General features: G+C 49.2%; 4 protein-coding genes and 1 long non-coding RNA gene across 8 annotated transcripts; 2 read left to right on the top strand and 3 right to left on the bottom strand.

The window, feature by feature from the left end:
- Nucleotides 1-16,668: 16,668 nt before the first annotated feature.
- On the bottom strand, nt 16,669-22,842 carry LOC142987874 (putative G-protein coupled receptor Mth-like 1). Its single transcript, XM_076136814.1, has 4 exons — nt 21,440-22,842; nt 21,269-21,347; nt 17,528-17,851; nt 16,669-17,448 (listed from the first exon to the last, which is right to left on the bottom strand). The coding sequence occupies exons 1-4, from the start codon at nt 22,446-22,448 to the stop codon at nt 17,061-17,063; spliced, it is 1,800 nt and encodes a 599-aa protein (XP_075992929.1). The 5' UTR covers nt 22,449-22,842; the 3' UTR covers nt 16,669-17,060.
- Nucleotides 22,843-25,327: 2,485 nt separating this feature from the next.
- Nucleotides 25,328-41,677, top strand: dom (domino helicase). Its single transcript, XM_076136813.1, has 13 exons — nt 25,328-25,880; nt 28,596-28,792; nt 28,868-29,291; nt 29,789-29,929; nt 30,030-31,222; nt 31,389-31,709; nt 31,781-32,452; nt 32,759-32,967; nt 33,033-33,514; nt 33,591-33,845; nt 34,189-34,389; nt 39,786-40,878; nt 41,276-41,677. The coding sequence occupies exons 1-13, from the start codon at nt 25,821-25,823 to the stop codon at nt 41,545-41,547; spliced, it is 5,520 nt and encodes a 1,839-aa protein (XP_075992928.1). The 5' UTR covers nt 25,328-25,820; the 3' UTR covers nt 41,548-41,677.
- Nucleotides 41,678-43,056: 1,379 nt separating this feature from the next.
- Nucleotides 43,057-46,568, top strand: Tpst (tyrosylprotein sulfotransferase). Of its 4 annotated transcripts, none has more exons than XM_076136810.1 (5): nt 43,057-43,386; nt 44,235-44,275; nt 44,492-45,032; nt 45,937-46,190; nt 46,282-46,568. In XM_076136810.1, exons 3-5 carry the CDS (start codon nt 44,505-44,507, stop codon nt 46,541-46,543), a joined length of 1,044 nt encoding a protein of 347 aa, XP_075992925.1. In that variant the 5' UTR covers nt 43,057-43,386; nt 44,235-44,275; nt 44,492-44,504; the 3' UTR covers nt 46,544-46,568. The 4 variants fall into 4 exon arrangements, with proteins under 4 accessions (XP_075992925.1, XP_075992926.1, XP_075992924.1 ...); XM_076136811.1 differs by having other exon boundaries at nt 43,057-43,425; XM_076136809.1 differs by lacking the exon at nt 44,235-44,275.
- A 433-nt stretch (nt 46,569-47,001) lies between these two features.
- Nucleotides 47,002-49,943, bottom strand: LOC142987833 (uncharacterized). The gene is made up of 5 exons (XM_076136772.1): nt 49,776-49,943; nt 49,039-49,160; nt 48,326-48,450; nt 48,130-48,214; nt 47,002-47,355 (listed from the first exon to the last, which is right to left on the bottom strand). The coding sequence occupies exons 1-5, from the start codon at nt 49,876-49,878 to the stop codon at nt 47,002-47,004; spliced, it is 789 nt and encodes a 262-aa protein (XP_075992887.1). The 5' UTR covers nt 49,879-49,943.
- LOC142987873 (uncharacterized) lies at nt 47,387-48,124 on the bottom strand. Its single transcript, XR_012960548.1, has 3 exons — nt 48,058-48,124; nt 47,587-47,679; nt 47,387-47,492 (listed from the first exon to the last, which is right to left on the bottom strand). It is a non-coding gene; the product is annotated as an uncharacterized LOC142987873 (long non-coding RNA).
- Nucleotides 49,944-70,554: the final 20,611 nt, after the last annotated feature.

The raw sequence follows: 70,554 nt of genomic DNA, 5'->3' as shown, positions 1-70,554 counted from the left end.
TTTAATGGCGGATATGTCTTAGCGCGATTTCGTTATACTAAAAGATATAAATAATTTTGAGAATATTTTTCGGGAAAAAAAGGATATTTTATATCATCACGCAACGACCAATAGGAGCAGAGTAGGTAACAGTAAAAAGTGTTACAAAAACATGGAAAATTCTGACCCATTCTCTCTTATTGGACGCAAGCGAAGTTGCGCGGGTCAGCTAGTACTTACATAATATATTAGTATAATAGAATAAGGGATTTATAATATATAGTTTACAAGTTATGAGTTAGTAGCAATTTTAGGCCTGGAGTAGGGACGGTGCTTTTGGCATTAAAATATATATATATTTTTTTATCTGTAACTCTTCACAGAGTTCATACACGGCAAGCACGAAGCACTTGCAGTAGGTATAGGTATATTTGTTCATGAGAACATGAGTCCTAATTGACGATATGTACTACATGCTGTGCACTCATGAAACTGAACACTTCCAAATTAGTATTGAGTTACACGGCCGGCTGACTGACAGCTTGCACACCAGCAACACACCACTGACACTACTATCACTTTCGCGAATATTGATCACTAAGAACTATTAATAAATCTTGATTAGGTATATGAAAAATAGTCGGCCTATGCTGAGATCAGTGGCAAAGGCTAAAGAGAAAAAAACGGCTTCTGGTGGTAACCATACCTGCATGGTATTGTTAGAATGATACACAGATATAAGTACATGTACGTGGTAGTACGCTAGTCACGGTCGTAGGTCGACGTGCACGAGTAGGCATGTATATAAAGAAGTACACAAGTGATGTTTGATCTCGTGTGCATCTCCGTCCGCGATGATTTATCGACGACGCACTTCAATAACAACTCGTTGGCGGGTTAACGACACCAGCCGTCCAGTACATTTATATACTACATAATGTATGTGTACACTGTTATACATAAACGTTCAGTGGTAAAACTGGAGCGACGCGGCGCCACGCTCGCACGTCACGAGAGGAGATCAAAGCGCCGCCGCCGCGCCGCCGCGCCGCTACCTCGCAGATGATGCGCCCCGCGTGTGCCGCACAGTAGTCGGTGGTCACAGTGCACATCATATGTACGCACGAATCAATTGTATTATCTTTGCTCTGCATTTATAGAGTCGCCGTCATAACCAACACAACTCTTCTCCTGCAAATTCATGTAAATATATAATATTACTAGCTGACCCGCGCAACTTCGCTTGGTCGTAGCGTGATGATATATAGCCTATAGCCTTCCTCGATAAATGGGCTATCTAACACTGAAACAATTTTTCAATTCGGACCAGTGGTTCCTGATATTAGCGCGTTCAAATAAACAAACTCTTCAGCTTTATAATATTAGTATAGATGTAATAGTCAGGAAACAGCAGAGAGTAGCGCGCATAGGCTTCGTGTGTATTTAAGTGGAGCACAGCGGCATGCTTCTCCTAACGTTTCAGAGGGCGCATCATCATGATTATGATGAAGTATCCTCCCCCCCCCCCTCGCCACGACGCGGACGCGCCACCACGCGACTGATATCGACGATAATGAAACGTATTCACTCAGCCGTTATATAATATTCAAATGGAATCCCCAAATATCAGTTTAGCGGCAGACATCAATTTAAACAGATTTTAATCCGGGCCGCACCGAAAGCCGGATTAAGTTAAACACACGGAATATTTTGTGGGAAGCGGACAATAAAACTGAGCTCCTGCATTATGTATTGTTGATTATATCTGAACTGAGTGCCGCCCGCGACATCGCTCGCGACTCTTCGCTGTTCATAGTGTTTCCAATCTCCTTTGATATTAAATAACATTTCTGAATAGTAGATAGGGATGAGGTGTTTTGTTTGCTTTACACTTAAACAAATAAAATAAAATCGCACCCTAAGGCGATTAACACACTGCCCCGCATCATGCTGCATATTGCGTGTCGACGCACCTACGCGCGTTCCTGCGGGAGTGCAGATCTGCATCATCGTGCGGGTTTTTTGCGCACTCACGCGCGTAGGTGTGTTTTGTAGATTCACGCACGGCGGCTCTCATTTATTCGCCGTTCTCTGTGGTGGTCGTGCAGTACTGAGCATCACGATAGTCTTGATAAAAATCACGCGCGGCACTGCGGGATTCGGTGTGCCGTACCTTGCGTCTCGCCCCGCACCTACGCGCGGGGGTGCATGTTTCTCCGCGTGTATGCGCGTGATCCGCATGAACGCGCGTGGATGCATTTTCTGTGTGTTAGACTGTGCGTGTTTTCCATACAAACGGAGATACTTACAAGCAACGTTCGAACACGCATTCACGCGCTACGCTGCGTGGTGCGGGGCAGTGTGTTAAGCGCCTTAACTATTCGAAGTTATTTGTGCATTACAAATAATTAGTCCTAGGTGAACAAAACCTTGTAATAAAGTAATAATACATCTATTTCAGGACATGCAAAGTCCCCAACCCGCACTTGCCCAGGACGGTGCACCAAGGCCAAGGCTTAAGCTGTACCTTATTCCGGGAAGACCCATTTTTTTAAACTGAACTTAACTCATACAACACAACAAATGTATCGCTGCCACTGAGCTCTCCTCACACCTCACTCCACTTGACAGTTGCATCGAACGACGAACAGTGCCGAATGTCTCGCATTACATATAAATCAATAGAGCTATTCTCATAGCTCAGGTCGTTTCGGGCCCCACCTCGCTCACCTGTTTACTTGAGTCTCATTTATTTTACATTACTTTACCAAAAATCTGTTAACAACCCGCGCGGCGCCGCTGACGAAATTATAAAAACATATATTATGTTTACACTTCACATAAAATAATTCGCACTAATAAAATACGCATACTTTCCCTGAATAACGAGCGTCGCGATGAAATATTTAATTTTCGTGGAATCGAGCGTTGAAATGTTTCTATTTATTTATATATACACTAAAACTTCCTGTTTACGACTGAACCCATTAATAATTTACAATCGGCGAAATAAAAAATATGATAGGTACGGTTAGTCGGCAACGCGAGGCGCGGCGGCGGCGGCGAGGTTCCACCCACGAGTCGCAGCTAATATTATGTGGTGTGTAACGTGTGGCGCTCATTATATTATTATGAGCTTAATGGATGTAAACACGAGGATGCAGTCGATGGAGCCGCCTCGGTGACTGACACATCACTCAACGAGGCGCACATCGCTCAGATACTATGAACGGTGCGACGCGACGCCTCATGAGGCACACATACTAACAGCTTCCTAAGTAGCAAAGAATGAGACGTGCCTGATGCACGCTGTTGTGTAAACAAAGATGTTCTCATCAAAGCACAAACATCAACAATATAATATTAACATCATTTTGTCCCAAACAACTTATAACTCTTTAAAAAACTTTAACATGAACTTGTCATACACAACTATCTGGCAGTGTTCACGGAAAAACTGAACACGTAACAATAAGTGCTAGATTTACTAGAATATTTTCATTCTCTGTGTGGTACGTAATAACATCGAGCCGAAGCTCGGCGCATACCACGCACTCCACCAATTTTCGTTATAACGGGTAACACCCTGATTTCGAGCACCAATCAGCGCGGTATGCAATTATCTGGGGCTCGATTTCAGTAAAAAGGCGATTGCCCGGATATCTAATCAATGTGTCAGTTAAATGCTCTACTCGCTGGCAACAAATTCCAGCGTAGCGAGCCGGCCTACTACAGCTACACAATGGAAATTCTTATACAAGGTAAGTCGGGTGGTCGAAGTATGTACCTGGCAATCATTATGGTGAGCTAGACGGAACACGGGGACGCCGCCGCGCCGCACCGAGTGTATTGAAGACTGAAGCGCAGTCGTCCATGTCAATGTTATTGTATCGAGTCAGCTCTATGTTGAACACTCTCATTAACTCTGTACGATATCTAAAAACTTGCCAATCTCAAATGATACTCGCTGTGTTATCTCCAACTACTATACATCTAATTAGCTACATATTCCGTCGCTTGTTTTGTGCTCAGTCCGTGAGTGGTGCGTATTGCTCGATGCTGAGATAAGTGAAGACACTTCTGCAATCGGGTGACCACTATGCTATTTTACAGTAAAAGTTTAATCCTACGAGCTGAGCTCTCGGCGGCTGCCATTCTTAAGTAGGGCAATTACGATATAGATAAGTTTTAGATGTTATCTGAAGTAGTTTTAAGCGAAGGACAAGGCTAAGAGCGGAGGCAGAGAAGGCGGCGCGTGAACAGCGCGCACTCAGCGCGTGGAGCTCGCCGCCGCCGCGCCGTCTATCGCACGTCTTGTTTGTGCCCCTCCGACGCCAATTACTCTGCCCCCAGTGCTCGCTTACACTGAACTAGACTTAGAGCTAACACCTCCTAATAGCCTAGTTAACTAACGCGCATCAATCACTCTATGTTACTATCTCTTATTCTCTACCATGATATGCCAATAGATCTATTATTATCCTTAACTCGTTTGTTCCTCACTCCTATTCTTATGATATATCTATATTAAGTACGATAAAGAGTATAGGTATGCCGTTCTATTCTTTTGACAATCCAAGAGTTACCTGAATTCCTGCAAAAATGTAAGATTGGTATGCGTCAGTGGTAGATGAAGTGCACAAGTACGCGTGCGTGGAGCGCAGTGTATGTAGTTCTCGTATATTGTGTGTAGAGTACGTGTGTACGTGCGTATGTACATAGGTGTGTAGGTGAGTAAGTGTATATATGTATATGTAGGACGATATGTGGCGCGTGTCCGCAACAGGACTATTTAATTTCCTGTGTCGGCGGCGCGCGGCGCTCGGCAGCGGGCGGCGCGCACACATGCATCACCTCAAACACCGATCGGTTTAATCACTCGCTTTCTGTTTAATTGAAATTTAATCACTCTGCAAACTTGGGTCGCTTCCCCTTCGAGCTTTCCGGGTTTTATAACAGAACCGAAAGCAATATATTGTATAATGTTTATGGATAGTTTATGACGGCGGAATAAAACGTTACAGCACACAAATTAATCCATTGAAACCGCGGTCAAAAAAGGATGACAATAAATGATAAGGATTAAGGAGCTGACTGACTGCACAGCACATGAGCCAGCCCGTCCCTCACAAAATCCGGTGTAACAAAAAAAATATAAGGGATACGAGACAGTGACACATTACACGATACTATGTTCGAGCACACAACGAGTCAACATGTTAGGACATCAAGTATAATTCAACATTGCAAGAATATGTAACAAGAAGATGACGTTAACATTCTTTGCTTAACATTATCTTTTTCATACACCTAAGTACTAGTTTTTCATACATATAAGTACAGGTTGCAGAAAATTTTGTGGCACCAATTGAGGGAATTTTTTCTCTTCAACTTATTTGAGAGATTGAATACTATGTCTGCATCATCCACATTTCCCGGCTTTATTATTAAAACCTCATCGAAGATGATAGTTTAAGTTTATAGTTTCGAATCGGAATCCACACTGAATATCCACAGTATAGATATATTTATTGAAAATACGAAAACAATCAATGAGTGACATGAATGCCATGAGATCACAAGCGGAATTGTAAAGCCACAGCCATAGAGTAGTCAGTGGCAGTACAGAGTCAAGCCGCCTATAACTTAAACGGTTGTACAAAAAGCGATGGCGCACACGTGCGGGGGATGACTGACACAGTAACACGACACTGGCGGGCTTGTGTGTTTGTGCATCCGCGTCTCATGCGACCAAATATGTGCACTAATTTCATACGGGCACGTGACAGACGCGTGCACGTTGTAGCAAAATAAAATATTTATAAGTGAATGAGCGAACGTTCAAGGTGCTATCGTTTAGTTTGTGTGCACCGCGCGAGAGAAGCTACAGAGAGTGTCGCGAACAAAGCTCATGAGTGTCGCGTGAACTTGTGCTCTTCGTGTGGCGCTCGTGTGCTGCGGGCTGCGGCGCGGGCGGTGGCCGGCGTGTGTCTGACGAGTATCACGCCGTGAGTGTGTACTCCCTTGTGCTACCTGACTGATCGTAGTGAGCACGCTATCTACGAGTAGATTTGTGCATAATATTTTATTCGTAAATAGCTAATACAGTGAGTTTGAGGGAAATCTTAAATAATTTATACTTATTTATATGCCTACCTAACTATAGTAGTAGATTGTCGCGTTGTTATTATAGTATACTAGCTGACCTGCGCAACTTCGCTTGCGTCACATAAGGGAGATAGAGTGAAATGTTCCCCCGTTTTTGTAAAAAAAAATACCGGTACTCTGCTCCTATTGGTCGTAGCGTGATGATATATAGCCGATGGCGTGAGCAGAGAGCGTCTCAGCACGGTCGAACCTGTGTTGTTACCTGATCCTGCCTGCAGGCGCCGGCGTAGGGCTGGCGTTAACAGTACTCATTACAAAATATTGCACATACAATAGATTAGTTTTAGAAATTTCAACAGTAAACCATAAAACTAAACCGATATCTTCACTTACTTACTTACTTCTTAATAGTGTACAAAAAGAACTTAATACTCAGAACTTACAAGAACCGAACATTATATTCAATGGACTACTAAGAATGTCTCTGGGTCAGGTAGTTGTGCGTCGCCTGCAGTATTCGTAAATCCGAGAAATTCCAGCCTAATGACGGCCCTTATCGGAACATCAATGAATTGGGCAACATGAGTCACGACACATCTGCCACAAGCTCACAACGCAACCGCTGCAGTTATTTAACAACACGCACTATCTGCACTAATCAGTTGTACTACTCGTATTTCTCTAAATATTATTAACGTTTTGTTTTTTACATTTTGAGTTCTTACATTTTATTATTCAGTTGTAGTAACGGCTTACTTAACAGCAGCTGCGCGCATGGATCGAACTCTGAGGTTAAGCCACGCTTTGCCGAGGTTGTCCTGTGGGTGGGTGACGATCCTCTATATATCATTATCGGGTTCCTCCGTGTTTCGGAAGGTACATTAAATTGTGACAAAGATCTTTAACAGTCGTTAACAGTAGTCAGCAGCTTGAAAGTCTGACAACCAGTCAGTCCTACCGAAGGGTATATAAGGGTAGGGTGTTAAAAATCCAGGTAACTGAGATGTGGAGGTCCGATAGACAGTCGCTCCATGCACGTTATCCAGCTACATCCAGTGCGAGTAAAAGGCGACTTTAACATAGTTGGAAGATATGCTAGGTTGATATACTTTTTATTATTTAGCCATCTCGCCGCCAGTGCTCGGAGCTCTTGACACGTGAAAAAATGACATAATGCGAGTCACGGCGGAACAAAGTAATAACCGATGTTAGTTTTGTCGTAACCTTTTTGTTGTTGTAGAGGCCAAGTGGCGGCGTGCGGCGAGCTCGAGGTGAGCCAGCTGTTAACAGATCTGCACCACTGAGTACCGGCGCGGCGCGTCACGTCAGTGCTGGTCATTGCGCGCATAAGCAGATGGTGGAGAGTGTTGGTGTAGTAAAATGAAAGTTAAATATGGTGGATCGCGGTGCGTGCTCCGGTGACCCGGTTGTCGTGCTCGGTGGTTGAGTGCGGAGGCTTGGTTCGTGCAGTCAATGTAGTGCGAGTGAATAACGGCTTCTAATCGTAATGTTTGAGTGCAGCGGTGCGGCCGGCGCGGCAGCGGCGTCGCGGTGTCAACCAGTCAACGCGGTTCGTGACCGTTACCGGCGCACGAGCGCAACCCCGCACCCCCGCCCCCCTCCCCTGCCGCACTCCGCGCTGCATCGACCTGCTCTCATGACCATCGCTCGCCCTCGATACTGCCTCATTTTAATTCTGCCATTTACGATGCACGCACAAACTCGCTCAATGATTAGGTATTATTCATTCAATAAACTAAAAGCTACTAAAAGCTTTACATTGAGTATGCAGGCAGTCCATTGAGTAGCGCGACAGTGTCGTATTGACGCGGGGCTCCGGGGTGCCGATGGCGCACGTTTATGCACACGCACGCACGCACACATACACGCGATGGGTGAATGGATGCGCAAACATTTGGCGACCGCTACAAACAAAGTGCCACTCATTAAGCTAAGCTTCATTGTTCCATTTAACTGCCTCTGTGGCGCGGTCAGTATATGCGGATGCCGTGCGAGAGGTCCCGGGTTCGAATCCTGGATCGGGCCAAAAAGTCTTTTCTGAGATTTTCTGTTAAGAATTTCTTAGAGATTGCCCGGAGTTGGGAAGTTGAGGTCGAAGACCTCCGTGCCTCGGAGAGCACGTAAAGCCATCGGTCCTGCGCCTGACCTCTCACTGGTCGTGTCGGTTATCCGTCCCACCAGACTATGAGAGTGATGGATTAGAGAGTGTACCTGTGTATTGTGCACACACTTGGACACTATAAACAAAGTCCTGCACAGATGGCCAGTTTCAATGAAACTGACCGCCGTAGCCGTATATCGGCTAGGAGGACATTATCATTATTGTTCCATAACTTTACATTTAACAATATTAATGTTTATTGTAACATTGTTGTTTTTTGGTTTCTGTCTACCCCCATGGTAAAAAGGAGTGATATTATGTATGTTAACGATATTCATTATGTGAACCCCTTTCGAACGATATCTGGATCACCAAGTGACACTGATACAAGTCACAACGCAAGGAATAGCATTGTAGCAGTTTACGTCTAATCAATGCCATTATGCCGTCCAAGATATTGTTGGTGGAACATGATATAATATTCATAATAGTCAATACAAATAAGGGTATCTAGACTGAAGAGATAGAGATTCCTGTGATCTTGAATTATTGATGTATTCAAGCGTGAATAATACACGTTAGTATAGTGCGTGCATTAGCCGCGGGAGCGCTGCGGGACGTCACATGTCACGCTCCTTCTATTCACTTACACTATACACATACATACATACGAGACAGGGTGAGCTGTCGAACGTTTACATACATACGTACGAGTAATAGCAGGACTAACAATGAACTTCATATTATGTCGCCACCTTCATTGTTATTTGACGAAATAGAGTACTTACATCTGATGATAGAGGTAGTTAATAAAGAGGACGCACTTATAGCATAGAGAATCGTTAAGGTATCGATACGGAATATTAGTGTTATTGATCATAATGATCATAGAGTACGCCCACATGATTAGGTCTTAGAATACTTAGATTTAGAAACGACAGAATACTATATTTAAGAGTACGGTTGGCAACCCTAGCACCACCTTACAACATACATTAAGTTTTACAGAGTACAGAATAATTATACAGAATATAATTAAAAAAAAAAGTTTTCATATATTTAACATAGATTATTAACAACTAGCTGACCCGCGCAACTTCGCTTGCGTCACATAAGAGATAATTTTCCACGTTTTTGAAACATTTTTTACTGCTGCTTTGCTCGTATTGGTCATAGCGTGATGTTATATAGCCTATAGCCTTTCTCTATAAATGGGCTATCTAACTCTGAAAGAATTTTTCATATTGGACCAGTAGTTCCTGAGATTAGCGCATTCAAACCACCAAACAAACAAACAAACTCTTCAGCTTTATAATATGAGTATATTATAATATGAGTATAAATGATTGTAAAAAAAATCTTGAATGTAGTTTGTTAGATTTCTGTATATGTCTCTAAAATAAAAATGGCATGTTGTTCTTTAAAAAAAAGTGTTTGTAAACCTATACATATAATAAAATTATAACAACCTCATGTCTGCACATTATAGATATTAAAGAAAAACTAAAATGGGTGATCTTCATACAACCAATAGAAGCCAAAAATATGATTTAATTTTTTTTTGTCTGTCTGTTTGTTGTTTGCTTTTCACGCAAATGCAACTGGACGGATTTAGATGAAACCTTTTTTGATATATACCTATTAGTCTTCGCTAACATATAGGCTATTTTCTTTGGAAATTCGCTCTTTAGGTGGGTAGAAAGAGGGGGTAAGTTTGTATGAAACTCCGTCAGTTTTGGAGCTAATTCGATTAAAATTAATATTTGGCTATATAGTTAGAAATTAAGAATGACGCAATAAATATTTTTGGAAATTCTGCCTTGACGGGGGTGAAAAAGTTTCTATGAAACTACGTCGGTTTTGAAGCTAAATCTATAAAAATTTAAGTTGTTTAGCAAGCAGTGGTCATGATCGCCTGGTAACTGTGAAAAGGTTTATAGAGAGTTTTTAGAGTTTATAGAGCCGTTTTTAGTTTTTTAGGGGATTTACACGGCAAGGGTTTCCACGCGGAGGAAGTCGCGGGCGGCCTCTAGTTATACATATATGTATGGCCATACGCTGCAAAGCGACATGACGTCTACTCACGTGATCAACAGCATAACTCATAGTAAGTCGCGTAGGTACGTACTCTGTGTGACTGTACATTCTGTACAATGATATGAGAACAGGAAGCGTCTGTCATCGGTCCGGCTTAACTTAATAACGGCTAATTGAATCATAACATGCTCCAATAAACGCACTCTCGTCTAATTGAGTGCGTCGTATGAGTACTGTACACACACAGCGCAGGTCGCCACTCGTCTCACTGTCTCACGCATTATCACACACTATCAGACACTATCACACACTAGTTAGTGCTAGTGAGTACCCACTTGTACACCCACTACCCGCATGGCTAGCTCCGGTCAGCTCGGCTCTGTCGGCGCTGTTGGCTCAGTCGCCGACACAGCAAGCCTCACTACAATATACATACATACATGCATATATCCATCACTCCGTACATTTCATGTTTGATTGAAATCAATTGCAATAGATTTAACAAACCATTCATTTATTAAAACAGTCTAAAAATATAATGTTAGTTATCAATGAGCACGATCTAATATGTTATGCATTATTCTGCGAATCTGCGTGCGATAACGATTTGTCTCATTAGCAAATAAAATATGTTTCATCCGATAAAAGCTAATGTTATCTTATCTTATCTTATCTAAAGCACATTTACATCTTTATTAAGACGTATCGATTACAGATAAAAATCGATATCATAAATTTTAAGTTGGCTAGTTTACATAGATACGTATCAGTAAGATAACGATCATTTACATAATGATGACAAGTATATGCGCCACGTGCGAGCTGCGACCACCACCATCACCGCGAGCACCGCGCGCCGCACACGCGACGTGTTGTGCTGTGTGTGGCAATAACATGCATATGAGCGGAATTCGCGACACACGATACCATTCTTAATGCTCGAGAATCTGATCTGCGTAATAATGTACGCTGTGTATTACATATATTATATATACCTGCATAGTACCTACTACCTAGTTATTGCAAGTAGTTGTCAATGCACCTCTGAAAGACTTCAACAAGTGCGGATGATGCTTCAATAACAAGTTACCTACTCGCTGCGAGTGTGCAACAAATGCAGCGCATTCCTTTCCTTTCAAAAGGAATTTTTGATCGTTAGCGAGTACGTACATGTCACACCAGTATTCTCCTGAAGACTATCTTCACTGTGATTAACTAAAGACTGTGGGGTGCTACGCGAATTTGCGCGGCCGCGATGATGACACCGACCGCGACGCCCGCGCCGGCGGCGGCGGGCGGGGTGTTGGCGGGGTGCGGGCGGCCGCGCGCCACGGTCACGGTGTCAAGGTGTGACCACTCTCCGCGCCACACATGTGGCGATGTGTCTCGGCGCTTACATAACATTACGCGGAACTGCTTGACCCGGATTGAACAGACTTCAACAGACGCTCGGTTGACAGCTCACATTGTGTAACACATCCGCAACAGCGGAACACGCGCGCGACCTCAGCCGCTTTGCTTCTTGCTTCACGACATCGTCCGCTTTAAAAGCCGACCCCTCACATACGCTACTGCACTTTTTACACAATTTTACGATTGTCATTTATTTGTTAATGTCATGACATTTCACTATGTAAAGGCGACGACACACCTACGGCATCACCAACCAAACGCATCTTTTCCCAAATCAATAATGTTTTTTCTCTTAGAAATCTTTGGAAACGAACAATCAAGAAGGAGAATGCGATAATGAAATTGTAATATTCAATAATATTTTATTTATCTGTGAATATTACGCGTATATCATACTAGCTGACCCGCGCAACTTCACTTGCGTCACATAAGAGAGAATGGGTCAAAATTTTCCCCGTTTTTGTAACATTTTTCACCCGTACTCTGCTCCTATTGGTAGTAGCGTGATGATATATAGCCTAAAACCTTCCTCAATAAATGGACTATTTAACACTGAAAGAATTTTTTAAATCGGACCAGTAGTTCCTGAGATTAGCGCGTTCAAACAAACAAACAAACAAACTCTTCAGCTTTATAATAGAAGAATTTTTCCAAGAAAAAAATGTTTCCTTCATCAACAGACACACAGCACTACATTGAAAAGCACCCTATATGTATATATAGCGTTTTCGATGTATTCAGTGTTGAATATTCAGTGTTGTGGAGCACATTAGCACAAGGCCCACGGTCGCCTATACTCTGACTTACTGTCGTCACAACTATCTACCAACCACTCATACATACATACACACACACACACATACACACTACTAAACTATTACCAATGCCGTCTTATGCGCATTCGATAACACTAATATCGCCAAATAATACATAAATTGAAGTTGAACATCGACAATTGTTTTTAAGTTACAATTAAGCGAGAAGGTTATCACACAGGACATTGTAGTAATAGACACCTGCTCACTTCTGTAGATATTGTAGTTTAATGAGACACAACATTAACACCTCTTATACTTACTTTCTTGTTGACCGCTACACACGTACTAGTAGGTAGGTACCTCGGCTATGCCCCGCTGAAATGATTCCACATTAACACTTTCGTAGTCACATTGGATGTTAATTATGTTTGCATTAGATACAAGCACATACTTTTACGATTATGTTAAACCTACCCGCAGACGATGCTGCGCACTAAAGCTAGTGTACGTAGTTTGGACTGAAAAGACTCTGTGTGAGTTGTCCAATGATATTTATTTATTATTATTTATTACTTATGGACTGTTCAGGTACCCATCGTACCGCAGGTGCGGTGCTGCGCCGTGCTGCTGCTATCTCAAGATATGTCGTCGTGTGGACTCATTACTCTTTTACTTTGTAGTCGCTACGTACGGACTTTTACAAATTATTGTATTTGCTGAGCTTGATGTAGGCATATTCTAAAGCAATCATTTATTTTTGTTGCCTGTTTTGTTTTGATACAAGTAAACCCTCGTGAACATAGGTACTTCAAACTCCGATATCAGCTACTTAATTGTCTAAGTATGTACAAAATATTGTCAAAGCAGCCGTGAAAGTGTGTGTGTTTATTGGCACCACCGAGTTAGCACCCAAGACAGACCGAGCGACTTGTGTAGTTGGGCACTGGCACGTGTGACACGGATAACGTCGCCACCAGTTATAGGGCTACTGTAGCCCTACCATGAGTTGGCGTAGTTAAAAACTAGAGTAGTTAACGTGAGAACGCAACTACAACAGTGGGCTCAAATAGGGAAAGAATGAACGACAAAGCCAATCTACATTCACTGTTGTTTAATTTAACTACACGTTATTAAATATGGCGACCCATGGTAGTAATTTTGGTACCTTAACTATCCGCTAGAGGCGCTGTTCGAGTTTACGAGAACTACAGTGTCTCCGGGAGACTATAGTTACCAACTCATGGTAGCGCTACAGATACCAGCCGGGCGGCCATATCGTGGCGGAGCAGAGGCGACGAGTCGGACGCCACCGCGCCGCGCGCCGCCACTCACTTAACCCACATCGATAACTAGCTCCCGCGCACCAACACTCACACTCGCACCGTTCAACACATTATTGTTATCATATACTTGAATGTTTGTGACATAACCATTATAAAGGGCTCCCTTAAATACCAAGTCTTACCCTGGGCGGAGGCGATTAAACAAGTCTTGTAAACGTCAGTCTCTAGTGCGAATAGGAGGCTCCTTCCGCCTCGCCTGCGAGCTCAAGCCTGTTTATGATGACGGTGAATCAGAGAAGAAATACGTAAATATTGACAGTTCCAGTCAAAGAACAATTACGATATGACTTTATGACATATGTATGCGTATAAATAGGCGAGTCTATCAAAACTATTAGGAGTTAATTACGAATACAATAATATAATAGCAGCGTTAATAAATAATTGACATAAGTGGGACAAGACAATCGGTAGTGTGACGACGTTTGTATGTATGTATGTATGTATGTATGTGCGCGCGTTATCGCGCATTGTATCGGACAAAGGTAACGTAGTAATGAAAACATGACACGCGCTCTGCCTACTACCTGCTACCTACCTAGGCTGTTCGCCATACTTGGCTACGAGACTGTCGCCCGCTGGAGACACTCTTGTACATGTTTCTTGTATCGGCCAATTACTTGGCGTCACATACATACTCATATACATAACATTTCCAATTGGCACTTCGAAGAAAATAATATCTTGCCAGGAACACTGAAATACTCAATACTACAGACTGCTATTCGCAGTTGTTTATCGTTTGCTGCAACTTTGGTTTGACGTTAGCACTCGCGGACGGTTGCGTAGCCGCGGGCCGGGGTCAACGGTTAGCTGATTCACCCGTACACAGTACTGCATCCTCTACCACCGGACGACGACACTGATTTTATTTGTATCTAAACACTGAAAGTGAACGCCACACAACACTGGGACGCAACAACTACGTACATTAGAAGGAGTTGACATTTACAGGTACAAGTATGAGGCACGATGGACGCACGACGAGGCGCGGTAATTCCACGGGGCTAGCTGCATACTATAACACTGTTTTCATGTATGTATGTATGTATGCGAGCGCACAACAAGGCGAAATGAATGCCTCGCAAATATGCAGCTTTATATGTATTTGTATGTGTGTATGTGCGTGTGTGTCTGCACGTGCGTGTGCGAGAGGTGCGCGGCCTCGGCCGCAATGTGGATGCATGTACACCTGCCGAGTCGTTGCGACGAAGAAGCACGGCCCTCGCAGTGTCGCATAGGAACACAGGCACGCGCTCACACGCACACACGCGCACACATGCGCACTCACCTAAACAGGTTCAGTGAAGAATTGCACTCTCAGACGCCCACCTGTGACGAGCTCGTAAACAACAACGACACCATGTTACTTGGACACTTTCTGTTACCTAATCGTGATACTCATACTATACAAGGCAAGTTTAGGTGCCACTTTGATACGGGTGGCACGAGTAAATTAACAGATATAATCAAAGATTTTAGTTGTATGCAATGATACGAAGCTGAATTCATAGAATCGAAGTAAGGTATCGAGTGACGGACAATCGTTAATTGTTTGTATTCCAAGTATTGTACGGTCAAGTACGTATAGCATTCCGCAAACTTTCTCAAAACAATGAGAGGCGGTATGCGCCGGCGCAGCTCGAGGAAGACACACTAATGAAAGGGGCTCGCAGCAGAGCGCGGCCGGACCTCTTCTCGCGGAGAAAGCTACGAGTTCCTCAGCACAACACGTCACACTTTCAATTTCCTTGCTGTTAATCAAATTACGTTTATTATATCACCATAACCCACACCCTACATAGCCATTTTGGCTCCGTTCCAGGGTTTACTTAATTTTAAAACATAGATAACATGCCACACTTATACTTCTTACATACACATTTCGTTATCATAATATTATGTGATAATATACTAATCATCTTAGTTATCAGTAAGTTTAGTTTAGTGTTTTTGTGGCAGCCTTCAGGTTTTCATCAAGAAGAGGACAAGTATCTGGGTTAATGTAAACCTGTCATGAAACCTGCGTGTGTGTGAGTGTTGTTATTGGCAATTGAACACGCTCGCTGCGACACGCGACTCTGCCCCGCTGCCCCCTTGCCTGCACACTTGACACGCACCGGACAGCGGTGCTCACTTGTCGACGTTCCGCGACCCCATCAGTGCGGTGTGCCGCACTACGTCACGTGACTCACTCGCTCCTTGCTGTTACACTTGGCCGCTACTCTTAAGTTCAAATCGTTTGATGCTGACCAAAATCGGTTCTATTGGTACTTCTGCCATCGAAACTTCTGTAGATATACTTGACAATTCGGAGAGATACAATATGTTAGAAATAAGATAAATCGAGGTTAACCACCGCCTCGTGTGGTGGCTGTAGGGAGCCGTGAGTGTTGTGGCGACTGTCACGCCACCGTACTGTAACACTGCACTTTCTAATGCCTAAAGTTTGCTGAACGTAGTACGGCGCGCGCCGGCACGTCGTCAACTTACGTCATTAGAAGTTCAAACAACCGGCCGATGATGAGCTGATAACCTACGCGTGTGGCGCCGATCGCCACAAGTTACATGCATACATACAAAATAACTCTACGGACAGTGTTTTTTGAGAATAAGGTCCTTATCCAGTTTAAACATCTGATATTTTCCGAACTTATAAAACAGTTACAACTGCTTCACTTTACTGATTACAGAAGAACCATGGGAATGTCGACATTATGACCGTAATCAATATATAAAATATTTAAATATCTGTAGGGTTAATTCATCCGGCAGCGTCGCACAGTTACGTGAACAAAAGACATCAACGCGTTCGCCCTCTCTTGCGGTGTTTATATAATTATATAATATTATTATGATCTCTTATATTATGTGAGGATAATTAATATAAATGGCAAATAAAACGTAGTTTTTTGTTTCATGATTTATTTTTTGTTCAACAGCCAATCTAACACGGCAAGATTTTACCATAGCTCACTTATAAGAGCTGTCCGCTCGGGGTCGGTCCAATAATTACACGGTACATAATAAATATGTATCTCAAATCTGTCTTTATATATACACACGTATACGCAACAGGCACACACTCGCGGTCGCGTCCGTCGCTCGCCGCCCGGCACTGAACCCGGCACTTCGCCGGCGAGGGGCGCTCACGGTCAATCATACGACAACACCGATCGTAATCGTTACGGGGAATACAAAATAATACTGAAGAATAAATATTCACTATGACTAAGTACGGCGAAGTACATTAAAGCTGCGTCCACGTAGTCACACCGCGCACTGCGTGCACTCGCGCGCTCAGCACACCGTCTCCATGGGGATGCGGGGCGCGGGCGCGGCGCCGGGCGCAGGCGGCGCGGGCGGCGCGGCCGGCGCCGGCGTGGTGTGCGTGAGCGACTCGCCGCACGACGGCAGGTGAGTGGACGAGTGCGTGGCGCGCCCGCCCGCCGCCGCGTCGCCGCCGCGGCCGCGCGCCCAGCACGCCGCGGCGCAGCGCTTGAGCGCGGCCCACGCGTGCGGCTGGCACCCCACGACCAGGAAGATGAACACGCCCTGCAGCGCGTTCAGTAGATCCGTAGCGTACCACACGTAGTCCGGCCCGCCCGCCGCCCACGACACCACGTCCGCGCCCCACGTCACGCCCATCACCACCACCAGCTTGGCGCACACGCGTCCCAATGCCGCCCTGCAACAAGCACACGAAACATCATCGCGTCAGCTTCCCCCGCGCCTGGAGCCGGAGCGAACGTCCGCTCGACACTCACCGTTCGGAAGTGGACTTGACTTCGTCGCGGCGCCACAGGCCGCAGGTGAGTTGGCGCGTGGTCGAGATGAACAGCGCCAAGTTGACGAGCAGCAGCACGCCTACGGGCCCGAAGAAGTACACCAGGATCTCCATGTCGCCGTAGAACCAGCAGCGCTGCACGGCGAAGCGCGGCCGCAGGAAGGGCGCGGCGGCGGAGGGCGGCAGGTGGTCGAGCAGCGCCGCCGCGCCCGCCAGCAGCAGCGGCCCGCCCCACGCGTACACCATGTACACGCGCAGCCGCCACGCCTCCTGCCCGCGCTCCAGGCTCGTCGGCCGGAAGTCTCTGCGTACCATCACATTACACCTCCTTATTGTACTATACTGATACTAATACTTATCTGACCCATGACGATGACCAAATCTAATGGCAATCATTTGACTTCATATTATAATTTTAAAACCCTCCGATTTTATTGAATGCAGCCAACTGTGCTTGTTATGTCGAAGTGCGTGCACAATACACACGTACACTCCATATTCTAGTGAGTAAGTCGTCCGCGACTGGCGTGTGCTCAGTCAATCTTTACGTGGTGTCTGAGCCACTACGTAAAGATTGATACACTGAGTATTTTTTCGGTACACTAGTAGCACACGTAACTATTGAACAATTTATTTGATTCTACGCAGATTGGTAAAGTACAGTAAAGATACCCGATTTAAAAAAATATCCGTAACCGAATCCGAAATAAAAATTTCGGACAATATCGAATAGCGGCGAACCGGCGAAGCCTCATTCAGACACGTCATGATAAGTTATTTTGATCGGCCGGGCGGGCGGTGGCGAAAAACATGGTATCTAATGGTGACATTTAAATAAAACCTATTTATTTGCTATTATTATTTTACTTTTCAAATTACTAATAAATCTGATATAATAATATGTATCCGAAATTATCCGAAACTAACGGGTAATTCGAAATAATCTCATATCCGTATCCGGTATAGAAATCATTCCTATATCCGTATAAATAAATAAATATTGTTGGGCAACTCACACGCGGTCATTTGATTCCAAACTAAGCAGAGCTTGTACTATGGTAACCAAATCTATACTAATATTATCTATACTAATATTATAAAGCTGAAGAGTTGTTAGTTTGTTTGTTTGAACGCGCTTATCTCGGGAACTACTGGTCCGATTTGAAAAATTCTTTCAGTGTTAAATACCCCATTTATCGAGAAAGGCTATATATAGGCTTTATATCATCACGCTACGACCAATGGGAGCAGAGTACCAGTAAAAAATGTTACAAAAACGGGGAAAATTATGACCCATTCTCTCTAATGTGACGCAAGCGAAGTTGCACGGGTCAGCTAGTAACTGATAAACATACTTATATACTTTGAAATATATACTTATACAGGGTGTCCCATAACTCAACGATAATCCGAGACAGGATGAAAGGCCAAGTCATACCGGTTCTAGGAAAAATAAAAAATAAATTCCATATCACTTAGTTCAGCAATAATAGACACTTTTCAAAAAAGTTGAAATTCCACACCCTTGGTCGCATTTTCAAGTCCTGTGATCACCAATGTCACAATTTCGCTGTGTTTTTTTGAATTTCGTGATCTTCATTAAATATGCTATTATTCGTAAAACAAATTAATGCACAAAACATTGTTAATTTAATAAAAAAAGTTAAGTTTTAGTGAGTCATGGTTCACAAAAATATCGTTAGTTAACTTTGACGCTTCATATTGAAAAAAAAATGTACTACACTACCCTTGGCAAGTTATTTCAAAAGTTGGCGCATTTAATCAAGATTTCAAAATGGTGCAACACTTGTCACTTTTCTTGCCATTAAAAATGCTATTGTTATTTGAACGACGAGTATCCTCGAAAATGGATCGAACGCAGTGGTACAATTGTATGGCGTCTTCGTTCCCGCGATCTAAATCCAGTAGATATTTTTTACTGGGAATGCGTAAAAGAAAAAGTCTATTCGAAATCAATACAAAATCTATCAAAACTTCGCCAGAAAATTGACACAGCGTCAGAGGTAATAAATGCGAGGACTTTTGATTGACTGGTGCAAAGGTCTTTTGTAAGGCGTTGCAGAGCCTGTATTCGTGCCAGAGGAAAACAATTCGGAATTACTTTAGTTTAAGGAGAATAATTAAATAAGAACGATGGTTCGTTCATTCTTTTTTTTTATTATCATTACCTATTATGTTTATTACATTAAATATTGGTTATGGACTGACTCAATTACATCTTTACTAAAAATAATTGCTTTCCTCTGGCACGAATACAGGCTCTGCAACGCCTTACAAAAGACCTTTGCACCAGTCAATCAAAATTCCTCGCATTTATTACCTCTGACGCTGTGTCAATTTTCTGGCGAAGTTTTGATAGATTTTGTATTGATTTCGAATAGACTTTTTCTTTTACGCATTCCCAGTAAAAAATATCTACTGGATTTAGATCGCGGGAACGAAGACGCCATACAATTGTACCACTGCGTTCGATCCATTTTCGAGGATACTCGTCGTTCAAATAACAATAGCATTTTTAATGGCAAGAAAAGTGACAAGTGTTGCACCATTTTGAAATCTTGATTAAATGCGCCAACTTTTGAAATAACTTGCCAAGGGTAGTGTAGTACATTTTTTTTCAATATGAAGCGTCAAAGTTAACTAACGATATTTTTGTGAACCATGACTCACTAAAACTTAACTTTTTTTATTAAATTAACAATGTTTTGTGCATTAATTTGTTTTACGAATAATAGCATATTTAATGAAGATCACGAAATTCAAAAAAACACAGCGAAATTGTGACATTGGTGATCACAGGACTTGAAAATGCGACCAAGGGTGTGGAATTTCAACTTTTTTGAAAAGTGTCTATTATTGCTGAACTAAGTGATATGGAATTTATTTTTTATTTTTCCTAGAACCGGTATGACTTGGCCTTTCATCCTGTCACGGATTATCGTTGAGTTTTGGGACACCCTGTATAGATAAATTGACAACCAGGCTCAGAACAAATACTCGTGTTCATTACACAATGATTTGTCACGGGTGGGATTCGAACCCACCACACGCGGCGCTACGGTTGCTGCGGCGAGATGACCGCTTAAACCACTGCGCCATACGTGCAGTTAAGTTATTTATTGCAGTATCCACTCCGCATCAGAAATTTCATATCCATAACATCCATACATGTATAAATAGAATTGCTTTCTTCTTATGTATTGTAATTACCAATTACAACCGATTGTTGAGAAATAGTGGAAACCCTAAGTTAGTGCTCAATAAGAATAACCTAGTACAGGGCTGGACGTTAGTGTATTAAATTTCATCTTTAAAACTAGCAATTCACGTAGTAATACTTACAAACAACTAAATTGTTTATACAAGGCCAAGAGGAGAAAAACTACTCTTTAATATCAAAGCTATATAAAGTTTTTATTCCAAATTCAGACATGGGCTGAGAATCACTAACAAACCAATTTGGCGGTACAAGTAGATTTTCTTATACTATTAGAAGACTTAGAAGCTGTCCATTAATCACGTGATGTTTTTCTGGCGTTTTTACCCCGATATTCGACAGCTTAGCCGATAGCCTAGCCTTTACCAAAAACATGCTTCTGAGTAAAAGTCAGTAGGCTGCATTCTCGCATTATGTAGAATGGAAAGAATGTTCACTCAGTGGAAATATAGACGTAGTAGAGTGAAGTGAGTCGACGCTCACCTGAATGTCCACCAGATGTTAAAGCACATGGTGTTGAGCCAGAAGAACGCCGACAGGAACAGGAAGTGCATACACACGGCTGCACCGGCACATGGAACAACAAACACACGGCGGTTACACACTGTCACTCGGTCCACGGCACTGTCACACACATGATCGCGGGCAGCTCACCGAGCGCGCGGCACAGCGGGCCCGGCACCTGGTCGCTGGCCAGCTGCGTGGCGGCCAGCAGCACGTCGCCCAGCATCAGCGCCGCCACGTAGTGCGTCTGGCAGCGCCAGTGCAGCGCGTGGTGCGCCGCCGGCAGCGCGAAGCCCGCCGCCAGCGTCGCCGCCAGGAACGCGGCGCCCACCGCCAGCCCCGCGCCGTACAGCGCGTGGCGCGTGGCTTGCGCCGGCCGCGCCGAGCGCGCCGCCGCCTCGCACGCCAGCACGCGCACGCCGTCCTCGCCCAGCAGCGCGTCCGCGCACCACGCGCCCGCCGCCAGCCGCTCGCCGCCGCCGCCCGCCGCCACCAGCTCCAGCGCGCCGCCCGCGCCTAGTCGCGCCCCGCTCAGCGCCCCCGCCACGGCGTAGCGCGAGCCCTCGGGGCACACCGGGAAGCCCACGCCCACGGCGCTGTGGTTGGCGAGAGCGCGCACCTCGCTCAGCGCCGCCAGCGCGAGCTCGGCTGCCTCCACGCAGTGCTCGCCGTCCAGCACGCGGCCCTCGGTGCAGCACTTGGACGGCGCCCACGACACGTCCTCGGCGCACACTAGCGCGGCGGCCGTGTCGGCACAGAACCGCTCCGGCGCCAGCATCGACAGGGCGCCGCGCAGAATGAGGGAACCGTTAATGGCCAGGAGCGCGTACGACGCGGCGTGCTCGGGAAGCACGCGCAGGGGCTCGCAGGCGGGCCGCGAGTCCGGCGCCTCGCGCCAGTGCTGCGGCAAACGGCCGGGTTCCAGGAACTCGCCGCGCGCGGGCGCGTACACGCGCGGCTTCCAGGCGCGAGGCTCGGCGGCGGGCACGCAGGCCCGCGCCGCCTCCGCGCCGCTCAGCAGCGCCACGCGCAGCGCGTCGGCCGCCAGCTCGTGGCCGCGCGGGCAGCAGCGCGCCACGGACATGGGCGCGAGCTTGACGCCGCCGGCCGCCGCCCACAGCGCGCCCAGCACCACCACCGCTCTTCCGACGGACCACATGTCGAAGCGTTCACCGATCACACCGCCGAGCCGGGCGCCGCGCCTGCATCGCGGCCGACGAGTCCGACACGATCACGACGATACCGCACACTTAAGTTTTTTCACTTTGCAGTTTCGTTATCATCGATCGAGACGAGAGTCCGATCGGGAAGTATTCAATGCACGACTGTCTTCGACTTCAAAAGCATCAGGCAACGTGAAGATCGCTTACGAATACTAACAATATTATGTTACAAAGTACGAAAATACGAGCGCGTCGATTAACACGTGAGAAAAGGTTCGCGCGGCGGACGAAGCGGCGTCTCGCCTCGAGAGCTGGCGTAGTACTGACGGGCGCGGGCCGCGGACAGCTGACTGGCGGCGGTCGGCGCCCCCCACGTCTGCTAGGTCCGAGTAGTGCCGGCGCGCGACCTGCAGCACGCACACGCACACGCACGCAGTAACGACACACTGCACACACTCAGGATATGGCCCTACTTAGCAGTGCAGTAATGTCTGACTGCTGCGCATACATATTATAAGTAATACCTACCTATATAATTTAACAGAGCATTCTAAACGAAAGTGTATTGTTTTTTCTATAAATAAGTTACAACCAGGAATCCCCGGTACTGAGACTATAAAATATCCCTTAGAACTTACGTTTGAAGGTCCGGAAAAACTTAACGCGATTTAAAGCATAATGTTCTTTCAATGATATAGATCTATGAATACGCATATCTCCTAAAATGACAAAGATCTACCCAAACCACCACCGTGCACCGATAAGACCTCCAATTGAATTTCAACCTTTGGTACCGCTTCTGTATCCACAAAACTTATCGCACGGTGCTGGAACTTTCATTGTCACATTGGTTCAAATCTAGTCTTGTTCAATTAATATATTTGAAGGCTAATCGCATGTTTTTAATTTGTGAAATGTCTAAAACTCCGATTCACATCCGATACACCTCCGTTACAGCCCTAATCCAAAGGGGTATATGTACCTACTATTTCGAAAAAAAAAGTAACTTTAAAAATAATTTCACAGGTAGTGGAGTACTCGGTGAACAGACATAAAAAAACAATCATTCAACTTAGTACATCCTCCTTTTTGAGTGCGGTAAAAAGGACAGTATATACAACTAAGTGGCATTAAGTGGTTTGTATTGGGCTCAGCTGCTATTCAGGAGAAGAATTCCGCCGCGAAATCTTTACAATCATACTGTAGATAGTCAAGACTAAGCTTCAGCTCAAATGTAGCTCTTGTGTCTTACTATCTTATCCTAATAATATTATAAATGCGAAAGTTTGTGAGAATGTGTGTATGTATGGATGTTTGTTACTCTTCACGCAAATACTACTGAACCGCTTACGATGAAATCTATACTAATCTATACGAATATTACAAAGCTGAAGAGTTTGTTTGTTTGTTTGAACCCGCTAATCTCAGGAACTACTGGTGCGAATTGTAAAATTATTTTACTGTTGGATAGCCTATTTATTGAAGAAGGCTATATAACCATCATGCCATGACCAACAGGAGCAGAGTACCAGTAAAAAATGTTACTAAAAGGGGTGAAAATATTACCCATTCTTTCTTATGCGACGCAAGCGAAGTTGCGCTTGTCAGCTAGTTTGGTATATATATAGCTCAAGGCTCAGAATAACATATAGGCTAGTTTTTATACTGGAGATCCCGATTTACGCGGGAAGGGTTTCGACGCGGACAAAGTCGCGGGCGGCCTGTAGTATCACATAAACCTGAAAATGTGTATAATCAGATAATTATAACAGATTGCCAGTCACAAATTGCCCAGTGTGAATTTTAATAATTAAAAAAAAACACCTCGACAATATTAACGATAATGAAACACATACCAAATTACAAATTTAGTGTTAAGCTATTATTTAAAATAAGCTAAATATTTGTAAAAAATTATATCACTCACGATTCAACTAAATTGCTTAGTAAAGGTAGGTTACAAAACTTTTCAATGTACCTCTATGTGCCTACATCTATTCACTACTAGCGCCATCTATTGACGAATAGAAGCAAGATTTTATTCAACTTCCATAACGTAGTTAAAATTCGGCCAATAAATTTCTATATAAAGAAATAAAAATAAGCATTTCAAATTTTATTTCTTTTGTATCATTTTTTGTTGCACCATAATGTCTACTATTGTCTGGACGTAGATTATTTTCTGAAAATACTGCCATCTAGTAAGGTATTTTTTAACTGTACGCCAGAGACTAAAGTACAGTAACATGTATATTTGATATATTAGTCGCTAGAGGGCAGCAACGACAACAAAAATAAAATAAAACGATAATAGAAAATAATTTTTTTTATCAAATACTCCAAAGGTGTAATACGATGAAGAGATTGTTTTAGGCCATGTTACCTCTTCAGAAATAACGTTTCAATATTGAATTGAGAAAAGGTTAGCGTGGGTAAGGTGCGCACCGCACTATGTTGCCATGCTAAGCTATTTGATATCCGCTTAAATAGAGGCGCGCGCGACGCTCGCGATGTGCGACCGTAATGTTGTACCAACTACAGGATTCTGACTGAAATTTAATAAAATTGCTGTAAAAATGTTGCATTTTAGTCAAAGAAAAAAGTGTAGTAACTATTTATGATTCATGTCCAATCATTTGGTTCGTGCATGTGTGGCGTGTTTAAAACTATTTGTTTAAAAATCTTATTATGACTAATATTCTTATTAATTTATTAAAATAATGTTTGAGGAATTAAAAATTTAACCACAGGGAGCGATTAAGTATTTCTATTAGCTAAATACGTAAACTTACACACAACACAACACAAACAAACTTAGGAAGCAGAGGTGACTTTACGGTCGCGACTCGCGACTTCGCGAGTCACGGAACGACCTGGCTGATTTTAGAGGTTGGCAACACCTAACGCAATGATAAAGGCGGAATTTTATTGCTAAATGGACAAAATATAACTAAAAAGTATTCGCTTCAGTTATTGTGATGTTAAAAAAGCGTAGGTTACAATACGATGATAGCCCGTTGTTATGAAATTTAGGGATTACTTTTGTAATTGCTCCCGGACGCGTTAGGTACAAATTGATTTTATCCAATATGGCGGTTCAATTATATATTTCAATTGTTGTTTACTGTGACTTTTACGGCATCACAGGTTCTCACTTATATGGGTCCACAAGATTTCAGAATTTATAGTCGTGTGTTCTTAGAGCGTTATGCAAAGTGAGTTGAGGTACTGGCTGAATGTTAAAACATTTTTTTTATGGAACTCGTTTGAAGTGTTTTTGGTGCAAGGGAGAGTGAAATAAAAGTGCAGTGTATATGTATTTTAGTGAAATATTGCAATAACAGCGAACTCGCTCGCGATGTCACAATATGAGCGGTCGCGATGAGCCTGCTGCGCCACCCGCATTCAATACTGCTCTGCAACTCATGGTAAGGACTCTTATTTACATGGCAGCAGAAAGCCTTGCCGTGACGCCGGTGACGCGTCTATCCGTTATCAAGCGGTGTCTGTGCCAGTCATAAGTTATCAATATCGCATTTATTGATATATCTCTACTACTTACTGTCTATACTTATGGCTATTTGTATGTTTATATTTAGTATTGAATCCTGATCTAGAAAACAATGAAATCTGAATCAGTGCATTATGATGTCTAACAAAATAATTTGTTTTTTACTTGATTATTATACCATGTAGGTATATAAACTGTATGCCGCAACTATATTATTTTAGAATTAACTCATAATGACACTGCCAACTTTAATAAAAGTGAAATATTATAATAGTGCTTGCTATTTTCTGTAAGCATATTTGATATGACTTGGCTATTCTGTTTATATTTCATTATACAAATAAGTCTAAGTATTTTTAATGAGTATTAAGGTACATACAGCATAGAGAGCCATTTATATATTTCCTATGCTCATTGGTTAAGTGAGTTGTTGTGTCATTGTTAATAATATTAATATTATTATGAGGCAGTTTTAGTAATACAAAATAATATTAATTGTGAGCCAACACTGTTGTCTTATTGTACATCAGGAAACTTTCCACTCCCACAATTCATGTGAGTTGTTTGGCAGCTTCCATATATTTCTATTCAAGGATCAAAAAAATGTCCTATGTTATCTTTAATCCTCTGTTAAACACTTTCGACAAAGTGAAGACAGAGACTAAGTGACTAAGACTAAGTAATGAATGAGTCAGTCAGCCAGGACAAGAGATTTTGTATGTAAGGGCAAAGAGACTAATACTATTTTACATTTACAGATTAGTAATGATAAAGATATATACAGGGTGGAAGAAAAAAAAGTGAAATAGAGGGAAACTAGAAAGAAATAGCTGCATTCAAAGATTTTTGATAAATACTGGCCACCACCAAATTTATCCCTTTGTATCTGCATTTTGCCTATGGATAACACCACTTGCAAACATAATTTTTTATAACATTAATATTTTATATGCATTTGAGATAAGGAGTGCCTAGTAATATAAAAAAATATGTAAGCAAATAGAAAACTGTATTATGGGAGCTAAAAGAAAAAAAAAGCAGTAAAATTTTCATAGATCATAATTTTTTATGGATCTTATCCAGACTTAAGATGCAATAACTTTTGCGGTCTCTGATCAACCTCTGCTGCTCCATGATGTATAATAGTTAGCCTGCGACCACAGCGAGGCGTTAGGCATTTTAAGGTAAAATGCGTGTTCACGTTAATTCCCATATTCTATTATACATGAAACATGCAACGCGAGAGTTAAAAAGTTCTGAGCTGCTCTGTACAATCTTTCTTTTTTTTGCATTGTATTGGCGTTTTTTAGTGGTTATTTATGAGAAGTAAGATGAATATTTGTTTGAAAGGCAGTTTAGATTAACTTTCTTGCATAAAATGATAATCAAACACACAAAAAAAATAAGATTATTTCAATGATGAGCGCAATTGCCACTTTGGAAGTATTCATCATTCAAACCATCAAGTTTGAGAAAGTTCGATTTTAGTACTAATTTTAATTATAGGGAGCTCCCCCCCCCCTTTTTTTTTCTATGCAAACTGTTCATGTGGGAAGCCCTTTCTCTATGTTGTTTTTTGGAATATAATTTTGCAGGCCGGTGATATATATATGATATAGCTTAAACAAACTATTGGACAGACAGACTCGATAAATCCGTAGCTTGATTCTGTACATTCAATACGTAAATATGAAAATATCATTATTTACGTTGTTAAATGAAACATTATCAACACAAAAGAAGAACCAGCGTCTATTTTTTGCCTACGTTGGTGCAGGCAAAGGAAACAATACCTATTCAGCCTCGTCTTCCGATCCAATATGGTTGTTTAAATAATTTATTAAAATTAAAATTTGGAAAGAATATTTTATTTCGCCCCTAAGTGCGCCAGCAAATAATATACATAATTTAGTAAATTTTATTTTATTTAAATGTTTGGTGGAAAATGGCGCCATTGAAGATCAAAGTTGTTGCAAAAATCCGCTAGGGGCGCCGATCAATTTTTCATACAAAATTTCTCGATAGCTAGTCGGTAGTTGATACTCGATAGTTGTACAGGATCGCGCTAATCCTGAATGAATTAACCGCGCCTTAAAAGATGAACTTTTAACAATCATCAAACAGTAGTACATGGATAGTAACATCACTTGCTTATTCACTGTCGAAATTATTCTCGCTAGTGCTACTTCGAAACCCCATTACTTTTTTATTCTTTATGATATTTGAATTATTATTTCGTACGATTTTGACGATTGTATTAAATAGTGCTTAATTTTGAAATTAAATTAAAAAAGAAATTGGAAACTTCTCCATTGATTTATGTCTAAAAACAATGTATTTTTATTTAGCCTCTAATTATTAGCGAGTTCTATTTTCGCTCTATATGTATATGATGAATCAAAAATCCATAAATGCAGAATATATTATTATTAAAAAAAATACGTGTCCCGTCAGTAAATTAAGCAATCTCCAATACTGAAATAATTTCCCTCTGCGAGTCATACTTTTTTTCACCCTGTGTAAATGGAATGGAATAATTCCCAAAAATGATTCATTAAGTAGGAAAGAGTAGTCCAAGTGATTTATAGCGATAGGCAAAAAAAAACCAAATCCTAAATGTTGTTCGATGCAGGGTGTGGAGCGCGTCGGCCCCCCGGGCGGCGGCGGAGCGGCGCTCAATGGAGGCACGCCGCCGGCCAGCGTGCCGCCGCCCGAGCGCGACGAGCCGCCGCGCAAGCGCCCCAAGCTGCCCGCCGCCGACGACGCCGCCGCGCTGCGCCGCCGCATACTCGAGTGCGAGCTGCTGCGCCTGAGGAACCTGCGAGAGAGGTGAGCCCCGCCACGAGCGCAGCGCCCGCCCTCCGCTCCCGCCGCGGCGACACTCCAGCCCCTCCCCTGTTGCAGGTTCACGGAGCAACTGAGCGAGTTGTTCTTCCTGCAGGCGGGCGGCAACATGATGGACTACGCGGTGTGGCGCAAGCGGCCGCCGGCGCCGCAGCTGCTGGCGTTCCTGGAGGCGCGACGGCCGCCGGCAGTGGCGGCGGCGCCGTCCCCGCCGCCCGCGCCCGCCCCGCCGCCCGCGCCCGTGGCCGCAGCGCCGGCGCCGTCGCCCGCCGACGAGATGGTGGAGAAGGCCAAGCAGGAGGCCTACGTGGCGTCGCGCGTGGCCGAGCTGGCGCGCGCCGGGCTGTGGGCGGAGCGGCGCCTGCCGCGGGTCATGGAGCCGCCGCGCGCCAAGTCGCACTGGGACTACCTGCTGGAGGAGATGGCGTGGCTCGCTCAGGACTTTGCGCACGAACGCAAGTGGAAGAAGCAAGCCGCTAAGAAAGTGAGTTCACAAAGTACTAAATTACTACATGTTAAGTATAGACATTGAATGTTACTAGCTTTTATTCTATTTACAAAATGAAGGAACTGCTATGCAACCAATTTTTCTAAAACTATTGAAACCTATATAATTACTAGCGGACCCGACAGACGTTGTCCTGGCTACACGTCTTTAATTTGAAAATTTTAAACTTTTTTTAAACATCTAAATCATTCTCAGATCCCCTTGAACACACACAAAAACTTTCATCACAATCGGTCCAGTCGTTTAAGTGAAGTTCAGTGACATACACACTTACAGAAGAATTATATATATAAAGATTTATTAATAATTAAAGGCCCACAAACAAAGTTTCACAGTTTTCCTTTGGAAATTAACAAAATCCTGATTCTAAATGCATTTCTCTCAAAATGATTTAATAAACCTCTTATAATAATGTGTATTATTGCAGTTATTGTACAACTATAATCGTGTCCTTTTGTTTTCTAATGTTTCAGTGTGCCCGTGCTGTACAAAAGTATTTTCAAGACAAGGCTGCTGCAGCACAAAAAGCGGAGAAGGCGCAAGAACTACAATTGAGAAAGATAGCTGCGTTCGCCGCTAAAGAAATCAGAACGTTTTGGTCTAACGTCGAAAAGGTAACGCTGAAATTAATCCAAAATCGACAGGCTCTCCTTTCGGTTCGCCCTCGTACTCACAGTGCGGAATAGAATATTGACGTGTGCCTTCCGCTCGCAGCTGGTGGAGTGGAAGCGCGTGCGGCGCGTGGAGCGCGCGCGCAAGGAGGCCCTGGACGAGCAGCTCAGCTACATCGTGGACAAGACCGAGCGCTACTCGCGCCAGCTGGCCGCCAACCTGCACGCGCCCGCGCCCGCCGCGCCCTCCGACGACGAGTTCGAGCCGCGCGGCGCCTCCGAGGACGACGAGGAGACCATCGCGGCCGCCGAGCGCGAGGCCGCGCACGAGCCCGCCGACCACCGCGACGAGCTGGAGGCGCTGCGCCGCGAGTCGCGCCTCGACCTGGGCGACCTGCTGCCGCCCGGCTACCTGGCCACGTCGCCGCCGCCCTCCGACTACGGGCCCAGCGACGACGAGTCCGCCGACGACGAGACCACCATCGCGGCGCAGGAGGACCGCGAGCGCGCCGAGGACCCGGCCGCCGAGCTGGCGGCGCTGCGCCGCGACGCCGACCTCGGGCTCGACGAGCTGCGGCGCCGCTACGCCGGCACGCCGCCGCCGCCCGACGACGAGCCCGACGACGCGTCCTCGTCGTCCGACGAGTCGGCCTCGTCGGAGTCGTCGGGCTCGGAGCCGCTGGAGGCGCTCATGGAGGAGGGCGGCGCGGGCGCGGCGGGCGCGGGCTCGGAGCGGCGCGTGGAGGCGGCGGCCACGCTGGCGGCGTCGCTGCAGCCCACGGGCACCACGCTGTCGGAGACGGCGGTGGGCACGCGCGTGCCGGGCCTGCTGCGCCACACGCTGCGCGAGTACCAGCACGTGGGCCTGCACTGGCTGGCCACCATGTACGCGCGCGGCCTCAACGGCATCCTGGCGGACGAGATGGGGCTGGGCAAGACGGTGCAGACCATCGCGCTGCTGGCGCACCTGGCGCTGGAGCGCCGCGACTGGGGCCCGCACCTCGTGGTGGCGCCCACCTCCGTCGTGCTCAACTGGGAGATGGAGTTCAAGAAGTGGTGCCCCGCCTTCAAGATCCTCACTTACTACGGCACCATCAAAGAGCGCAAGATGAAACGTGTCGGGTGGACTAAAGCGAACTCGTTCCATGTGTGTATCACGTCGTACAAACTCGTAGTGCAGGACCATCAAAGTTTTCGAAGAAAACGGTGGAAATATCTGATACTCGACGAAGCTCAGAACATTAAAAACTTTAAATCTCAGAGATGGCAGATGTTGTTAAACTTTCAAACGGAGAGGTGAGGTCTCGAGTGTTACCGTAAAATATTTTAGAGTGGTGGGCGAGTTTGGTCTTCATTATGCATTGCTTAGTTTGTTATTTTATATGTGTTTGTTGTTTTGTTTGATGAAATCATTATGTACATGGAATTGTGAATAAATTCGAGTAAAAACGTGTGTTTTCAGGCGGCTGCTGCTGACGGGTACGCCGCTACAGAACAGCCTGCTGGAGCTGTGGTCGCTCATGCATTTCCTCATGCCTGACGTGTTCGCCTCGCACTCTGAGTTCCGCGAGTGGTTCAGCGAAGTGGCCGGCATCGCCGAGGGATCGTCGCGCTACAACGAGGCGCTAGTGCGGCGCCTGCACGAGGTGCTGCGGCCCTTCCTGCTGCGGCGCCTCAAGCAGGACGTGGAGCGCCAGATGCCGCGCAAGTACGAGCACGTGCTCATGTGCCGCCTGTCCAAGCGCCAGCGCTTCCTCTACGACGACTTCATGTCGCGAGCCAAGTGAGTACCGCCCGCCCCCGCGCGACCCGCCCCGCCCGGCCCGCTCTAACCTCCGCGTCGCTCGCCCGCAGGACTCGCGAGAGCCTCGCGTCCGGGAACCTGCTCAGCGTCATCAACGTGCTCATGCAGCTGCGCAAGGTGTGCAACCACCCCGACCTGTTCGAGCCGCGGCCCGTCGCTTCGCCGCTGCAGCTGCCGGCGCTGCGCTACGTCGCACCCGCGCTCGCTCTCGGCGCCGGCGTGGCCGAGCGCGCGCTGCGGGCCGCGCGCCTCGGCGGAGACCTCGCCACGCTCGAGGCGCTCGGCGCCGGCGCCTTCGCCGCGCACCGCGCCCGCCACCTGGCGCCGCCGCGCCGCGCCGTGGAGGAGCTGGCGCTGCGCCGCCGCGCCGCGCCGCGCCCGCCGCCCGCCGAGCTGCGCCTGCACCTGCGCCTCGTGCCGCGCGCGCCGCCCCGCGTGCCCGCGCCCGGCCCGCGCGCGCCCGCCGTGGCGCTGGCGCCGGGCCCCCGCGCCGCGCCCGGCCCGCCGCCCGCGCCGCCCGCGCCCGCGCCCGGCCCGGCCGCGCGGCTGGAGGCGCGGCGGCGCGCGTGCCTGCGGCGGCTGGCGGCGGTGAACGAGCGGCGCTGCTGGCGCCTTCCGCTGTTCGGCGCGGACCTGCGTGCGGCCGTGCACGGCGGCCCGCCGCCGCTGCCGCCGCGTGACCTCGCCGACGTGCTGGACGAACTTCATCCGATCATCACCAGGTCGGTTCGCGTCCGCCGAAATCTTTCCGTTTCTAGCCGATTCGGAAAATACGTTCGTTCCATATCCGCGTAGGGACGAATCGCGTCACCGAAATGATTTAATGAATTCTATCAATTTTCGACATATTCTCGGTCACCCCTGTCACCGCGTCGATCTATAATCGCTACGATATCTACTCGATCGTCCATCTGGACCGGTTTAAAGTATATCGTTTTTAATCTTTTACTCCATAAAGTGTTAGAAAGGCAGAACATGACGGAGGGGACGATCGAGAAGCGTATTCTAAGGCGTCGTTTCGTGCGCAGGTTCTGCGTGTGCTGGGCGTCGGCGCGCGCCGCCGCGCCCACGCTGGTGGCGGGCGGCGGCGAGCCCGCGCGCTCGTGGCGCCGCCGCGCCGCGCGCGCCGAGCAGGCGGCCGCCGCGCCCGCGCGCGCCCTGCTGCAGCTGCTGCACGCGCCCGCCAGCCGCCACGCCGTGGCCTTCCCGCACCCCGAGCTGCTGCAGTACGACTGCGGTACGTACGCGCCAAGCGCCCCCCCCCCCACCCGCGCTCGCCCCTCACGCGCCGTGTGCTTGCAGGCAAGCTGCAGACGCTCGACGGGCTGCTGCGGCGCCTGAAGGCGGGCGGCCACCGCGTGCTGATCTTCACGCAGATGACGCGCGTGCTGGACGTGCTCGAGGCGTTCCTGTCGATGCACGGCCACGCCTACCTGCGGCTGGACGGCGCGACGCGCGTGGACCGGCGCCAGCCGCTCGTGGACCGCTTCAACGCGGACCCGCGCGTGTTCGCGTTCATCCTGTCGACGCGCAGCGGCGGCGTGGGACTCAATCTGACGGGCGCCGACTCGGTCGTGTTCTACGACTCCGACTGGAACCCGACCATGGACGCGCAGGCGCAGGACCGCTGCCACCGCATCGGCCAGACGCGCGACGTGCACGTGTACCGGCTCGTCACGGCCGCCACCGTCGAGGAGAACATCCTGCGCAAGGCCGAGCAGAAACGCGCGCTCGGCCACCTGGCCATCGAGGGCGGCCACTTCACCACCTCCTACCTGCGCGGGGTGAGTGTCTCGCCGCCCGCACCGCCGCTCCGGCTCGACTCCCGGCCGCTGACCGACCGCTTCCGTCTGTCCGCAGTCCAACATAAAGGAGCTGTTCGGCGCGGAGGCGAGCGAGAGCGCCGAGGGCGAGGCCGCGGCCGAGGCGGGCGGCGGCGAGCTGGAGTCCGCGCTGGCCGCCGCCGAGGACGAGGCCGACGCCGCCGCGGCGCAGGCGGCGCGGGCCGAGGCGCAGGGCGACCTCGCCGAGTTCGACGAGACCCTGCCGCTCGACGACGAGCCGCGCGCGCGCCCGCCCGGCGACCCCGACGACCTCGCCGCGCTCATGGACCAGGTGAGCGCCCGCCCCCGCCGACATCGCTGACGAACGACCGACGGCGATTCCAGATTCTAATTATAATTTATTTCGTAAACTCCTTACAGAGCAATAGTTACAATATAGTATTTTTTGTTCGTTTCGGGAAAGCCCGTGAGAAAAAACTTTTAAAATGTCAATACATTTAGTACAATTTCGTATTGACGATTCACTGCGTGCAAAAGTTAAGAGCAATCTTAGGGGTAAAAGTATCGCAGATTAGAATATTTTTGAAAACGTCAATGGCCAAGTATCGAACCTCGCGGCACCCCTGCTATCGTCCGTGCGCGCGATCCGTTGACCGACCCTCCGCCGTTCGCAGCTCACGCCCATCGAGAAGTACGCCATGCGGCTCGTGGAGAGCAGCGAGGCGGCGTCGGCGGCCGAGCGCGCGGCGCTGGGCGAGATGCGGCGCCAGCTGCGCGAGTGGGAGGAGGCGCGCCGCCAGCTGCGCCGCGAGCGCAGCGCGTCGCCGCCGCGCTCGCCGCCGCTCACGTACTGCCGCGAGGACGCGCGCGCCAAGGTGCGGGCGCGGCGCCGCGAGCCGCCCGCGCCGCCGCCGCCCTCGCCGCCGCCGTCGCCGGGCGCGGGCGGCGCGGTGCGCACGCGCTCGCGCGGCACCGTGCACATCAACCTGTGGACGCTGGACGAGCGCGGCGCGGGCCGGCGGCGCCTGCGCAACGGCACGCTGGACGCGTGGCTGACGCGCGCCGACGACGATAATAAATGATTCGACTCCCGCTCGTGCGTTTATGTTTCTGACGTTCGACGTTCGGTGCCGCTCGGTGTTCGCCCGTAAATGCTTGACTGTCCCGGAGGCGGTGTTCCCGCGGGCCCCGCGGCACGGCGGCACCGATCCGAACGTCAGGGATGTACGGCGTGCAAGCATTTACGAGCGAATCCGGCGCGGCGCCGCCGTCGCCCCCCGCACCCGTCCCGCGCCGACTGCGGATACGGCCCTCGTCCGCTCGCCGCTTTCGCGCGATCTCGATCGCTCTCTCTTCGCGGTTTTAATGTAGCGTTCGACGGGAACCGAAAGAGACGTGGCTCGACGATGGCCGTATTCGCAGTAAAGATTAGATCGAGACTTGAGATCGTTAGGTATACAGAATGGATAAAAAAATGGCCTAAAGAGGGGAACGCATAAAAATTATTACGATCGATATAATAATAATGATAATTCCATCCATTCTGTATACGCTACGAGTTATTAATTAATTGGTACCTACAGCCGAGATGAATGAAAAATTTAACTTTAAGTTGCTCGTATAGGATTGTGTATAAAATATGTTGTGAAGTGCATAGAGAAACTTTAAGTACATTACGACCATTCAAAGACTAAACATAAAACATCAAGAAACAATATGATTTGCGTGATAAGTCACACCAACACATGTCATGTTAATGCTATCTTACGAGTTAACGAGGTTTTTCAATATTTCCATCGCCTATTTCATTTCCTTAGGGGTGAAAGTGGCATGAAAGGGACCGTCCATCAATCACCTGAGTTTCAAAGGAGAGGGGGGATCTATATAAAATCACAAAATGTCACCGTTGGGGGTTGTAGCAATATATCACATGTATTTATTTTTCGGGATACTTCACCGAAATACGGCGTTACGCATACTATACACGTGGTATAGGTTGGTGACTCTTAAACCTCACCACGCACCACCAAGAGGGAGGGGGTAAAATAAAACACGTGATTACGTGACGGCCTTAAGGTGCGTATTTTACAAAGTAGTCCATTGAAATGTTACATGAGATTTACATTTATTAGAGGACGCAATTTTATTTTTGGAACATGTAGGGGGGGTCAATAGAAGCTTAACTTGAAGTTTGTGGTGTCGCCACTCTTGTCCCCCGGCCGCCATCTTGGAAAAGGGGGTGGAAACACTTTTTTCACTATATCTCGGAAGCGTCTTACAATAAAATTGTGAAAGCATAATTTGTAGCAAATTATTTTGCCTACAAATATGTTTAATAACTTTTTGCCCTAAATTAATAAATAAAGTAGTTAGAAGCAAAAAAGTGCAATTTTTTCAACAAAAAATTTCTTTCCGAATTCGGTCTACTTCGGAGCGCTGTTACTGAGTTTCTAATGAATGAAACTGAAAAAATTGAGATTTTTTTCCTCGAAAAATACTCTACAAGATTGGTCTGAGATTTTTTTTTGTATATAGACATGTCAGCTTAGCCTTTTTTCCAAACTATGTTGGAATCGGATTCCAATCTCACCAGATGCAGCTGAATACCAGTGTTTTACATGGAGCCACTGCCTATCTGACCTCCACAACCCAGTTACCTGGGATATAAAGCAATACCCTTGGTTAAGACTGGTTGTCAGACTTCCAAGCTTCTGAGTACTGTTAACGACTGTCAAAGATCTTCGAAAATGACAGCCGGGACCCACAATTTAACGTGCTTTTCGAAACACGGAGGAACTCGATATGTGTAAGATGGTCACCCATCCACAGAACAACCTCGGCAAGCGTGGCTTAACCTCATACATACATCCGCGCGGCTGTCGTTAAAAAAAGTTATATAGCAATAAAGAAAATGTTTATAAAATAAATCGCATTTTTTTGCTTATAACTTCTTTAATTGTTAATTTAGGGCAAAAAGTTATCAAACATATTTGTAGGCAAAATAGTTTGCTACAAATTATGCTTTCACAATTTTATTTTAAGACGCATAGTTTCCGAGATATAGCGAAAAAAGTGTTTCCACCCCCTTTTCCAAGATGGCGGCCGGGGGACAAGGGTGGCGACCAAACAAACTTCAAGTTAAGCTTCTATTGACCCCCCCTACATGTTCCAAAAATAAAATTGCGTCCTCTAATAAATGCAATATTCGGCCCTCAAATTGTAACATTTCAATGGACTAAAGCTAGAAACATGAAACTGTCTACTTGATTAGAGATGAAAAAACGTGCATCAACCCGTATGGGGTTTAAGTTAGTATGAGAGCTCTTTAAGTTTTTGGTGCTAGTAACATGAAATTATATAATTATACCTCTTAATGTACCCAGAAACCGGGGAGTTAATCTTTGCAAAAAAAAATATGTTGCAGTGATTTTTTAAAATCATCCGCTAGTAGAGGATAATATTTAAGAACTAAACCAGATTTTCATACTTCTAGTGCCCATATACGAAAGAACTACCCTAAACAATTTTATCTCTTATTTAAGTCTTAGGGCATGATTTTTTTAAATCACTAAAAGCATTTCTAACTAGTGAAATTTGACTGGTTCCCCTTATTTTAATCTGCTGGGGATGAATTTTAATTAATTATTCTATTTGAAGACCTACATACAATTTCACACTTCCAACTTTGAAAATGAACAACTTACTATTCTAACCTTCGTCCCCCATTTTACCCCCTTAGGGGAAGATTTTCTAGAAACGCGTAAACCAAAGATTATTTATCTGTAATTAAAGACCTACCTAACTGAACAGACAGATGAGAGATCTCCCCTACAAACTCGTCCCCTATTTTTACCCCTATGGGGGGGGGGGGTCTGATTTTCCAAAAATATATTTATTTATTTCTAAATGTGTTAACAAAAATGGTTAGTGTGACTCGTTACTTAAAACTTATTCACCTATACTCTGTCCATTATATTACTAGTCGGCTGACGTCAAAATGTCATACAATGATACAAATAATATTTGTACTTCATGGACGGGAACCGCCCACGATGACTTACCCATAGTGGTTACTACGAGTGTGCCACTGATTTAAAATAATCGGTAAAAATCTATGCTACGAGCTTTAAATCTGCTCAAGAAATACTCTTTTATAATGTGTAGTTAATATGTTATTTAAATATGAAGATTTCATAATAATATAATAGCATTATATTATATTACGTAGGTATTATAGGTACGTAATTCGTTTATTGATAGTACTATAATCGGAATGGTCTAGAATTTCGAGAATCTTTAGGTCATCACTAAATACGTCAATCGTCAAGCTGTCAAAAGACTAATAATAATTATAATGGACAGAGTGTAGCAGTTCCTATTCACCTCGGTTGACGGTGCATTCAGAACAAGAAGACTAAATCGAAACTAGTTCTAATACAGGTTACACTGTACAGGCTTCAGGTAGACACCAAATAATAAAATAGGAAATAAACAGAGCACAATATCGCAGTCGCTTAGGTAACAACTGATACGAATCTAAATCAAATTTGATACATTTATTGTGTAGGTAGTTAGATACCTATACTGTTTTAAAGATTAAAATGACAGATGTCAAACAGCTCTGACTAGGCCGCTAGGGTTGGCAAAGTTTTTATCGAAATCAATAGCAAAACATCGAATAGTAAATATGTTTTTTTGAAAATTTTTGTTTTGTTCTGCTTCTTACAAATGTATTGTTAGTTCAGGGCCAATTGTGTAGAATTATTCAATGTCACCCGTTTTGCTTGGAACTGTCATTTTAATCAAGCTATATTTAGAAAACTATTATTACATGATATTTTTTATCACCAATAGATAGCCTTAGTAGTAAAATATAACATTATTTCTTATAAGCCCGAATTCCACCGCGAATGGAACGCCGAGCGGCCCGTTAATTAAGTATGTACGTTTGCGAGTTTATTCATTAAGGGACCATCCATTAATCTCGTGAATTTCAAAAAGGGGCTGGGGAGGCCTGCATATAAGCACGAAATATCATGGGGGGCAGTGTTGGGCAAGATTTAGTTTGATTGATGATTAAGATTAAATTATTTATTCATGATTAATGAATAATGACAAAAAAAACATGTGTCGAGATTAAATATTAATTAGTGTTAGTGTTAGTTATTCAATCATCACAAAAATTTTAATGACTAACTAAAATTAATACTTAAGTAAAATAAAGCTTTTCAAGTCTACGTTCCATGAATGTTGATTTGTAATTATAATATTTGTTTGATCATAAAAAAATGAAAGACAAGTTTTACAACAGAATCTAATTTTTAAAGTAAAAATGTCTAATTTTTTAATTTACATGCTGGTAGAAAGTGAATAGGTACACATTTGCAATAATTAAGTTTGAAATAATTTAAATTGATTTTCAAAACCACGCGGTTTTCAAATTGTGTCCGTAATGAGACGCACAGTCAGAAATCGTCCGTTCTTTATTAACTTAAAAAAAAATTACAGTAGTAGTAAGTATAATCTAAAAAAAAGATGAAGAAAAACAAATTTATTCACGTAAATGTTTCATAGTTAGAATAAAATCAGTTAGGTTTTTCGCACACGCTAACTTACATAATAAAATACACGTGATATAGGAAGGGGAGGGGGGGTAGTCCTAAACCTCACAAAAAGGGGGTAAACAGCACAAAAGAACATGACGTGATAAAGGACGGCCCTTATAGGTCTGTTCCGCTCGCGGCGGAATCCGGACTTAAAAGTGGAAAAGCAGCCAGATCTCTGACTGCCGATGAACGTGGAGGAAACTGATGTTCGCACTATTAACATTATACAGTCCTCGACGCTGGGAAAAACAAGCTGTATTATAGCTAGCGGACTATATAACTTTTGCATAAACACTATTTATTTGAGGGAAACGTCACGCTGACCGTGTCGCGAGCTATAGTCCAACAAGATTATCCTGTATATGTTTACACCGGCATAGTGAGGTATAAAATAAACTTCTGTCGCTTAAAAAGTTGCATCAGTTACGTCATCTGCAGTTACAACCGAACCGATCTGCCGATAGCGCTGGATAAAATAAGATAATGTTCCATTAACGTCGGTAAGACAGTTTTCTCGATTCTGTTATTTTCAAGAACCGTTATAACGGTGGTTAATCAAAATAAAATCTACAACGATCGAATTTAAAGCCGATAAGAATATTCAGTATATAGTCGAGGTCTACCGAGATCGACGTTCTCATCTACACGTTATCGACGTTTCGCAGGTGTGGGTGAGCGCCACCGGGACCCTCGAGCGCATGCCGGTGAGTACCGCCCCTCCGCCTCCGCCGAGCGCGCCCCGCGAGCCCTCGCTCACCGACCCGCTCTGTCCGCAGATGTGGTGCCCGCCGACCCCGCCCTCCGGCGACGGCGACGTGTACTGCGAGAGCTGGGCGCGCGCGCTCTACCGCCGCGGCGCCGCCGCCGACTCGCTGCTGCCCGCCGTGGCGCGCCGCGAGCCCCGCGCCGCGCGCTCCCCGCGACGAGCGCGCCTCGCCCCGCGCGCCCCGCACGCGCCGCTCTCGCTGTTCGAGCGCGCCGGGCCTCGCCCGCGGGCCCGCGCGCGCGCCGCGCCGCCGCACCCGCACCCGCACGCCGCCGCGCCCGACTGGGCCAGCGCCGAGGACGCCGCGCTGCGCCGCGCGCTGCGCCTGCAGCGCCTGCCGCCCGAGCCGCCCGCCGCGCTCGCGCCCAACTGGGAGTGGGTCGCCGAGCTCGTCGGCGACGCCGCGCGCGCCTACCGCTCGCCGCGCGCCTGCCGCGACCGCCACGACGCGCTCGCCGACCCGGAGCGCGCCCGGCGCCGCCACCGCCGCCCGCCCGCCGCCGCGCGCCGCCGCCTAGACGACGACGCGCCGCGCCCGCCGCTCGCGCGCCTCGACGCGATGCGCGACGCGGCCGAGCGCCGCCGCGCCGCGCCCAAGCGCCGCCACGACGAGCCGCCGCACCACAACCCCAAGCACGCGGCGCTGCTCGTCGACCACGGCGTCGACTACGACGCGCCGCCGACGCCCATGGACGTGGCCACGCGCCGCGCCGAGCGCATCGCCAAGGAGAAGCTCAAGGCGGGCGCCGCCGCCGCCGGGCCGGCCGCGCCGCCCGCGCCCGCGCCCGCCGCGCCCGCTCCGCAGCGCATCGTGGTGGCGGCACCGGGTGTCAAGCCCGAAGCGGCGCGGCGCGCGCGGGCCAGCGCCGAGGCGCCCCGCGCCGCCGCGCCCGCCGCGTCGGCGCCGCCCGCACAGCTGCTGTACCGCCAGCAGGCCTTCCCCGCGCGTCACCTCAAGATCCTGCAGCAGTCTACCGCGACTCACGCTCAGGTGAAAATCATCGTACTCATCGATTTGGGACAAGAGTGCCTTTTATGGCGTAATTTTATAGTTATACACACCTGCGGGTGCGTTCCCACTATGTCGTAACGATTACGATCGACGGACGGACGATCGTTGGACGCCTGTCGTCTCTAGCTGTTCCCATTATAACGATTGTTTGTCGTCAAAAAATTTTATCGTTTAGTTCCGTTCTACATCTAAACACCTCCATTTAAACATATAAGCCACGACACTTCAAACTACACGATTATCTGTCGTCACGACATAGTGGGAAATCGCCCTAAGTAGTTACGATAAGGGATGAATGTGCGTATAGACGTTCGTTTGAACAGTTTGACATTCTCGTAATAATGAATTTCGTCGTTCTCCCCAGGCGGCGGGCGCGAGCGCGGTGGCGGGCGCCGATGCAGCTCCCGCGCTGCGCAAGTTGCAGCTGCAGCAGCTGGCGCTCCGGCGCGCAGCCCCGGCCGGGCCGGCGGGCGCGGGCGCGGCGCCGGCCCCGGGCCCGCGCCTGCTGGGCGCCGCGCGCGCCGCGCACTCGCACGTGGTGGTGGCGCACCTGGCGCCGCACGCGCCGCACGCCCCGCACGCGCCGCACCCGCAGCACCACGCGCCGCACGCCGAGCGACCCCCGCGCGCTCCCGACAACAGACAATAATATAATAAACCTCACCGACGCGATGTGCCTCTTTTATTTATTCCTCGGCTTTGTCTCGAAAACTTGTGCGACGAAGGTAAACGAGAGTCGATCGAAAGATTTCACAAAATAAAAGGGAAATTTAAGTATACAGTGTTATTTGTGAAACACCAAAACCTCACATGCCTTACGTCATAGCGACGACTTCTGTACTACGACTTCTGACGTGACTCGATACATGAATAAAAAGTTTTTCATATTTTTTTGTACGATCGGCAGTACGGAATAACGAACATAAGTATTACTTATTCCGTGATCGGTACGTTAGTAAACCTATGTTTCATTCGTAAACAAAAGAACGGTAAGGCGACGCTTGCGCTGTCAATAATAATAATATAGCGCTATCCAAAATCAGAACTTAAAAAAAAATTAATGTGCAGTTTGGTAAATTTAAGACCACACTTGTTTCGCTACTTAATTACGTAGTTAATATGACATAAACTATTTGTTTAGGAAGACAGTAACCATGTAAACTACAATCCCTACACACTTAAACTTATTGGCTAGATTATACTATTGAAAACAAAGTCGATTACAATTATCTCAACATCTCGCATATGATGTGAAAATGTTTAACGTCATCGTTCTTAAACATTTTATTCTTCATACAGAAAATCACGACTTTTTTCTTTAGGGGAAGGCAGTGACCAAAAAGCCTCTTGGTATGATCTTCACATCCTTTGCCTTTTAGGGGTTATCGATACTTGCGGGGTAATGGTGATAAGTAAGCTACTTCCATGATAAAATATATATCCTGGTACCAGGTTAAACAATATATTACTACACTAGCTGACCCGCGCAACTTCGCTTGCGTCACATAAGAGAATGAACATTTAAAATAACATTTTTTACTGGTACTCTGCTCCTATTGGTCGTAGCGTGATGATTTATAGCCTATAACCTTCCTCGATAAATGGGCTATCTAACACTGAAAGATTTTTTCAAATCGGCCCCGTTCCTGATCGGTTCCTGAGATTAGCGCGTTCAAACAAACAAACAAGCAAACTCTTCAGCTTTATAATATTAAGTATAGATATTAGTATAGATATGAATAACTAATGATATGACCTAACTAAGTGCGCGGAGACGACTGCCGCGCCGGACTATCGCAGGAGTGCGCCTGACTACACAACATTATAGCGTCAGCAGTGTCTCTACAGCCTTATTCACATCCATTCATCTTGTCACATAAGTCTGCCGCCGGTTACGAGTACTACGCGCATTTATATTCTTTGTTGACGCAATGTTCACGCGTGGTAATCGCGGCAATTTCCTCTTCTGATCACTAACCTTACATTACCACTGTTTGAACAATGCCATGCCAAACCTTCTGATCTTACTGCCTGATTTTTGAGAAACTGGTAAATGTCTTTTGTTGAAGGATCTTAAAATATTCGGTTTCAAACATGCATGGCATGAAAAAGGCATGAGTATGTCACGTTGGATGTATTTGACGTTTCTAACTGACATAAATTGACATTATACGTCACTTCGGAGCGGAACTTGAGTCTCACAAATCAAGAAACATTAATAAATTGCAAACTAGTCAAACAATTTTATAATTAGTAATTACACCTACTGGTTTCGTTCTTATTTTTAAAATCAAGCTAATTGATTTGTATAATTAGTTACTTAATAGTAATTGTGGATCGAATTAGATAGCCGTGCATACTACACTATCGTGTCGTGTAGCGTTCAGTTTTGTGTCGTCAGTTGCGAATTAATAATATTTTGTGCAAACAGATGTGTTGGCACCAAATAAGTTGAATTATTGAGTTTCTATACGTTACATTCATGTAGGTGAGTGACTATGATACAAACTCTTTGATAGAACTACAGGTAAGTATGTATAAACACAATTTTGTTTGTTTTTATATTTTTGGGTCTATGATTATCATTGTAATATAAATCACACGTGATAGAACGCTCAGTAATAAGGTGTTGGTGATGAGCAAGCTAAAATAATGCTAGCAACATTCTAGCTGTACCCATTCAGGCTAAAATGAACTTTTAATACAGACATCACTCCTTAACTCACAATACCCCAACTGGAGAAAATTCAAGATACTTGTGTTTCAGATTTCAGTTCTCAGTTGAGGGTTATGAGTTGCTGTTTAGTTTTTCTTTATAAATTAAAGGGCCATATAAACAAGGGGTGGAGAACCCCCCAGGTTGTGCATATTTTTTTAGTTTCAAGTACTTAAATATCTGAAAAATAATGCATTTCTACAGTGCACAGAACACAGACTTCCATTCTTGCTTGCTGTGATCTGTAAAGTCTAACATCAAACCTGAAGGCAGGCTTTGCTGCCATACATTGCCATACATTATAATGACACATATCAGTGATCTGAACACAGCTTTACACTATAAATTTTAGTCTCTAAAGAGAATTTTGCCCTCAGTGCATGCTGTTATGCATGTTCCTGATAAAGTAACTTGACAACTAGGTATATGATTATATTTTATTGTGATAATCATCACACTATCTGACTTTTTTTGTCCATTCCCCATCTGATGCACATTGTGCCAATTAGATATTTATTAATTTTTGTTTTATTTTATAAAATATTAAGTATTTAGGTAGTCTATATCAAGTGATGTTGCCTCTGTGCTCTAAAAACAATGCTACCTGTAAATTGTTCCAGGATCTCTTTATAAATCATATCAAGAACTACTTAAAACAATCGTAAGTCAATATTGTAATTTATGACTCATTTCTGGAGGCTCAGCTCACCGCCTCACATTAGTTTTCCTTCAGTTTTATTTATGAATTATCCTCTAACCTGTTCTCAGTAGAATCTTTATTCACTATAAGTAAGAATCATGAAAGTATCCGGTGTGGGTGGTGTGTGGGTGGTGCGTGGGTGCCGAGTGAGCGGGTAGTGAGTCTGGCGGGTTGTAGGGTCGGTCGCGGCATGGTGGGGCGCGGCGCGCGGTGGCGGCTGGCGGCGGCGCTGGCGGCGGCGGCGCTGCTGCTGTGGGCGTGGCGCGGCGGCGCGCGGCCGGCGGGCGCGCAGCTGCGGCGCGAGCGCGAGCAGCCCGTGGAGGGCCGCGAGCTGCCGCTCATCTTCATCGGTGGGGTGCCGCGCTCGGGCACCACGCTCATGCGCGCCATGCTGGACGCGCACCCCGACGTGCGCTGCGGCCAGGAGACGCGCGTTGTGCCGCGCATCCTGCAGATGCGCCAGCACTGGATGCGCTCGCCCAAGGAGAGCGTGCGCCTAGAGCAGGCGGGCGTGTCCAAGGCCGTGCTGGACAACGCCATCGCCGCCTTCTGTCTCGAGGTGATAGTGCGCCACGGCGACACGGCGCCGCGGCTCTGCAACAAGGACCCGCTCGTGCTCAAGATGGGCACGTACGTGCTCGAGCTGTTCCCCAACGCCAAGTTCTTGTTCATGGTCCGCGACGGCCGCGCCACCGTGCACTCCATCATCACTCGTAAGGTACTCACACTACTCACTACACTCCCTGCTACAGTTCGTGATATCTTGTCCATGATGATTGTTGTGCTATTGTACGTAGTACCAAACGTGTGACGCTTGGTTTATGTTAGGAACCACTAAGGATATTAGTCATCAAGGTTATTTGTATAAATATGGAAAAATCTGATAGACACCACGTCAGCAGCCGTTAATTCGTCATTCATATAATACCTAGAATAGTAACTAGATAGGTACCTACTGAAAATAACTTATCACATAACATTTGCTTCCGCTTTATTGCCAAATCTATGCTAATCTATACTAATATTTGTTTGTTTGTTTGTTTGAAAGCGCTAATATCAGAATCATAATCCATTCACTCTTATGTGACGCAAGCGAAGTAGCGCGGGTCAGCTAGTAATAATATAATTGTATACTAGATAGATTTATCGTCGTTGTTTGAATGTTAATTTTAATTACAAATATTAATTACACGCAACTGGTTGTTAGTGATAATAAGCGCTTGACAAAGTGGTCACGCCACGGCTCCTCGAGCGGCCGGAGCTGACATTAAGCGTAATATTTAGTACGTGGCGTGTGAGGCGTGTCAAGCGTGCGTCTGGTGCCCACGTAGATATATGCTCGTATGTACTGCGCTGTACTCGTGCGTGTGTACATTTGTAGTAGTGTGACTGGTATGTGATTATTTTTACTTACACACATTAATTTAGCGTGTAGGTGCCTATGGTATGTACTCGTTTGCCGGTTCGTTCGTTATCAGTAAATGGCATATTATTGGCCTCGCCGATTCCGATAAGTCGAAACAAAACACAGTGTTGAAAACTGTGCGCGCTACCGTCTGCCGTATCGTCGACACCTCGCACTACACGCACTACACGCACTCACACTGGCACGCATCACGCAGGTCACCATCACCGGGTTCGACCTGACGAGCTACCGGCAGTGCCTGAGCAAGTGGAACCACGCCGTGGAGCTCATGTACCAGCAGTGCCGCGCCATGGGCGGCGACAAGTGCCTGCTGGTGCGCTACGAGGCGCTGGTGCTGCGGCCGCGCGAGACCATGCGCGACGTGCTGGCCTTCCTCGGCCTGCCGTGGCACGACGCCGTGCTGCACCACGAGCGCTACATCAACCAGCCCAACGGAGTCGCGCTCTCCAAGTGCGTACCGACCCTCCTCCACCCCCTCCACCCCGTCCACCCTCTACACTAGCGCCCGCTGTACGATTAACGCTCCCGTCGTGTGTTACAGCGTGGAGCGCTCGTCGGACCAGGTGGTGCGGCCGGTGAACCTGGACGCTCTGGACAAGTGGGTGGGGCAGATCCCGGCCGACGTGCGCGCCGACATGGCGGAGCTGGCGCCCATGTTGTCGGTGCTGGGCTACGACCCGTGGGCCAACCCGCCGCGCTACGAGGCCGCGGCGGACGCGGGCCCCGCGCCGCCCGCGCCCCGCGCCGACAGCCCCGCGCACCCCGCGCCGCCCGCGCCCAGCGACGACGCGCACCCGCCCTAGACGAAATAAACTTCTTGCAATCTCACCGCTTTTTCATTTCGAGTTTGCCGCCGATCTACCGCTTCATGCGTACACGCGTCGTCATATTGTGAGGTTAGCCGGGTTGCGGTCAGCAATTTGGTAAACCACAGCACGCGGTTGCGCTTGCTATTACACGTCGACGGACAGCCGCAACCCCACCCTAATGTGCTAACTAGCTCGATAGGATAAATAAACTACTAACTTGATCAAATGTAACACTCATTTTGTTCTCCGGTAAGAGCGTGTCGACTATAGACGCAGGCGTAACGCTCTCCATTGCGCTTCGTACCACCGGTCGGGACCTTCCCACCTCTGCGTCGGTCACCGCAGAGACGTTACAATAATAATTAGAAAACGCACAACGAGTGAGAATCATTTCTTAAATATTCCAATGACAAGGTAAATCGCAACAAGGGACGCTCGACTATCGACGGCGCTCAGGCGGCCCCGCAGCGCGGGCACTCGCGCTCGGCAGCGCTCGGCGGCGCCACGTGCACGTGCACCAGGCGCACGGCGGCCAGCAGGCGCGCGGCCGGCTCCACCGCGTCGCCCAGCGCCTCGGCCAGCGGGCGCGCCGCGTCCCGCAGCCCGCGCGCCACGTTGGCCGCGAACACCAGCAGCGGCCGCAGCAGCGCGTTGTACGTCAGCGCCAGCGCCGGCTTGAGCGCGTAGTCCGACGCGTTCTGCACCGCGCCCGCCGCCGCGCCGCGCGCCAGCACCAGCGCCGCGCGCTGCGCCGCCAGCAGCGCGCCCAGCGGCGCCGCCAGCAGCAGCGCGCCCGCCGCCAGCGCCTCGCCCAGCGCGCGCCGCGCCGCCCGCGCCGCCCGCCGCGCCGCGCGCTCCACGCCCGCCTCGCGCGCCGCGCCGCCCGTGGCCAGCCACGCGCCGCAGCCCTGCTCGAAGTAGTACACCTCCACGCGCTCCGGCTCTGCGCACACGCACGCACACACACACGCACACGCTCGTCGCGCGCCTCGCGGAGGCGGCTCCGACGAACGTGACTCGTGTTGCGAATCGCTCACCGGTTTCGTACGATCGCTCGCCGCTCTCGTCTCGAAATATATTCCAGCTTTTGCCTTTCTTCTGCGGAAGAGGCCTTCTTTGAGAAAGGGTACCTATTCGCAAATGCCAGACCGATCGATATCGCGAACCGAGTAGGGTCCCCGACGGGGCGGTACCGCCCCGTCGGGGACTTCTAAGTAATGCTGTTTACACAGCACAGGTCTAAGTAGGTACTATAGGTCTTTTAACTTATAATAGAATATTTCTCATCAGTAGCCCGAAATTTGGTAACATGCTCGGTACATAATTTTGATCGATATTGTGTAGGTGGGTAATACATAAATCATACCGTCGCGCAAATGAGGTCCTGACCTCTCTATAGTGCGTATAATGATAGTACTCATGTGCTACCGAAACGATATAGGTGCGGTACGGTTAAAGATTTAGTGAAGCTTATTAGCAGACAAGCGATAGAAAGTGGAGTGAGGTACCCGCAGGTCAGGCGGTGCGTCGGGCAACACGTCGCCGGCGCCACCCGCAGCCGCCACCAAGCTCGCCCCCGCCGTCCCCGCCGACCCCGCCACCCCCGCCGGCGCCCGCGGCGAGGCGCATGTGGCCGCGTCCACCAAGGTGCCGCACATGCCGCGCCTGCCGCAAATACCACCACGCATTGTAGTTGTGAAGTGACGGATGGCATCTGCCGCGGTCTCGTGTGGGTACATAATGAGGCACCTACTTGGGCAGACGCGCATCACTCACGTGTAGTAGTTGTGTCGCTGCAGAGCGTGGCACAGCGGCGAGGCGGCCGGGCACGCCAACAGCACCGGGTGCGGCAGCACGTACACGCCGCGCTCTCCGCCACCACCGACACCGCCGCCGCCAACCTGACACAAACTATTTATATTGCCTTGTACCCACGTTTTTTTATATTATTTATAAATACAAATTATGGCCTATTTATATATTAAATATGATAAATTGTTATATTTTTTAAGTATTAAAAATTGGCCAAGATGGCTAGTGTTAGGTAAAGTCGATGTGTGTATGTCGGCGAGGTCGCGCGCCGCGTGTACCGGCGCCAGCGGGCTCGAGGCGCTGGGCACGCGCGGCGACGTCTGCGCGCCCGCCGCCGCCGCCGGCCGCCGCCCGCGCCGGTGCTTCTCCACCACCACCTGCACGCACACCGCACCGCTGTGTTATAAGTATATAACTGACAGTCTGACACTTTTACAACATCCCTGCAAGCTACTGCTACTTCTTGCAGATAAACTGAAACGGTGGCTGTTCAACTATAGGAAGTAGGTTTATGTAAATACCTAGTACTTCAAATATGATATACTTACCAAGAACCCTCGTTATCGACAAAGCATACCATAACTCTTTCAATTTGTTTATTTCTACAACATGTACCTAAATATTCTGTTTGATATCTGCCACGTTTTAATTTCTCTGAATAATAAGTTGGAGGTGACCTGCAAGTATGAGGCGGTGTCGTCGGGAGCGAGGTGCGCGGGCTCGCGCTCGCCGCCGCCGCCGCCGCCCGACACCGCGCAGCTCTCCACGCGCAGCTGGCTCGATGTCGATGTCGTCAAATCTGTTCAACAACCCTCTAATAAATACTATGCATAAATAAATATAATAATTCTCAATATGTAATCAAATTAGAATCATTAATAATAATTCTAAATGAGAACGTGCAGTATCTCACTCCCACCCACACTTGCAAGCGTGGCTTCAACTCTCTCGTTACAACAGAGGACCATGCAGCACTGACAGTGCTCAGCAGTGCAGTGGACAGTTCACCTATACAAACCTATACAAATAAATATCTTTGGACAACTCACACACGGCCATTTTATCCCAAAACAAGCAGAGCTTGTACAGCCAGCTCCATAAGTAGCTGATCATACTCAATCTTTTGAAGTGTGCTCATTATCCCATGGAAAAAACATTTGTCATTGATTGAAATATTTAATTCTAACTCATTCTACCTGATTTTGTGTTGGAATAATGTGCACACTTCAGTATAGGGTTTCAAAAGATTGAGTATGATCAGCTACTTTCGGAGCTGACTGTACTTGAACCTACCTTGTACTGAGCTTACCAAATAACTGATAAACAAACTACTTCTAAACACATACTTATAAAGAGCATTAACAAGATTAAAAGTTCATAACAAAATAAAATTATTTAACGAAACACTAAGCACCTGAATGACCGTCTTGAGTGAACTCAGCTTCCCTCGCTTCCACTCCCCTGTGCGCCGTGCCGCTCCTGTTGTTAGAACAATATTTTTTTGGAGACAGTGCCATAATAAGCTGTTCACCTGGTGTTTTAATACAGGTACTTTATAATATATTTAATACAACAGCGGTTGACAGTGTTGTACATCGATATGGTTGCACGGAGCGATCATGTCACTGTCACATACCTACGTACTTAGATATATTATGACTAGCTTCCGCGTGACAAGTTTTCCCGTAGTAAAAAGTATCCAATGTGTGAATCTAGGTAAATTTCAGTTCAATCAGTGGAAAATCTAAAAAAAATTATTTAAACTGTCACCCCCCCTCCCCATTTTCTATCCCCTTAAGAATAGAATTTATCAAAATCCTGTATTAGGAAATGCCTAAGATGTCATAATAGATTTACGCATGCAAAGTTTCAACCCGATCGGTTCAAAATTGTAAAGTCCATATAAACTTTTATCCCCTATTTGATCCCCTTGTGGGTAGATTTTATCAAAATCCTTTCTTAGCGGATGCCTACGTCATAACATCTATCTGCATGCCAAATTTAAGACTGGGATGAACTGAATGAATGAAATGAACGAATGAATTTTGATGAATAAAATGAACGCAACAAATGAAATGAACGAATGAATTTTGATGAATGAAACGAATGCAGTGAACGCAACGAATGAAATGAAATGAATGTATTAACGAAATGAATGACCGATATGAACGAACGAAATGAACACAAAAATATTTAGAAATTACATAACTTCCTGAAATCTGATTACATCTCCCCTCAAATGATATTATGACTCCCTGAAATGATATAATAACTTCCTGAAATCTTAGGTATATCATCTCCCTGAAATCTTATTTCATCTCCCTGAAATATTATTTCATCTCCCTGAAATATTATTTAATCTCCCTGAAATATTATATCTCCCTGAAACATTATTTCATCTCCCTGAAATATTATTTCATCTCCCTGAAATATTATTTCATCTCCCTAAAATCTTATAACATCTGATATTATGACTCCCTGAAATAACACAATAACTTCCTGAAATCTTATACCATCTGCCTGTAATTTTATGACATCTCCCTGAAATGATACTTAGGTCACTATTTATATTTTGAGCCTTGACGAATCTGATAGTTTTTGGCGTTTCTGATTTGGCGTTTTCATCGTAATGTTTGATCTTTTTGACTACTACATTCCTAAGAAAGTTTTGAAATCTGCGCTGAAAATATTTTCAATATAGGCGATCGAATATTGTAAGTGTGTAATGGCATTAGGATGTTAACATTTTCGTGCAAATATTTTTTTTTTCTTTACGACTTTCGACGTGACTTATAGAAACAGTCGTGTCTATATCGACTTATTTATTATTTTGGTGATAAAGTCTGATCCTTTGAAAATTTAAAACGCCAATAAATAGAGTTCTATCATGATTATTTTTCCGTCACCAATGAAATTATTGAAGGTCGTCAAAGGTCACCCGTTATCTCCGGAAAAATTGATGCTGTGCGAAAAAATTAATATTGCATTTTAGTTTCCTGATACAAGAAAAGAAGAAGATAAATGAGTTAAGTGAAATAAACAAAAAATTAACGAAGCAAATGTAAGGAATGAAACAAACAAATTAACGAAGTAAATCAAACCGATCCCCATCCCGATCCCGAACACGATCCCGATCTCGATCCCAATCCCAATCCCAATCCCAATCCCAATCCCATTCCCAATCCCAATCCCAATCCCAATCCCAATCCCAATCCCAATCCCAATCCCAATCCCAATCCCAATCCCAATCCCAATCCCAATCCCAATCCCAATCCCAATCCCAATCCCAATCCCAATCCCAATCCCAATCCCAATCCCAATCCCAATCCCAATCCCAATCCCAATCCCAATCCCAATCCCAATCCCAATCCCAATCCCAATCCCAATCCCAATCCCAATCCCAATCCCAATCCCAATCCCAATCCCAATCCCAATCCCAATCCCAATCCCAATCCCAACAAAACAATAACGAAAACTGCCTTATATCGACCAGAAGTAATGAGTGTCTGTCTTACACCGACCAGAAGAGTGAATGTGAGTGTGATTTCCACGGCAAGAATGTGTGACAAGCGACCTGTCAAAAGGATGGTTAGGTTAGGTTAGGTTAGGTTAGGTTTTTTTTTTTTTTTTTTTTTTTTTTTTTTTTTTTTTCTGTACCCCTGGCGCGGGACGTCCAGGGACTTTTATTCAAGCTACTCCTATTTTATTTTTCTTTATTTCTATTTCTTATCCTACCCTAAAAGGGCCTATTCTACCACATTCATTCCGTTCTCTAGTACCATACTTTCTCGCTTTTATGCCTCTCGTACTTTTATCCATCTTTCTTTCATTCTTTCATTCCTATGCTTTTCTATTTCTAACATTAACACAACTCAGGGAGGGGGGTGGGGGGGATTGGGGGAGGTTAGGGATATTTGTTTTATTTATCTACATTTGTTTATCTTACATGCTATTCTTATATGCTATTCTTATTTTGTACTAACATTTACTTTTATTTGTATTCTACTTTCACATTATTTCCTTATTTACTATTCTTAGCTTAATGGCTTAATGCTATCAGTATATAAGATTAAATATATATGATACACATTTTTTCTTACACTATTATCTTATATTATTTGTCTCATTTCGTTTGTTAACAACTTTTACTATTTTCCTTAGGTAAATTATGAACAATTCTCTTTTTGATTTTTCCATAACAAGTTTAGGCCAGTTTTTCGGTTTTAGTTCTATTTCTAACTTTTGTTCGACCTCGTATCTTTCCTTCTCGAACTGGGGGCACTCTGACACTAAGTGCGGCAGTGTCTCCATCTGCCCAGGTTCACAGATGCATGTTGGGTCCTCCTTGCACTTGAACCTAGTCAGGTACTCGGAGAACCCACCATGCCCTGTTAAGGCTTGGGTCACCTCATGGTCCAGATTTATTTTTCGCACTATCCTATACGCGTCGATTGCGCTCGGGAAGTACATCTTGGTGATTTTCGCGGTTGTCCCTAGGCTGTACCTCCGGCCCCATTCGTCAAGCGACTCCGAACGGATTATTCGCTTGACGTATGAGACCGGACACCGGTCGTATTTAGGCCTACACTTGGACCCCAGGGCGGCCTCCTTCGCGAGTATATCCGCTCTCTCGTTGCCCTCCAGCCCTGCGTGGGCTTTTACCCAGAACAAGGAGACGCTCTTGTTCTGGGTGTTGCAGTTTTTGATGGCGTCTCTAGTTTCCACCGCGAGGGGGTGGAGGGCAGCGGGGTTTACGACTGTTTGGAGGGCCGCCATAGAGTCACTGTAGACCGCAAAAGTTGCTTCCTTTCGCCTACACGCTTCCCTTGCCGCTTCGCAAAGAGCCAAAAGCTCAGCCTGGTAGACGGTGCAATACGTCGGGAGAGCAAGCTTGAGGGTTTTTGTCTCGGCCTCCCCCCTCCAAATGGAGAGGGCTGCTCCGACTTTACCCTCAATCTTGCTCCCGTCCGTGAAAATGCGGACCGCGAAGTTACTGTTGTTTCTAAGTTGTTCCTCGTCTACCAGTCTTCCCAGCTCTAGCTCAGTTTGCTCCGCGGGGTGGGGCCTAACTAGTGCCGAGGACATTCGTTCCACCTCCCGGTCGCCTATTGCCGGCTGGGGCACCCCCCTCTTGGCCTCGTAAAGAGTAGCCGATTCACGGACTCTGAGGTCAAGGGGGAGTATCCCAGCCAGCAACAGTGTTGCGTTAAGAGAGGTGGTCCGATATGCCCGGCAAAGCTTTTGGGCGAAACTCCGCTGCAGCGCGTTAAGCTGCTTTTGCGCGCCTAGTTTCTTGGACGCCGGCGCCCACGCACTCGACGCGTACAGAACAATGGGCTCCACCACTGCCGTGTAGATTCTGCGGATGACTTCCGGATGCAATCCCCAGGTGACTTTCGCCGCCCTGGAGAGCTGGCCGTACACTGCCGCCGCCTTTGCGCACACGTTTGTGATGTGAGTGTTGAAGGTGAGTCTGTGGTCAATGGTGAGTCCTAAAAGTTTAATTGACTGAGACATACCAATGCCGATCCCGCCCATGGACAGTCGTGGGGTGTCGTACTTTAACTTGTTGGTAATTACCATAGCACAGGTTTTATGTGGTGCGAATTTTAGTTTGTTTTTGACACCCCACGCCCGAACATACTCGAGAGCGGCATTGGCACGTCTCTCTACCTCCTGGCCTGTGTCCCCCTCGAATAGCAGGACAACGTCGTCCGCGAAAGCCTGCACGTAATGCCCCCCTTCCTGGAGGCCTTTTAGCAAAGGGTCCAGCAATAGGTTCCAGAGGATTGGGCCTCCTATTGATCCCTGCACGCATCCTTTTTCCGTTGCCCGCCTATGCTCCACACCCATGTAACGCACCCCGACGGTCCTGTCCCTCATATAGTCGCCCATGACTCTCGCGAGGCCGGCAGGGCATTTTTCCTCCGCCAACCTCACGCTAATCATGGGCCACCATGCGCTATCGAAGGCCCCCTCTATATCCAATGACACTAGTGTGGTAACTTTCTTTTTGGCTAGTTTGTTGCGGATGTTTTGCAAAAGGATATAGAGGGCGTCCTCGGTGCTACGCTGTGGCATAAAGCCGAACTGGACCGCCGACATGCGCGGAAGTACGTAATACTTTAGGCGGGCAACCACCATTTTCTCGTATATTTTGCCCAGAACGGGCAGGAGGCCGATTGGCCTGTGAGATTTGGGGGTGGCGTAGTCCGCTTTGCCGGGTTTTCGTAGGATGACGACGGTTGCCTCCTTCCAGGCTTTGGGAAAGCGTCCGAGCGCCAGGCATCTATTTAAGATGCCAAGGAATAGCTCGGGCGCTTTCCCAATCGCCTGGCTACATATATCGGAGGTCAGACCGTCGGCTCCGGGTGCCTTCTTGGGATTAAAGGATGAGGAAGCCCTAACCAATTCCTGCAGGGTAAACGGAGGTTCGCTGCAGCTGCCACCTGCTTCCAACAGCTGTCTGGCCTTTGTCCTTGTAGACTCGTGATCAGCGGAGTCTTCCTCGGTGCCGTCCTTTGGGTAGAAGGACTCAGCAAGCCATCTTGCTGATCCCTCTGCATCCAGCGCTACTCCGTTCTTCACCATCGGAATGTCCTCGGTCCTCCTGCTGGTCCTGTTCAGGACCCGGTAGATCCCTTCCCAGACCCCCTCCGTGTCCTGTTTTCCGCAGAATTCCTTCCAACTCTCGACCTGAGCCTTCACTACCGCTTCCTGGTACTCTACCTTTTTCAGGAGGTACTCCTGAACAACCTTCGCTCTTCGGATCGGCGCGGCGCAGCGGATCCTCCTCTTCCTGGTTAGGTTAGGTTAGGTTAGGTTAGGTTAGGTTAGGTTAGGTTAGGTTAGGTTAGGTTCCCCCTCGTCCCCCCCGAGGGATCTCCACCTTGCCGTGGTGGGGGGGCTCAGTAGCCGCAACCGAGTGGTGTTGGTACACTCGTTTGCGGTGAAGCTAAGAGAGATCCAGACGTTTGGCCGTTCCCTGAAGCGGGGTGCCACCGCGGGTGTATCCGGGGGACCAAAGCGGCCGCCGGTCGGGAGTAGGTTTCCGGCCGGTAGTGAGGGGCCAGTCGCGGAGGAAGAGGTGTTGTCTGTGTTTCGTTGCAGTGCACCCTGTCCTCCGCGACTGGGCGGGGCCACACCGCGTGATGTGGCAACTGGTGGGCTGCCATGGGGAGCCGGGGGTCGTCGCGGTCGGACCCGGCTCTTAACTCATGGTGGCGCGTGGAGGGAACCGCCGCGCCTGGGAGTAGGCAGACGGCCGCTCCCGGGTAAGGTGGTCGGAGGAGGGCCGGTCGCGGAGGAAGAGGTGTAGCCTGTGTTTCGTTGCAGTGCACCCTATCCTCCGCGACCGGGCGGGGCCGCACCGCGAGATGCGGCGTGGTGGGGCTGCTACGGGTATCCGGGGGTCGGCTGAGACCTGGTGGTACCGAGGCGGCTAGAGGGCAAAAGCTGCCGAGGGAAGCCGGAGATTGGCTGAGCCCCTGTGTGACCGTGGCGGTCGTTGGACGGAGCCGCTGCGCCTGGGAGTAGGCAGACGGCCGCTCCCGGGTAAAGTGGCTAGAGGAGGGCCGGTCGCGGAGGAAGAGGTGTAGCCTGTGTATCGTTGCAGTGCACCCTGTCCTCCGCGACCGGGCGGGGCCGTACCGCGAGATACGGTGTGGTGGGGCTGCTGCGGGTATCCGGGGGTCGGCTGAGACCTGATAGTACCGAGGCGGCTAGTGATGCGATGGCCGCCGAGGGAAACCGGAGATTGGCTGAGCCCCTGTGTGACCGTGGCGGTCGTTGGACGGAGCCGCTGCGCCTGGGAGTAGGCAGACGGCCGCTCCCGGGTAAAGTGGCTAGAGGAGGGCCGGTCGCGGAGGAGGAGGTGTAGCCTGTGTATCGTTGCAGTGCACCCTATCCTCCGCGACCGGGCGGGGTCGCACCGCGAGATGCGGCAGGTGGTCCGCCGGGTCTGGGAGAAGCCTGAAAAGGCCGCTTTCGGGCTCGGTGGTCGAGCGGAGGTTGCGGCGGCTCGCACACCTTTCCGCCGCCGGGGGCCGGGACATACTGTGCATCTGCGCGCAGTCTGTCCCGACCGCCGAAGGCCCCCTTGGCCGGCGAACTCGGGGGAGTTTTCCGGCCGTTGCACGAGGGGGCATGTGGGGGGACGGCATCCGTGTGTTGGGGTGTCGTCCCACACTGAGGACGGAGTCCCTTTGGGACAGCCGCGTCGGGGTCGCGGTCGCGTACCTTCGGGTGATCCCGCGGCCTCGGCACTAAGCGGAGGAGGAACAACACCTCGGTGGTTTAGTGGGTAGGCCTTGCCCTTCTGGCTCGGAGAGCCCCACATACCCCAGCGCTCCCCCGGGCGCTGGGGATGCAATTTCATGCATTAACCGAGTTAAAAAAAAAAAAAAATAAAAAAAAAAAAAAAAAAAAAAAAAAAAAAAAAAAAGGTTAGGTTAGGTTAGGTTAGGTTAGGTTAGGTTAGGTTAGGTTAGGTTAGGTTAGGTTAGGTTAGGTTAGGTTAGGTTAGGTTAGGTTAGGTTAGGTTAGGTTAGGTTAGGTTAGGTTAGGTTAGGTTAGGTTAGGTTAGGTTAGGTTAGGTTAGGTTAGGTTAGGTTAGGTTAGGTTAGGTTAGGTTAGGTTAGGTTAGGTTAGGTTAGGTTAGGTTTTTTTTTTTTTTTTTTTTTTTTTTTTTTTTTTTTTTTTTTTTTTTTTTTTTTTTTTTTTTTTTTTTTCCTAGCTACCCCTAACATGGAGGTCAGGGTCCTTGGCAAGCTATCTAATTTCTTATCAGCTATTTTGAAACTACCCGGAAATGGGCCTATACTCCTCAATCATTCTAGTCCTCTATTACCATACCGTTCTCGCTTTTATGCCTCTCGCACTTCTTTTCCTCATCTTTCATACTTGCATACCTATTCTATTTTTAATCTACCATTAAGTACACACAGGGGGGGCTTAGGTTAGGGTCGGATGGTGGGATGGGAAGGGGGGGGGGGAGAAGGGTCATTTGTTTTATTTTTACATTTGTGTTTTCTGCTTATATCTATATACTTAACACTACTTATATTACACTTATGATTATTGCTTACTCATTCTTACAATTTTTATTTATATTTATACTAAATCTATATGCTATTTTTAATATATATAACAATATATTAAATAGTCATATTTTTCTTATGCTATTTTTATATTTAGTACAATTTTGTCTTATAGCTACCAATACACAATTATTACTAGTTGTTTGGTTCCCAGCCAGTCTAGGCCAGTTTTTGACGTGAGCGGATTTCGCAGGTTTTGTTCCAGGATGCATTATCAGGATGGACTGAGAACAAACTGCTGCCACTCGGTGGTAAGTCGTTGACTGACCTGACCTTTTGTTGTGCGTTTTCTTTTCCTCTTGTTTAACAAAACTTAAACCTTCGGAAAAGCTGCCACTCTCCGCGCGGGCCATTGCAACCAAGTTGGTCGTGTAGATTTGTGTGCTTGTGTGTGTATTTTGTGTTGTAGTGTAGTGTGTGCGAGTGTTCATCTGCTTTTCGCTTCTCCTCTCCAGTGTGGTTATGCTGCTTTTGGTCCCCATTTCCACCTTAGCAGTAGGCAACCGACGCTCGGGCCAGAGCGTCCCACTTCCTTCGCACTGGGCATTCAGCACTGAATGCGTTGTGCTGGACGTGGGCCGCGCCCGCCCGGGCGCAGTTGCGACACGCTGGTGGTTCTCCCGCTGCCATGTCTGCGCACTTGTCCCTCATGTGAGGGCCTCCGCAGTGGCTGCAGAGATCGGCCGGCTCCCTGCAGAGGCGCTTGCTGTGTCCATATGCGAGGCACCGGGTGCACTGCACCAGCGGCGACTGGTCCTCAACTCGCACGTTCTGCAGGTCGACCTTCAGTCTTCCTGCAGCCACTGCCCTTGCCCATATTGTCGGAGACACCCTCAAAACGATGTTTGCGTTGTGGGGGTTCCGCGCTTTCCTCCTATACTTGACTTCCATCCTGTCTTCCTCGTCGGCGAGGGCGCCAAAAACACCCGCATTCTGGCTCCGAAGGGCGCCCAGTACCTCCACATCGCTGTGGACGGTCAGGACGTCCCTCAGGACCAGGAGCGGGTCCTTGTTTTTGACCTCCTCGGCGACGAGTTGACCCCCGCTGTCCTTAAGCTTGCTAATTACTTTTTCCCTTTCTTCCTTCGTCTTGCATCCTAGTACTATTTTCCTATCCCTAGCTTTCCGCACTCTTTCAACTTTCACCCATCCATTCTTAGCATCAATCGTCTTTCTTACCTTCTCTAATACTTCCTCTCCAGTGTCCTCTTCATTCTTTGATGTGACTATGACTGAGTGAAGAGTCGCAGGCTCCCTACTGCTTTCCGCTCGGACTGCGTTGGCGTAGCTCAGCTGCGGTCTCTCCACCAGTAGGTCCAGGCGTTCCCTATTTTCCTTCAGGATCCTATTATTCTCTTCCACTCTTTCCATTAAGGCCCTGACATTCTCCAGGGAGACGGAGCAGGCAGGGGGGGGATTATCCTTCCCTATCTGCTCCGTCACCCCGGTTCCCTCACTTTCATCTCTTTCTGTCCCCCCTTCTACAGAGGACCCCGCTTCCGCCTCTTTAAAGAGTCTCATTAGGTGGCTGAGGGCCGCCTTTAGGGTCTCCTTTATGTCCCCCCTAAGGTTGCGAGACTCAGAGAGGGCCCTGTGCCCCTTGGCGAACCATGAGTTGGCTTCCTCTCTTCGGCTCTTTGGGGGGCTCGTAGGTGAAATTTGGAGCCTGGAGGGAAGCTCTCCTTCCAAGCACCGTATGGGAGCCCGTTTCTTCTTGGTCACCATAATGGTGGCCAAGGTTGGCATGTGTTTGGGAGACGGGGTTGTCACTGTAGTAGGGGGGGGCCTTCTTGTAGGGCTGGTAACCCTGGCTGACTCCCGCTCGCCGACACTCCGTCTCGCGTTTTGTCCCGCGGGTCGGTCTGTCGGGCTGTTGGAGCCGGGATCTGCCTTCGATTTTGACACCCTTTTCACGGGCGTCCTGTCTAGGGAGTATTGACCAAACATCCTTCCCTCTACTTACGCAAACCTTAGCTATACCTAAAGTCAAAGTTTTACAACTTTTGTTGCAGGTCGCGTGTGTTGCTGTCCAGCAGCTGTCAAGATTCCCGATGCGAGATGTCGCTCAGGTGAGTTTGCGTAGGTGTGTGTCTCTGTGTGTGTACGTGTTTGGTTTTGAGTGTGTGTGTGCGCGTATGTGTGTGTGTGTGTGTGTGTGTATGTGTGTGAGTGTGAGGTAAATGTATGCGTATTGTGGATAGTGATGTGAGTGCGTGAGAGTGCCCTCAGTCCAGGATGTGTTCTATATGTAAAGGGTATAGAACGGTCAGGAAGGGGGGATGGGGGGGAGGGGGCGAGGGAGGGGATGTCTAGATAGTGAGGGAATAGGGGTAGCTATCCGTCACGTCAAAAACCGGGTCAAAAATTTTGGGCAAAATCCGGGTGTAAAGTCCCGGACTGTCCTAGGGTCCCGGGATGAAGTCCCAGACAGGAAGAGGCGGTTGTCCAGGCTTTGCTCAGATGACTGGAGCAAGTCCCGTTCAAATCGGGTCACTGGGGCCCGAGATATAGGACTTTGAAAAATCCAAGATGGCGGTCAAAATGGCCGCCACCAGGTTATGGTGCCAGTTGATCCGCCCGCTCCTGTCAAGTACTCCAGCGAAAATCCCGAGTCGCTACGACCACTGGGGCCGGAGCTATCGTCGATTTAAATTTTCAATATGGCAGCCAATATGGCTGCTTGTCAGCTGTCAGTTGGCTGTCAGAGCTGTCAAATTTTGACAGCTGTTTTCAAATTGCTGTAACTCCGTTCCCCGTGGTCGCAGCGACACGGGGTTTTTTCCTGTAATATCGGCGTTTTAGGCCGCGTCGAATAAAATTATTATGGGGGATGCAACCCCAACCCTTATATAAAAATTGAAAATTTTTGCCGGTTTTTTCCAAATAACTTAAAAACTACTTAACCTAAAAACTTAATTTAACTTATATTTAACTAGTCTAAGTAGCGCCCGGTTAGGTTAGGTTAGGTTAGGTTAGGTTAGGTTAGGTTAGGTTAGGTTAGGTTAGGTTAGGTTAGGTTAGGTTAGGTTAGGTTAGGTTAGGTTAGGTTAGGTTAGGTTAGGTTAGGTTAGGTTAGGTTAGGTTAGGTTAGGTTAGGTTAGGTTAGGTTAGGTTAGGTTAGGTTAGGTTAGGTTAGGTTAGGTTAGGTTAGGTTAGGTTAGGTTAGGTTAGGTTAGGTTAGGTTAGGTTAGGTTAGGTTAGGTTAGGTTAGGTTAGGTTAGGTTAGGTTAGGTTAGGTTAGGTTAGGTTAGGTTAGGTTAGGTTAGGTTAGGTTAGGTTAGGTTAGGTTAGGTTAGGTTAGGTTAGGTTAGGTTAGGTTAGGTTAGGTTAGGTTAGGTTAGGTTAGGTTAGGTTAGGTTAGGTTAGGTTAGGTTAGGTTAGGTTAGGTTAGGTTAGGTTAGGTTAGGTTAGGTTAGGTTAGGTTAGGTTAGGTTAGGTTAGGTTAGGTTAGGTTAGGTTAGGTTAGGTTAGGTTAGGTTAGGTTAGGTTAGGTTAGGTTAGGTTAGGTTAGGTTAGGTTAGGTTAGGTTAGGTTAGGTTAGGTTAGGTTAGGTTAGGTTAGGTTAGGTTAGGTTAGGTTAGGTTAGGTTAGGTTAGGTTAGGTTAGGTTAGGTTAGGTTAGGTTAGGTTAGGTTAGGTTAGGTTAGGTTAGGTTAGGTTAGGTTAGGTTAGGTTAGGTTAGGTTAGGTTAGGTTAGGTTAGGTTAGGTTAGGTTAGGTTAGGTTAGGTTAGGTTAGGTTAGGTTAGGTTAGGTTAGGTTAGGTTAGGTTAGGTTAGGTTAGGTTAGGTTAGGTTAGGTTAGGTTAGGTTAGGTTAGGTTAGGTTAGGTTAGGTTAGGTTAGGTTAGGTTAGGTTAGGTTAGGTTAGGTTAGGTTAGGTTAGGTTAGGTTAGGTTAGGTTAGGTTAGGTTAGGTTAGGTTAGGTTAGGTTAGGTTAGGTTAGGTTAGGTTAGGTTAGGTTAGGTTAGGTTCCCCCCCGAGGGAGTCTCCACCTTGCCGTGGTGAGGGGGCTCAGTAGCCGTGGCAAGCCAGCCACGGTGAAGCCAAGAGAGGCTCACAACCCGTAAGGCCCACGCTGGGTTCGGGGGCTGCCGTCTTTCGGGGCGGTGGTCGCGAGGAAGAAAACCTCTATAAAAAATTACCCTGAGTCGGTTCCGTTCCTCATGCCACAAGTCTTCGGATCGGTGGTATGGCGAGCGGCGTTGATTGGTGTGACTGGGAGTAACGGTGAGTAATCTCCTCGCGGGGATTGCTTGCCGGTGCTGCCAGGTGGTGGGAGGGCGGGCTCTCCCGGTTTCGGTATCGTCTCCGGGGGGGCAGACTTCGCAGTCACCGCCCTCAAACTCGTTATCCCAGCGGAGGTGTCGTGGTCACGTCTCGCGGCCACTGCTGGGACCGAGGGCCTTGCCTTAATTGGCCGGGCCAAGAGGACTTAACCTCAATAAAAAATTTAGTTTGTAAGGTCCCGTGAAACCTGCCCGACCTCACGGTGTATATAGGGTTACCCAGGTACAGGGGGCTCTGCCTGGGTGGACGGTTTATTTCCCCCACACTCGTGGGATTTATATGGATATATCTTATAATAAAAACTTTGTGGATGGTAGTGTGGTGGACGATGTCCCGGGTGGGGACGGGGATCTCTTCAAGCGTCCTGCGACGCCTGTCGAGACCCAAAAAACCGGGGAAGGCCGTTCATCGGCCCGCTCCCCAATTTTCGATGGCTCTTCTGCCAAGAAAGGCAGTCGAAGTCGCTCGTCAAGTCGGGGCAGCATCGCTGCAGACCCGCTAGACGAGCCTCCCGATGAACGCCGTTCGCTCTTCCGGCGTCCATCGGTGACCGGCAGCGAATCAGGCCGGGACTCATGGGGAGTTTCATCCTCCGGCGGCACTCTTAAATTTAGGAGGGCACGACAGGATGCCAGCGAACCTGACAGGGGCTCGGCTACCAGCGAGGGCAAAGGCCGCAAACGGCCCGTCTCAGTCGCGAGTGATGGTGCCGAACCCCAATTGGCTGAGACGCCGCGCAGAAGCGGCAAGAAAAAGAGAGGGAAGGTGCGATCGCCTCCCTCCAGCGAGTGTGCCGGCTTCAACCGTGCCATGTCCGGGTCGACAACGAGTATGGACATGGCCGGAAGTGCTGACGAGGGAGTCGCCCTCCTAACACAGCCGAGGCCGTCTGACCGGGAGCTCGAGGAGCTCCCGACGACGGATATAGCCGCGATTATGTCGCGGCATATGGACGCCGTCCGCCAGGTGGCGGATCGCTCGGGCAACTTGAAGGGCACTTTTGTTAAGGCCCTCAAGGATGCGGAGAGGGAGGTCCGGCGGGCGGTGTCAGAGCTTAGCCGCCGGAACTCATCGGTGGAGAACCTCGCCCTGAAGGCGGTAAACCACCGCCTTAACCTAAAGGTTGATTTCCTCACGAAAGAGGTTGCGGCGCTCAAGGAGGTGGTGAACACCCTCCCGGCACCCCTCAGGGCGATGGAAACGGCGTCCGCACAGGAGTCGGACTTTGACCGACGGATGGCGGACTTCCGCCTGTTCATGGACGCCCGCTTTGGGGCAATCGAGGCACGGCTCCCGCCGGAACCTCGCCTGCGCCCCCCGCTGGCAGCAGACAGGGCAAGAGAGGCGGCGCAGATGTCACCCGCCTCGGAAGTCGCTGTCCCCCCGCCGCAAGCCCCAGTTCCTTCTTCAGCCCCCCCAGCTTCCACTGGGGGAGCCAAGGGCAAGGCAAAAAAGAAGGGGAAGGGCAAGGGCAAAAAATCTGCCCCAACTCCCGCCCCAAGTCAGGCTGCCGCGGGCCCCTCAGCGGCCCCACCGGTCCCACCACCTCTTTTAGAGGGGTGGAACGTCGTGGCGCGAAAACGCCCCAACAAGGGGAAGAAGGCTGCCGCACCGGTCCAGACGCCGGTTGCCTCTTCAACGCAGGCCTCTTCCTCTAAGAAGCAGAAGCCGGCGGTCCCGCTCCGCCCTCCGACGACGGCTGCGATCATACTCACGGTGTCGCAGGATGCCGTCGCTCGGGGGGTCACGTACGCCGAAATTATCGCCAGGGCGAAAAGTAATATCGTCCTGGCCGATCACGGCATCGGCGGGATCGCCAAAATCAGCGCAGCCGCGACCGGCGCGCGGAAATTGGAAATCCCCGGGCCAAACGCCGATGAAAAGGCAGACTCCCTCGCTACAAAGATGAGGGATGTCCTGGGGGGTGACGCAATTGTGTCCAGACCCGTGAAGTGCGCGGACATGCGCGTCCAGGGTCTGGACGACTCGGTTACCCCCGAAGAGGTAGCCCGGGCCATATCACGCACCGGCGGATGCCCGGTTGATGCCGTGAAGGTTGGCGCGGTCCGCAGTGGCCCGCGAGGCGAGGGGTCGGCCTGGGTCAAATGCCCGATCCCTGCTGCGAAGAGAGTCGCAGACGCCGGAAGGCTATTGGTGGGATGGGTCTCGGCACGAATCCATGTGGCCGAGCCCCGACAGATGAGATGCTTCCGGTGCCTGGGCGTCGGTCATGCCCGGGCCGTCTGCGACTCGGAAGTCGACCGCAGCGACATTTGTTACCGCTGCGGTCAGGCGGGCCACAAAGCGGCCCAGTGCTCCGCCAAGACACGGTGCATTCTATGCGCACAGGCGAAGTTGCCGGCGGAGCACCGCCTTGGGGGACCCTCATGTAAGGCCCCCAAAGCCAAGAAGAAGAAGGGGGGCAAGGCCCCCCAAAATTCGGGGGGCAAGGCCCCCCAGACTAAGAGCGGCCAGCCGTCAGCTGGGGAGGCGATGGAGCTCGGCAAATAATGGCCGAGATTCGCCTCCTCCAAGCGAACCTCAACCACTGCGCCGCAGCTCAAGATCTTCTTCTCCAGAGCATGGCGCAGTGGTTGATAAATGTGGCTATAGTCTCCGAGCCATACATGGTCCCGGCCCGTGACAACTGGATCGGGGACCGAACGGGCTCGGTGGCCTTAATAAGGTTGGCGTCCCATAGCTCCCCGCCCTTCGAAAAAGTAGCGAAGGGTCGTGGATGCGTGGCGGCGTCAACGGGATCTTTGACGGTGGTCGCGTGCTACTGCTCTCCGAACTGTGCCCTATCTGACTTCGAGCAATTTCTTCTTGAGGTGTCGAGGCTCGTCAGATGGGCACAGCCCTCCCCCGTTCTTGTGGCCGGGGACTTCAACGCCAAGTCTACGGCGTGGGGTTCTCCGGCAACCGATGTTAGGGGTGAGGCGCTGGAAGAATGGGCCATTTCGCTCGGGTTGGTTCTGTCCAACCGGGGCTCGGTCGACACGTGCGTGCGGCAGCAGGGCGGCTCAATTGTGGACTTGACGTTCACCAACGCCGCCCTAGCACGCCGTGTCCAGGACTGGGAAGTGCTGGAGGAGGTCGAGACGGCTTCCGATCACCGATACATCCGGTATCGGATTCTCCCTCCTTCGGCGAACCCGAACAGTCCGGGTCGGGCCCCTCGCGGGGCCAGCCCGAGGTGGGTGCTGGGGCGACTCGACCGCGAGCTACTGGTCGAAGCCGCCCTGGTTCAGTCCTGGAGTCCAGCGCCTGAGGGTCCGGCTGACGTGGAGGCGGAGGCTCAATGGCTCGCGGACGCTATGTCGCGCGTTTGCGACGCGTCAATGCCGCGGGCCCGCCCCTGCCCTCCCAGACGTCAGGTGTACTGGTGGTCGCCAGAGATCGCGCAGATCCGTCAAGACTGCGTGATCGCAAGACGCCGGTACGCCCGTAGCCGGCGCCGTCGCCGTAATGAGGCCCGTGAGGCCGAATTGTATGCCGCCTACAGGGACTGTCGTCGTGCCCTGTCGGTGGCTGTTGCGGAGGCCAAAATCAGGGCCTGGGAGGAGTTCCTGGGGACCCTAGATCGGGACCCCTGGGGGCGGCCATACCAGATGGTGCGTGCAAAATTGCGCCCCTGGGAGCCCCCGGTGACGGAAAGTCTCCACCCCGTGTTCCTGGAGCAGGTATTAACTAGCCTGTTTCCGGACCGGGGAGAACATCCTCCCCCGTTTGCGGCGGCGGCGGATTCGGAGAGCAGTAGCATCGAAGTGACGGAGGAAGCAGTCGCGCCCGAAGTCACCTTGGACGAGTTGCACCGGGCGGTGGATAGGCTAAAAGGCCGCAACACCGCTCCGGGACCCGACGGAATTCCTGGTCGGGCATGGGTATTGGCTCTACCCAACGCACTCGAATCCAGGGTGATGTGGCTGTTTTCCTCGTGCCTGGCGCAGGGTCAATTTCCCCGTAAGTGGAGGACGGGACGGTTGACCCTGCTGAAGAAGGAGGGACGCCCGCCAGACTCGGCGTCGGCCTTTCGTCCCATAGTCTTGCTCGACGAGGTGGGCAAACTCTTTGAGCGCCTTTTGGCAGCCCGCCTCACGGAGCACTTGATGGGACCAGGACCGGACCTTAGTGAAACACAGTTTGGTTTTCGTCGTGGCCGGTCCACGGTCGACGCGATCTCGCGGGTGAGGTCTCTCATTGGGGGTGCAGTGGAAGGTCGAGGGGTGGTCGTGGCGGTGTCTCTTGACATCGCCAACGCTTTCAACACCATTCCCTGGAGCTGCATCCTCGCTGCGCTCAGCCACCACCGCGTGCCGGAGTACCTGCGGAGAGTTTTATCATCTTATCTCTCCGACAGGTCCGTAACATATCCCACGCGGGATGGGTGGCGCCGGAGGGTCGTCAAGTGCGGTGTTCCCCAGGGGTCAGTTCTTGGTCCGACCCTATGGAACATCGCCTACGATTGGGTGCTGCGGGAACCACTCGTGGCGGGGGTCGACGTGACTTGCTACGCCGACGATACCCTAGTCACGGCCCGCGGCAATACATACCCGGAGGCGGCCCTCTTGGCCACGACCGGCGTCGCCGAAGTAGTCAGTAGAATTCGGCGCCTAGGGCTAGTGGTAGCCCTAGAGAAATCCGAGGCCATTTGTTTCCACGGGCCTCGGAAAGCGCCGCCGGTCGGAGCGCAGCTAGTGGTGGGCGGAGTTTCCATCAGCGTCGGTCAGACGATGCGGTATCTGGGCATCGTTCTGGACAGCAGATGGAACTTTCGGGAGCACTTCCGTCGCCTCGCGCCCAAACTTGTCGGGGCTACGGGGGCATTGGGAAGACTGCTGCCGAACCTGGGGGGACCCTCGGGCGCATGCCGTCGTCTTTACACCGGCGTTGTGCGTTCGATGGCTCTCTACGGGGCGCCCATCTGGGTGGATGCCCTGAATCGCCGGAATATTGCGGTCCTCCAAAGACCGCAGCGAGTGATGGCGATCAGGGCCATACGGGGATACGTGACCGTCAGCTTTGAGGCGGCATGTGTCCTCGCCGGGACTCCCCCGTGGGACCTCGAGGCTCGTGCCCTGGCGGAACGCTACCGCCAGGTGAGAGCAGGGGAGGTCGAGGGGACCGGACCGCTGCAAACGGGGGCAATGGCGCGGCGTCAGTTCCGCGCCGAAATCCTCCGGCAGTGGTCCGAGCGGTTGGAGGAGCCAAGCGCCGGTGTTCTGACCATCGGCGCTATCCGACCGGTCCTGGATCGGTGGGTCAACAGGCGGCACGGTACGATGACCTTCCGGCTGACGCAGGTCCTCTCCGGACACGGCTGCTTCGGGAGGTACCTGTGTCGGATAGCCGGCAGAGAGGCATCGATGGCTTGCCATCATTGCGGCTGCGCCGAGGACACGGCGGGACACACACTCGCCGTGTGTTCGGCATGGTCAGGGCCACGTGCGGCGCTAGTTGACGCCACCGGAGCCGATCTGTCGCTCTCGGCCATATGCCAGGCCATGGTCGACAGCGACGAGGCATGGAGCGCAATGGTCACCTTCTGCGAAGAGGTGATCCAGCGCAAGGAGGAAGCGGAGCGGGTCAGAGAGCTAGATCCCCTAGCTGACCCAATCCGACGACGCCGCGTCGGGCGCAGGCGTGCGGCGCATGAGCGCCGCCTTCCTCCTTAACGGGGACCTCCGGGCGGCGGATATGGGACATCCGTCGTCCACAGGAGTGGTGAGGTTCCCCGGTAGGTGATGGGCGGGTGGTGTCACGTCCATCGTCTCTGGTGTTTGATGCCGTCACTATCCACCCAGACGGCATCACCCAAGGAAGGGCCCCCGTGGTGGGGCAAGCCGCGCATGGCGTGCGTCTTGCGGTGCTTGCGTATAGCGGTTATCCCGGCGCACGTCGTAGCGGAAGCGGTAGGACACCCGTCAGGTGTTTTAGTGGGCTCTCTCGGTGGACCACATACCCCGTTTGCGCCGTCGCGGCGGGGACCTAGCCGGTGGGTCGTCCCTCTACAGCGACCCCGAATGGTTTCCCTGACGGAAAAAAAAAAAAAAAAAAAAAAAAAAAAAAAAAAAAAAAAAAAAAAAAAAAAAAAAAAAAAAAAAAAAAAAAAAAAAAAAAAAAAAAAAAAAAGGTTAGGTTAGGTTAGGTTAGGTTAGGTTAGGTTAGGTTAGGTTAGGTTCCCCCTCGGGGAGTCTCCACCTTGCCGTGGTGAGGGGGCTCAGTAGCCGTGGCAAGCCAGCCACGGTGAAGCCAAGAGAGGCTCACAACCCGTAAGGCCCACGCTGGGTTCGGGGGCTGCCGTCTTTCGGGGCGGTGGTCGCGAGGAAGAAAACCTCTATAAAAAATTACCCTGAGTCGGTTCCGTTCCTCATGCCACAAGTCTTCGGATCGGTGGTATGGCGAGCGGCGTTGACTGGTGTGACTGGGAGTAACGGTGAGTAATCTCCTCGCGGGGATTGCTTGCCGGTGCTGCCAGGTGGTGGGAGGGCGGGCTCTCCCGGTTTCGGTATCGTCTCCGGGGGGGCAGACTTCGCAGTCACCGCCCTCAAACTCGTTATCCCAGCGGAGGTGTCGTGGTCACGTCTCGCGGCCACTGCTGGGACCGAGGGCCTTGCCTTAATTGGCCGGGCCAAGAGGACTTAACCTCAATAAAAAATTTAGTTTGTAAGGTCCCGTGAAACCTGCCCGACCTCACGGTGTATATAGGGTTACCCAGGTACAGGGGGCTCTGCCTGGGTGGACGGTTTACTTCCCCCATACTCGTGGGATTTACATGGAAAATCAAAATTTAAATAAACTTGTGGATGGTAGAGTTGTGGTGGAGGATGTCCCGGGTGGGGACGGGGATCTCTTCAAGCGTCCTATGACGCCTGGCGAGACCCAAAAAACTGGGGAAGGCCGTTCATCGGCCCGTTCCCCAATCTTTGATGGCTCGTCTGCCAAGAAAGGCAGTCGAAATCGCTCGTCAAGTCGGGGCAGCGTTGCTGCAGACCCGCTTGACGAGCCTCCTGACGAACGCCGCTCGCTCTTCCGGCGTCCATCGCTGACCGGCAGCGAGTCAGGTAGGGATTCGTGGGGAGTTTCATCCTCCGGCGGCACCCTCAAATTTAGGAGGGCACGGCAGGATGTCAGCGAACCTGACGGGGGCTCGGCTACCAGCGAGGGTAAAGGCCGCAAACGGCCAGTCTCTGTCGCTAGTGATGGTGCCGAACCCCAATTGGCTGAGACGCCGCGCAGAAGCTGCAAGAAAAAGAGAGGGAAGGTGCGATCGCCTCCCTCCAGCGAGTGTGCCGGCCTCAACCGTGCCATGTCCGGGTCGACAACGAGTATGGACATGGCCGGAAGTGCCGACGAGGGAGTCGCCCTCGTAACACAGCCAAGGCCGTCTGACCGGGAACTCGAGGAGCTCCCGACGACGGACATAGCCGCGATTATGTCGCGGCATATGGACGCCGTCCGTCAGGTGGCGGATCGCTCGGGCCACTTGAAGGGCACTTTTGTTAAGGCCCTCAAGGATGCGGAGAGGGAGGTCCGGCGGGCGGTGTCAGAGCTTAGCCGCCGGAACTCGTCGGTGGAGAACCTCGCCCTGAAGGCGGTAAACCACCGCCTCAACCTCAAGGTGGACTTCCTCACCAAAGAGGTTGCGGCGCTCAAAGAGGTGGTGAACACCCTCCCGGCACCGCTCAGGACGATGGAAGCGGCGTCCGCGCAGGAGTCGGACTTTGACCGACGGATGGCGGACTTCCGCCTATTCATGGACGCCCGCTTTGGGGCAATCGAGGCGCGGCTCCCGCCGGAACCTCGCCTGCGCCCCCCGCTGGCAGCAGACAGGGCAAGAGAGGCGGAGCACAGGTCACCCGCCTCGGAGGCCGCTGTCCCCCCGCCGAAAGCCCCAGTTCCTTCTTCAGCCCCCCCAGCTTCCACTGGGGGAGCCAAGGGCAAGGCAAAAAAGAAGGGGAAGGGCAAAAAATCTGCCCCAACTCCCGCCCCAAGTCAGGTAGCCGCGGGCCCCTCAGCGGCCCCACCGGTCCCACCACCTCTTTTAGAGGGGTGGAACGTCGTGGCGCGAAAACGCCCCAACAAGGGGAAGAAGGCTGCCGCACCGGTCCAGACGCCGGTTGCCTCTTCAACGCAGGCCTCTTCCTCTAAGAAGCAGAAGCCGGCGGTCCCGCTCCGCCCTCCGACGACGGCTGCGATCATACTCACGGTGTCGCAGGATGCCGTCGCTCGGGGGGTCACGTACGCCGAAATTATCGCCAGGGCGAAAAGTAATATCGTCCTGGCCGATCACGGCATCGGCGGGATCGCCAAAATCAGCGCAGCCGCGACCGGCGCGCGGAAATTGGAAATCCCCGGGCCAAACGCCGATGAAAAGGCAGACTCCCTCGCTACAAAGATGAGGGATGTCCTGGGGGGTGACGCAATTGTGTCCAGACCCGTGAAGTGCGCGGACATGCGCGTCCAGGGTCTGGACGACTCGGTTACCCCCGAAGAGGTAGCCCGGGCCATATCACGCACCGGCGGATGCCCGGTTGATGCCGTGAAGGTTGGCGCGGTCCGCAGTGGCCCGCGAGGCGAGGGGTCGGCCTGGGTCAAATGCCCGATCCCTGCTGCGAAGAGAGTCGCAGACGCCGGAAGGCTATTGGTGGGATGGGTCTCGGCACGAATCCATGTGGCCGAGCCCCGACAGATGAGATGCTTCCGGTGCCTGGGCGTCGGTCATGCCCGGGCCGTCTGCGACTCGGAAGTCGACCGCAGCGACATTTGTTACCGCTGCGGTCAGGCGGGCCACAAAGCGGCCCAGTGCT

This window comes from Anticarsia gemmatalis, chromosome 4, assembly GCF_050436995.1.
Source record: "Anticarsia gemmatalis isolate Benzon Research Colony breed Stoneville strain chromosome 4, ilAntGemm2 primary, whole genome shotgun sequence".
Lineage (NCBI taxonomy): Eukaryota > Metazoa > Arthropoda > Insecta > Lepidoptera > Erebidae > Anticarsia > Anticarsia gemmatalis.
The sequence above is the reverse complement of the archived record's forward strand: the minus strand, read 5'-3'. Positions and strand labels throughout refer to the sequence as shown.

Coding starts and splice junctions, on each gene's coding strand:
- LOC142987874 (XM_076136814.1), bottom strand. CDS start 22,448: ATGTGGTCCGTCGGAAGAGCGGTGGTGGTGCTGGGCGCGCTGTGGGCG. Junction 17,852..21,268: donor AACATCTGGTGGACATTCAG/GTGAGCGTCGAC, acceptor GATGGTACGCAG/AGACTTCCGGCCGACGAGCC. Junction 17,449..17,527: donor GTCAAGTCCACTTCCGAACG/GTGAGTGTCGAG, acceptor TGCTTGTTGCAG/GGCGGCATTGGGACGCGTGT.
- dom (XM_076136813.1), top strand. CDS start 25,821: ATGAGCGGTCGCGATGAGCCTGCTGCGCCACCCGCATTCAATACTGCT. Junction 29,930..30,029: donor TTTGGTCTAACGTCGAAAAG/GTAACGCTGAAA, acceptor TTCCGCTCGCAG/CTGGTGGAGTGGAAGCGCGT. Junction 32,453..32,758: donor CTTCATCCGATCATCACCAG/GTCGGTTCGCGT, acceptor TTTCGTGCGCAG/GTTCTGCGTGTGCTGGGCGT.
- Tpst (XM_076136809.1), top strand. CDS start 44,505: ATGGTGGGGCGCGGCGCGCGGTGGCGGCTGGCGGCGGCGCTGGCGGCG. Junction 45,033..45,936: donor ACTCCATCATCACTCGTAAG/GTACTCACACTA, acceptor CGCATCACGCAG/GTCACCATCACCGGGTTCGA. Junction 46,191..46,281: donor AACGGAGTCGCGCTCTCCAA/GTGCGTACCGAC, acceptor CGTGTGTTACAG/CGTGGAGCGCTCGTCGGACC.
- LOC142987833 (XM_076136772.1), bottom strand. CDS start 49,878: ATGGCACTGTCTCCAAAAAAATATTGTTCTAACAACAGGAGCGGCACG. Junction 48,451..49,038: donor ACACCGCCTCATACTTGCAG/GTCACCTCCAAC, acceptor AGTTTGTGTCAG/GTTGGCGGCGGCGGTGTCGG. Junction 48,215..48,325: donor CAGCGACACAACTACTACAC/GTGAGTGATGCG, acceptor TATTTGCGGCAG/GCGCGGCATGTGCGGCACCT.